The sequence below is a fragment of the Mesoplodon mirus genome (genome assembly GCF_964341445.2).
Source record: "Mesoplodon mirus genome assembly, chromosome: 7".
NCBI classification, from domain to species: domain Eukaryota; kingdom Metazoa; phylum Chordata; class Mammalia; order Artiodactyla; family Ziphiidae; genus Mesoplodon; species Mesoplodon mirus.
The window spans coordinates 93,078,451-93,148,605 of record NC_138983.1 but is presented as its reverse complement, the minus strand read 5'-3'; the positions used below and the strand labels follow the sequence as shown (position 1 = coordinate 93,148,605).

The window sequence follows — 70,155 nt, the reverse complement described above, 5'->3', positions numbered from 1 at the left end:
AACATCTATCATTCACTAGCAAGTTAAATACATACTCTATCCCTTTAAGCAAGGTTTGTGTTTTTGGTTTTTTTTGTTTGTTTGTTTTTTTGGTGGAAAAACAAAATTGCACGAATCTCACAGACATGCGGCCGCTACACACCTCCACCAAGTATCACGTAAGGCATTCTGAGCAGCGCTTTTAGGTATATTTGTTAACGTACAGTAACGGCAGAGAAATCAAAGCGACTGATAGGTAAACATCACGCAGTCTTTTAGACATCCTTCGCAATAATTAAAACTTCCGTTATCAGCATTCGAGTGGAGTTCGCTTAAAATCTACAGAATAACTTCAAGTATCCACTTACGTCCCCTTACTGGACACATTTCAAACATTTAAATTATCCTAAGCTTCATTAACCAAATCAGCCCGGTGTCCTGCCCTATCATACCCCCGGCCCCCTCCTCTTCACACATTACAAAAACCTGACAACTGGTCAGGCTCCTGAAATTCGGGTGGGGGGGGCTCACCTGCAATGCCCGCTGCTCCCGGCCGAGCTGACTGGAGTCTGCGTACAGTCCGGTAGCGACACACTTGAACCGGGCACCCACGTAACCCGCGGAGTTTGCGATTCTCTTTGCCAGCTTAGATGGCTTCGGGTTCAGAACTTTGCCATCGGTTGATCCTGCCTCGTCAGCTCCGTCTTTGGTGTAGGTGGGGGTGACGTCCACACTCGGTGGGGCACTGCCCACGCAAAATGGTCTGGGATCCTCTTGGGTTTTCCCGAAAGTGACCGCAGAGCCGTCGCTCCCCAGGGTCGGCTCCAGGAATGGAGTCGAGACCGGCGTCGCCAGGTTCTCCTTGTTGGTTACCGCTGGAACATTCTCCTTGCTTAAGCTGGAAACTGGCTGGCCCGGAGCCTGTTTGAAAGTATAGGCTTCGTGGAAGTCACTGATGCGCCCCAACTCCTCTCTCAGGGCAATGAAATCCCGCTGTGGCTGTAGGGCCACATTTTACTTTTTTATTTTTAATATATGTTCACATGTTTCCATAAAGGATCCAAGGTGCCCCATAACGTAAGGACACACAATATTAGCTTTAAAAAAACATGAAAAAAAAAAAAAAGGGAAATCATGATCCTGGAAATGGGTTGTATCCTTTTAAGGGGTGAGAATAACAGAATGAGTGAGCCAAAGATTTGGGAAAGGATCTCACATTTCCAAATGTCCAAATCTTAAAATTGCACCAAGTGGGAATGTAGCTGTGGCAGTATTAACCTGAGAGAGCTCTATGATCGTTGTCTTGACTCATCACTTGCTTGCAAGGTTATAAATGACAGGGTAAGTGAAGGAGGGCAAGTAGACAGATAAGAGTCATTTCCTCATTCTCAAAAGAAGGGGCATCACCTAGGGAAGGGGACTCCAAAATCCTACAGGAATCATCTGGATATACTAAATTTTCTAGGTGGCAAAAGTATCTCATTTGACCCTAGCAGCCAGATGGAACTTAGAAAAGTAGTGAAAAGCTACTCAACTGAATGCACGTCATATGACTACGAGCACGTCAGTGAAAAGTTCAAGGGAAGATGCTGTGGAAGAGCAGTTCACCTTGTGCTTGAGCGTCCTCAGAACGTGCAATGGGAGGTGCAGCACCTGCTCTGTCTCACAGGGACCCTCCAACCTCTAAACGCATCTTTCCTGGGAAGCTGAATTCAGAAAAAGTCAATTTAAAAACAAGATAGGGCTTCCCTGGTGGCGCAGTGGTTGAGAGTCCGCCTGCCGATGCAGGGGACACGGGTTCGTGCCCCGGTCCGGGAAGATCCCACATGCCGCGGAGCGGCTGGGCCCGTGAGCCATGGCCACCGAGCCTGCACGTCCGGAGCCTGTGCTCCGCAATGGGAGAGGCCACAACAGTGAGAGGCCCGCGTACCACAAAAAATTAATTAATTAATTAATTAATTTAAAAAAGATAAAAGTCTCTAGTAGAGAAATTGTATCAGAGCCTAGTATTAAGAGCTGTAGAGCCACAAGTTTCCCATGATACAGCCTTAGCAGAGGCTGTTAAGGCAGTGACAGAAAATTTGTACCGAGGGAAGTAGCAGAAGAGTTTGCCTACAATTCACGAAAAGGATCCCTGCACTTGGCCTGAAGGAAATCAGCAAAATTTGTAACAGCTTGTGTATTTGTATGCGGGATTGAGAATGAATTTAATTTTTTGATTTCTCTGAATTATCACATAAGATTCAGAAGATGCTCTCTCTGCCTAGAAGCCACCCCACTGGGATAACTATGCCTACGGAGTTCCTTTGCCTATGACTCCTACTTGCTAACAGACTGGCAGCCTGGCCCCAGGGCCTGGTCGCTGCTCCCAGTGCAATGGTGGATATGGTGTCAACGGTTGCAAAATCAAAGCCCCTTACATCCTCTCCATGCCTCGGTCCCACCCCCCACCCCACTCACCATCGATGTTCAGGAAGGGGAAGGCGTCCTGGATGGGAACGTGGTGCTGTGACTGGTCCAGCTCATCTTCCTCATCTTCTTCATCCACATCATTATCTTTCTCATCCCAAGGAGCAGATCCAGTGGATCCTACCCGAGAAACACACACACACACACACACACAAAGGTCAAAAGTGAGGCGCTCACGTTGCACTGTCATCCCTGCAGCTGACCCACTGTTCAAGCTAGGCACTGCCAGCACAGAGGTTCCTTGGGTTCAGTGTGCACCCTCAGTGCCAAAGAGTGGGAACCAAGGGTGTTCACCCCACTCCCAGCTCCTCCTACGGAGCCCCAGTGCAAGCTCTCATCCCCTCCCCTATCCAGGAGCTGCAGACCCTACTCCCTTCTCCTAGAAATCTTTTAATTCCTACTCTAAACCCCTTTCCACACATTCGCATCCCTTCTAAGGGCCCAAGGAGCACAGCTTCTCTCCTTTATAAGCTTACTGTGAAGACAGACCCTTCCCTCATGGCAGAGCCTCACTAGATGCACTGGAGGTCAAGTCTAAATTATCTGGCTCTTAGTCGGAACTGGCTCAACATTGAGTAAATATAGGGATCAGGTGGTATTCTCCTAGGAAAAATACCATACAAATTAAATGATCACTTACCCATCATTTATAAAGAGAACTTAACAGCCTTCATAATGTCATGGCAATTGATTCTTAGAACAGCCTTTGAAATACGCAGGAAAGATGAGAACCCAGATTTTATAGTAGCTTCTTCCTATATATAGGAAGAAGCTGAGGCTCAAAACGTTGAATGACTTGATTCAATGTCCCACAAGTAGTGAAATGGAAAGACCGAGGTTTATAACTCAGACCTTCTAAGTTTTAAGCCCTCCTTCTTCTAAACTACCTGGCCTCTCTTCTCAGTGTTGAGTCCCAAGAGAAGTTATTTTTTATAGAACTCAATACCCCCTCTTCTTTCTAATGCTTTACTGTTCCACTGGGTGGGCAGGAAGACTGTGCTGAGTTTATATCTTTTGTTCTCTGGGTTCTTTCTAGGGACAGCATTTCTTGCTTTATTTACCAGTCTTCAACATTGTAAGCGAGGCGACTTTCAAGTCGACTATCGCTTTAAGGGTCCAGCCCGGAACCTGGCACACTGTCCACCTTCTCCCCAGCAGCTGGGGCCTCACCTGGGTTAATGATAGAGCCCTGGGGCTGGGGGATGTCACACACTTGATATATCTTCACTGGGTTTATGGGCACCTCCTTGGTGCCGTCGTACATCAGGTTGAATTCCCTGCTCTTGTTGAGCGCACAGCGGAGCTGGGCCTTCCATTTAGCTGGGTCGGGGTCGTCCACCCCTTCCTGGTACTTCCCCTGTCTCCACAGCCCAGGCCTGAGGGATAGGAAACCGCAGTGCGTGCCTGCTTATTGCCCAGAAACACTGGAAAGTGTGCCCGCCCTCCCTCATACAGACACAGATACACACAGCCCTGCCTGACCGCCCCATCACCCCAACTCCAATTTACAGAGACTGCAGCAGAAAACACCACGCTGGGGACCAGGCAAGGCAGGGCCTGAGACAAATTAAGCCAAATGCAAATACAGTATTTTAAAAAGAGGAGCCTCATCTCAAGTGCTTGTGCCAGCAGCATCTGTCGAGACTACAATGGCCTTAATGAAGGGTTGAAAATAAAGAAAAATCTGGAACAAGTATACACCAAAATACTAATGGTAACTTTTGGATAGCAAGACTTCAGGTAATTTTGTTTTGTTTTGCTTGCCTTATTTTTTTTTCACATGAATTGCTTATATAATAAGAAGAGAAAGGGAGGTGGCGTATGATATGAAGAATTTAGGCTTGCTGTTCCCTCTCCCTTCAGTCTTTAATCTGATGCACAAATAACTGTTGAAACCAAGTACCTTTAGGAGTAGCAGCCCATAGGAGGGCAGGAAGCACGCTCTGGGGGTTCAGCTGGCCTCAGTGCGAGGCTGAGGGCCTCAAGTCCTAATAAACTCACACCACCTGCCTTTCCCTGCTTCCTCAAACTCCCACATTGGGAACATTTTGCTGGGAACACCAGGGGCTGGTGGCCTGGGCCAAAACCAGTGGGGCCCCGCCTCTCTGGTTTTCAATTTCCAGGTCTAACAGGCATTTATGTGTCTGTTCACGGGATATCAGCCCTCCCCCACTGTTAACGTATCTCAGATGTCTACACTTTCTTCAGGGCTGTGACGTACGTGCTGGTGCAGAAAAGGGGGATGTCTTTTGCAGAGGACTCAAGATCAAGAGAACGAGATGGACCGGCCAGACTGCTCCCACTTGATGTTAGGAAGATAAGGTGGCCGTGTAGTTAGAATTCTGCAGGGGAACATAGCCTATAGAGTCTATGGGTTTGCGGATCCACAACTTTTATTTTTTCAGTAATGCCAACCAAGCTCATAAGAGACTGACATATAATCCAGAATGCCAGTCTACTCGTTTTCAAAGGGGGATAAAGCTGGTCAGTGACCAGCATGGTTAAGTCCAATAACCTGGACATAACCATGTATGATCTCAACCAGTAACTCCTGTATCTGGTTTCTAATGACAATTCCAAGAACATAAGACCCACTCAACATTTAAATCCAAATTTTCAGATGACTCCAAAGCTAAATGGAAATGATTTGATATTGAACTCTAAATCTGCATTATCTAGACTATCTCTTACCCAGTTGGGTAACCCAGAATCGACAGTAAAAGGCTCCTGCTTTCCCAAAAATCACAGGGCGTAAGAATGAAAAGCACTGGAAAGGCAAGACCCCCAGTGAATTTGCAAAGCTGCTCTTGTGTCTTTTTCTTTTTGACCTTGAAGCCAGGAGAAATTCTAAAAATACAAATGTATTCATTTTTAAAACTTGACTTTACTATTGTTCAGATCCCCAAGCCTACAAAAATAATTTTATTTTTTAAAAAATGCTCCCTGCCCCAAAGGAGTTTACAATCCCTTAAAGGAGACAGATGAGTCCACAGATCAGAAATACAGATACTATGTGAACACCAGTAAAACTGCCTAATCCATAAAGAGTCGGGGGGTAGGTATGGTTGGCCAAGTTTATCAGAATTTATGATTCTAGGGCTGCATCTTGAACATGGGTAGAAGTTAACCAGGTGAGAAGCGTGGGTCACGATACTCTAAGCAGAAGAAGCTTTATGGGCAAAGGCAGAGGCTGAAAAGCACAGTGCTTAGGGGACCTACAAGCAGTTCAGCTTGCGTGGAGGCAGCATGAGATCAAAGTCTGGGCTTGTAAGTAGGAACCATGCCAAGGGGTTTGGACCTGATTCTTAGAACACTGAGAACCACTGAGAGATTTAAGCAGGTTGTGATGTGATCAGATTTAAGTTTTAGAAAGAACCCTCTAGCTGCAGGACTGAAAAGGGTTTGAAGGGAGGCAAGGCATGAAGATAACACATAGTCTCTATATAATCCATATAATAGTGTCACTAGGGTCTGAACTAAGGAGGTGGCAGTAGGGATAGAGGATACAGGTAACGAACGAGCCGTTAAAGACGCTGACTTGACAAAGCTTGATGATGAACTGATTCCTTGAAGAAGGTGAGAGAGAAATCAAGGATGATTCCCTGGTTTAGGGTTTGGGAGACTGGGTGGGTGGTGATGCTGGCCACTGAGATAGGAGCAGGTTTAGAAAGATGATTTCCCTTTGGAAATGTCGGATTTCAAATGCCTGTGGAAGGCCTAGGGGAGAATGCCCAGCATGCCCAGGGCAGTTTTTTATCCCCACTCACCTCTCACATCACCTGAGGGACTCTCCCTGCCTGCCTCCAGCCTGGAAGAAGGTCCACCAGATTACTGACATCTCTGCCCTGTGGGCAAGGACCAATTTCTTTTCATTTCTGTATCCCGGCTCAGGCTTTAGCACACAGTAGGTCAACGTGTATTTGTTGAATTGCCTCAAATTTACAGAAATACACTTCTTGGGGAATGAATAAGTTGCTATTACGGATGGAAGGCCAGAAAAACAGCTATGAGCAGAAGGCCAAGGAGACACTGCAGAAAGTGCTGGAGGAGAAAATGCGTGCAGGACAGCAACTGCAGAGCAAACAGGTGTGGGGATGCTCCATAATCCTTGGGGCTGGGAACCCTGGGGCAGTCTGGGTGGCAAGGGAGCCAGCTGCACAACCCCCTGGAACCCCCAAGGCACCACCCTCTCCTCTGATCTCCCTCAGCGGTCCCTGGCCCTGGCCGAGCACAAGTGTGAAGAGTGGAAGAGCCAGTACGAGAGCCACCCCCAGCATGCAACTGTCCCCTACCCTGCCAGCCCAGTAATCATGAATGCTGTCTTCCTTCTCTTTTTTACAATGTGGTACATATGGATTTCTTTTGAATGAGATTTAACCAGCTTTTCAACCTTTCTTCTTTCTAACAATATCAGTACTCTCTGACTCTCCAAATGCGCCTTTTAAAGTTGATTTAATTTATGGAAAAATCACCCTTCATACTTTCCCTTTCTTTTTTAAACCTCCCCATGGTAGTGTAATGTAGTAGAAGGAGATTTGGCCTGGGAGCTTGGACACCAGGGTTCTAGCTGCAGTAACCCACAGTTACACACGTTATATTATTAAAGAAAAAAGTAACTTACAGAAATGTATGAGGCCATTATGCACATACACACAAATATATATTCACTCATATATCCATAAAAAAGTAGTCTGGAAGGTTCTATAAAATGTTAAAGGTGTTCACCCCAGGGTGGAGGAGATATATGTTAACTATATTACCCTCTTAAATTTTTACAGTAAATGTATATTACTTTTATAATTTAAAAAGCCAAACTTTTCATTTTTAAAAACCTAAAACATGAAAGAAAACTGGAAAACCAACAAAATTAAAACAATCCCTAAGTCTGAGGCAACGATTTTTTTATCCGAGTACAAGTGATGAATGAAAATACTAAGAATGGTGTGTGACACCTTAAAGTATAGAAAAAAATACAGTAAGGCAAGTAGGCATTAAGATAATAGAATATAAAAAGTTACCCAGATATATTCAGACAACGGACTACTATTCCAGTAATAAAAAGAAATGAATTACTAATATGAGCTACACGGATGAGTCACAACAACATGAGGAGCCAAAGAAGCCACGTGCAAAAGGGTACTTGTTGTATGCTTCCATTCATATGAATTTCTAGAATAGGAAACACTAATACATAGTGAAAGAAAGCATGTCAGTGGTTGCCTGATGCCAGGCCTGGGAAACTGACTGTAAAAGGACAAGAAGGAACTTTTTGCAGGTATTGGAAGTGTTCTGTATCTTGACTTTGGCGATGACAATATAGATATACACATTTGTCAAGACTTATCAAATTACATGCTTAGAACGGGTACACCTTGTTGAATGTAATTCATACTTCAATAAAGTTGATTTTAATGTTAAATTAAAAAGTCACCTATGGGTGGGCTTCCCTGGTGGCGCAGTGGTTAAGAATCCGCCTGCCAATGCAGGGGACACGGGTTCGAGCCCTGGTCCGGGAAGATCCCACATGCTGCGGAGCAACTAAGCCCGAGTGCCACAACTACTGAGCCTGCGTGCCTAGAGCCCATGCTCTGCAACAAGAGAAGCCACCGCCATGAGAAGCCCGCGCACCGCAACGAAGAGTAGCCCCCGCTCCCTGTAACTAGAGAAAGGCCACGTGCAGCAATGAAGACCCAACACAGCCAAAAATAAAATAAAACAAAAAATAAATTAATTAAACAAAAAAACAGCAAACCATTTAAAAAAAAAAAAAAAGTCACCTATGGGGACTTCCCTGGTGGCACAGTGGTTAAGAATTCGCCTGCTAATGCAGGGGACGTGGTTTCAAGCCCTAGTCTGGGGAGATCCCACATGCCGCCGAGCAACTAAGCCCGTGCGCCACAACTACAGAGCCTGTGCTCTAGAGCCCGTGTGCCACAACTACCGAAGCCCACGTGCCTAGAGCCCATGCTCCACAACAAGAGAAGCCACCACAGTGAGAAGCCGGTGCACTGCAACAAAGACACAATGCAGCCCAAAATAAATTAATTAATAATAATTTAAGGGCCTCCCTGGTGGCGCAGTGGTTGAGAGTCCGCCTGCCGATGCAGGGGATACGGGTTCGTGCCCCGGTCTGGGAGGATCCCATATGCCGTGGAGCGGCTGGGCCCGTGAGCCATGGCCGCTGAGCCTGCGCATCCGGAGCCTGTGCTCCGCAACGGGAGAGGCCACAACAGTGAGAGGCCCGCGTATGGAAAAAAAAAAAAAAATAATTTAAAAAACAGTAGTCACCTAGATGTCTGAGCAAGACAGAGTCCCTTTAAGCTTTCAGTCCCAGCTCTTCTCTGAAGCCTCCCCTCATTCACCCTGGCAGCATGTGACCACTTTGCATCTCTTTAACAACTTATATTTATCGGTTCCATTCAGATTTGATGCTTGAAAAGTTTTGTATATTTTATGTCTATCTTCCATTCAACTTGGTTCCTCTAAGGCAGGAACAATAATCTCTTTCATAAATTGAGACCATTACAAAAACAGAATTATGTTCCCTTTCCTCCCAATCAGGGGAATTTGAAGTAGGATTGATGAAATCCTGGAAATCATAAGCAAAAATGTCATTTCTGCATTTTTATGGCCACAGGGTCCTGTGTTTTCATCAGATTCTGGAAGATATCACAGAGCCCAACAATGTTAAGAACCTCTGCTTTGAATCCATGTGCTTTCACTCAGCTCTGTGGTACAAGGCACCCTGCCCCTGGGGCAATCTGTCTGTGGTCCCTGCAAAGATGATAAACCCACATCAAAGACACTCACTCTTCTGCATGTCAGTGGACTCTACTGCCATCTCTTCCTCCACAATGACGTCACTATCGCCATCTTCAAGATTCATTTCTGTCTCATCTAGAACACTGTCTTCTTCCTCTTCCTCCTCCTCATCTTCCTTGGAGACATCCTTTAATGTGGCAAGTAGTCTGTTGTAACCAGAAACTTGTTCTGGTTCACTCTATGCTTCACTTTCAGAACTTGAAGTATCTATAAACTCTCTGACTAAAAGGAAAATGGGGATTTTAAAAACAAAAATTATACTGTTCTTGTTGCTACCCCACGACTACCATCAGGTCCACAGTGGAACCAAGTTCAGACTTTTCTAGATAAAAACTAGCTTTTCTGCAAATACGCAGTCCTATCTATTCAACCAAACCTAGCACCAAATTTGTTTAAAACAGCTAATCTAGCTATGATTCTAGAAGCGCTTCCTCTTCTTTGAACTGCTCATGTTCCACATGGGAAGACAGCAAACTAAACACATGGAGCTTTAGGTTATAAGGCGATCTAACCTATGTGTCAGACATTTGGCACCTTTAAAGGAGCAACAGGAAAACTTACAACAAAAAAGTGTAGTTTATTTCTGAGTCTGTGGTAATGAAATAAGACCTTTGATGATTTTGCACTCTATTTTATGTTAAGCAAACACGACATTCCCTCTTAGGATTCACCAAGAGCCCTCTGGTAAGCCTCCTTAACAGGCTAATCTCTCAGGACAGTTTCATACTCTATACTATGTTAGTTATCACAATGGCATTTTAACAGACATCTGCACTTAAAACTAAGCAATATTACTAAAGTATAGCTTACATCTAAAATCAAAGAGAGTGGAAATGTAGCCAAACTTTAGTACCATATATAATCTTAAAAGTAACAGTCCAGAATCTACTATCATAAAGAAGGTATAAAGCATTACCAGTTGACAAGTCTGTGGTTTTGCTTCCTTTCTGGAAACCCTGAGAAGAAACAGGCAATGTTAAACTTTAACTACTAGTATGTAGCAATTAGGAAAAGTCTAATGATACAACTTTAAATGAACATGGCAGACTATACCGTTATAAATACATTATATCTATTGTCAAGTAAAAACTCCATATGCATTTGGACAGGTTTTGGAAGGATATGCCAAATAGATAATAAGAGACGAATGAAAAAGTCTAACAAGACCACATGACAAATACTACAGTCACACAGTAACAGGCTCTCATCCAAAAGATGGGAAATTTTGGCAAATAAAAGCCCTCGGGGTTCACCTTTTCTAGCAAGTTTCTTAAGTAGACTATCCCTCTAACTGTTGATAAAGCAGCCCAAAGGGGTGGGATGAGCACTAAGATCATAACTGAGAGTCTGGACACTTAGAGAGGAGCCCACAACTACCCAAACATTACTTTCCTCATGGTCATTGAATAGATAGGTGATGTCGAGGGTCCCAAGCAATTCTTTTTTTTTTTTTTTTTTTTTTTTTTGCGCTACGCGGGCCTCTTGTTGTGGCCTCTCCCGTTGCGGAGCACAGGCTCCGGACGCGCAGGCTCAGCGGCCATGGCCCACGGGCCCAGCCGCTCTGCGGCATGTGGGATCCTCCCAGACCGGGGCACGAACCCGTGTCCCCTGCATTGGCAGGTAGACTCTCAACCACTGCGCCACCAGGGAAGCCCCCAAGCAATTCTTTTTTAATTTTTTTTAACTTCTTTAATTTATTTATTTTGGCCTGCTATGGGTCTTCGTTGCTGCGCCCGGGCTTTCTCTAGTTGCGGCGAGAGGTGGCTTCTCTTGTTGCGGAGCAGGGGCTCTAGGCTCGCGGGCATCAGTAGTTGCACCACCCTGGCTCAGTAGTTGTGGCTCGCGGGCTCTGGAGTGCAGGCTCAATAGTTGTGGCGCACGGGCTTACTTGCACCGCGGCATGTGGGATCTTCCCGGACCAGGGCTCGAACCCCTGTCCCCTCCGTTGGCAGGCGGATTCTTAACCACTGCGCCACCAGGGAAGCCCCCAAGCAATTCTTTAAAAACATAGAAAACGAACACAAGCTTATAAAATCTCTGCCCAGTCGCCACACAGGAGGCGTGCCGTCTAGCATCAAACTACAGGCTCAACAAAGGGTAGGAAGACCGGCGAAGAACCCCATCTCAGGCGGGAAGCCGCCAGGATCCCCGGGCGAGCTAGGCCGGCGCCGGGGCAGCGTGGCACGCGGCGGGAGCTGCCCTGTCACTACCCCCGGGGCACCGGCGGACCAAACGCGGGGACACGCGGGCTCCCACCGGGAAAGGACGCCGGCAGCGCCGGTCCCAGCCTCGCCTCTCCATACCTGTCATAGAAGGGATGCTCCTCGCCGAAATCCCTTAGATGCTTCTTCTGCTTTTTAGTTAGGGAGTTGAGCAGCTGGCTCTGGCTCCGGCTCCGGCTCCGGCTCCCGCGTTTGACCATGGGGAAGACGTCAAGTCAGCCAACCTCCAAGAATCGCGTTTTTCACCTGGAAGTCGTCTCGTCAACCCACTCACGCGGGATTGCCAACGGCGCTTTACGGCGGAAGCAGGGTGCCATAAAGCAGACCCGCTTTACGTCGCGCTTGTACGACAGGCGTGGCTGTGAGAATCAGCCTGCATAAACGTGTAGTAACTGAGATGGTTGAATGCAGTGCCTTTGTATTATGCCATAATACAAATACCAACTAACATTTAAGGCTGCCGGTGCATCTCAATTCATCCTCACAACAGTAAACAAATAGGCCTTGTTAATAAGCCTGATATTGGAGATGAGAAAGCTGATGCTTACAAAAGGTTACACACACACTAGCAAGAGAGGAGATGGAAACCTAGTTCTCTCTGATGCGGCCACAGGCTTTTCCCACTAGGATCTGCCACATGCGTGTGCTGTGTGAAGAATGAGGACGCAAGGCTGAGATTCCCGCCCTTACCCTACCCCCTCATTTTCTGAAAGTATTGCAAGGGCCCTTGGTAACACATCTGTTCTGGCATTTTTCATGTTATAAAAGCAAAAACACATCCAGAGAGGTAAAGTGACTTTCCTAAATCACCCGGAGAGTCGATGTTAGAGAAAGCAGTAAAACTCAATAAAGTGTCTCAAAACTGAATTGGGGCAAATTGGGATGGAAAACTTTTAAAGGGTAAGTAACTTTTCTATATCTGGGCCGTGGTGGTGGTTACACCTGGTATACAATTACCAAAATTAATCAAACTGTACCTTTGAAATTGGTACATTTTAATGCAAGTAAATAATAATCTCAATAAACAAAGAGGTAAAAACAGCGCAACTGGACTTAATACTCTAGAGACAGGCAGAGTGTGCAGGGATACTTAAAAACCACAGGATAGGGCTTCCCTGGTGGCGCAGTGGTTGAGAGTCCGCCTGCCGATGCAGGGGACGCGGGTTCGTGCCCCGGTCCGGGAAGGTCCCCCGTGCCGCGGAGCGGCTAAGCTCGTGAGCCATGGCCGCTGAGCCTGCGCGTCCGGAGCCTGGGCTCCGCAACGGGAGAGGCCACAACAGTGAGAGGCCCGCGTACCGAAAAAACAAAACAAAACAAAAACCACAGGATAAACACAGAGACACTTTTTTTCTAATAGTAACTTACAATGTCAATCATAAACCACAGAATTCACCTGAATATTTAAGGTAAAATAGGAGCCATCAAAGATAGTGTTCACTGCCTCTGCTATTAGAGGAGCGTCTGTGAGAGAATTGGAGCTTTGTCCAATACCATGTCACACCTATAGAAGTCGCACTACAACTATTAAAATCCTAGTTTTGTCATTCTGGGGACCATCTACTCCTAATTAGATTCTGGGAGCTTAGGGTGGCGTACGGAGGCAAGGGGAGGGAGTATCAAGAAAATATGCAAACAGCAGGTAGTGCCAGCAGATGGCCCAGCCAAGGAACCCAGAAACAAACAGACATGTGTCTTCTGTCTCATTTCAAGATAAAAAGTACAGTCACTTACGTAAACAAAAGGCTGTTTGCAAATGTCATCATACATTCTAAGGCACCATCCACAGTATAACCTGGCTATGACAATAAAGTCATACAATGTTTTTTCTCCTCCCACCCTATTCCAAGTGCCCCAGCTTCCCTCCCCAGAGGCAACCAGTTTCTTGGTGTTCTTCCAGAGATCTGCTATAAAAAGCTATACTCTTGAGCACTTGATGTGACTCTTTACTCTCTCCTGCTTTCCATGTCATTGTAGTCCTATGGACAGGTCTAGACTGTTCCCAGGTTCAGACACAACTGTGCCCTAGCTCCACCCAAGTGCTCTCATCATTGGCTCACTGAGCCCGCTTCTGAAAATATTTATATTAGCCTTTGACAACATAAAAGGGGATGCTTTGTGAAATTTTAACCTGAGAGTTCGGAATTGAAACATATTTTTCATGCCTCCAGTGAAAGTTCTCTTAGTAAAACCCACACAAAGAAGATGCATGTGCCAACTAGTGAAGGCCCTGGGAAAATTGTAATAAAGGCAAAATTTGTTCTTCCCTTTCTTCTTCTCACGCTCAGCCCTTCCTTTTCCCTCCTGCAGGGTTGTCTTTGCCCTTTGCCCTCAGGGACTCAGTATTTTCAGGGGTAAAAACAATCCAGGAAATAATCTTTTATACTAGTTTGTAAAGAGAGGCTGATGAATTAATGTTACTTGGGTATTTTCAATTCGGGGAGACTCCCTAGGATAACGATCTCAAGGGGTGGGAGGGGGGTGGCTGTCCCTTAAGACAAGATGGTCAGAGTATTCAGAAAAGTGTTAGTTTTTCTTTATTAAAAACTTTTTCTTTGGAAAATTTCAAGTATATACAAAAGTAGACAAAACAGTATAATACACTCCCATGTTCCCATCCCTCGGCTTCAATGCAAGGTATGCCCACCCACTACCCCTAACTCCCGCCCCTGTATTATTTTTGAAGCAAATCCCAGACATTGTATTATTTTATCTGTAAATATTTATTTCTAAATATCTAAAAGATAAGGGTTCTTTCTTTAACATAGCTACAATGGCACTATTTCACCTAAAAAAAAGATGATAACAATTATTTAATATCATCATGTAACCAGTCAGTATTCAGATTTCTGATTGTCTCATAAATGTCGTTTTTTTTTTTTTTACACTGTCAGTTGAACATGTTCTGCTGTTCTCTGTGTCTCTCGCGAATACATTGTGGGATTTAGAACTTTGATCAGATTTCATTATAGCTGATATTTTAGACTTCCATCAGGAGGCGTATACCGTCTGGTTGTCTTTCATTTTGTGATGTTACCAGTCATTGGTAGTCAATGTCTAAATTCGTGAATTCATTAGAGGTCACATTCTAATTCTATCATGAGGTGATATTCTAATTCTATCATTTCTTCTTCACTTACTTGCTGGACTATTTCTATGAAAGCAAGCTTTTCCTTCCCCTAAATTTTGCTTACCCAGTGGTACTGTTTGTATAGGAAAAGCAGAAGAAATGCTTGATTCTCTCCCTTCATTTACTAATTTTCAACACAAGGAGTCAATTCACTGGATCTTCTCATGTTGACCAATCAAGTTTTTTTTTTTAATTTTTAGTATCATTATGAACTCATGGAATTATACAAATTGATGTGTTTTAATCCCTTGCAAGTATTATGGTGTACGTGATTTGAAAGAGCATATTTGACATATAGTGATGTATTTGAAAAGACAAACTATGTCCTAATACAAACCACAGAAAGTAAACAGGAGTCTATCTGAGATTCTCAACAGAGCAGGGATGGGAAGGTGGGGAAGGAGCACAATTTGAGGATACAGATCAGATGCTGGGGAAGTTTGAGTTTTGAAATTTATGTGATAATATAAGTGGTAACAAGGGCACATGTGTTCAAGATATGTTGACAGGGAGCCATAAATAATCCAAAGGTATGACTCTCTAATTATGAAAGCTCCGACACCTCAGCTACTGATCTGGGAAGATTCTGGGGAAGGTGTGTGTGCACCCACACATCTGTCTCCTCCTAGATGCCTCAAATCAGACAGTCTCCTCCACCACATGTATGCATACATGACTGTATACACCCCAAAGCCATCCAGCCTCTTCCTGAGAGTGCTGGCAGAAATCAGTCTCTCGCTACCTGTATAATGAAATGAGCTTGTTTATTCATTAAAAAAAATGTACTAAACACCACGTGCCAGGTGCTGTGCTAGTAGTTGAGGCTGGGGGAAAGAATAAGATCCATTCCAGCCTCTTCAAGGAGCCCTCAGCCTCATCCAGGTATGGATAAGTATGCAGACTCTTACGATACACTGTGATAAATGCTAAACTGATAGATGCTGGGTGCTAAGGAAGCAGCTCAGTCAGAGTTTTGGTGCTGCTGGGGGTTGGGGCCGGTGGGGGAGGGTCATCTGCTGCCTTTGAGCGTTTGTCAGCCTGTCACGCTCATTGAACATCGGTATTGAACTTGAGATTAATCTAGATTCTAGATTTTAGGCTGTATGAGTTGTTTCAGCTGACTTCATGAACAGCATGTGTGTGTGTTCAAGACAGGGTATGAGGGATATAGGGCAACAGGAAATTAGAGAGCTGGGTAGTCATCGGATTCCACAGCGTTTATTGTGTAAGGAGCAATGAGTTTTCTAGGTGGAGCATGTTTTAGATAACGAGATTATGTCTGAAAAGAGAAAAGCTTTGTAATGTATTTCAATGCACTCTACATAACTTGAAAATGCAAAACACTATTATATATAGTGCCTACACTTTCTATTCATCTGTACCCAGAAGAACTATCCATTGTCAAACCCAGAGCCTGGCATAGAGTGACCTGTAATAATTATGTTTCCTCAAGCTTATCAGAGGTTGTTTTATATTAGGCCTAGCCTAAAACTGAAATATTTTATCAGATTATATTCACCTGACTGAGAACAAGGCTAAAATGCTACACTAGAGGGGATAAAGTTTTACCTCCCTCTCTCTAGTGGAATGTTGGTGTAACTACATTCTGTTTTTCACATTTTTCTGGCAGAGGCTTAGCAGGCAAACCTTCATTCATTTATCAAACATTTTCTAAACAGTTACCATGTTCCTGTCATAATGTTAGGCATTAATGATTTAAAAAGCTCAGACCTCAGGCTTTCCCCTTGAAAGACCTCATAGTCTAGTTGGGGGAGACAAAGCAATTAACAAATAATTATGTTGTCATGGGCTAGATTAGAAGGGTGTCTACAAAGGGTTTTAGGAACCCAGAAGATAAAGAAGCTCCTCTTGCTGCGGAGGAGAGAGGAAAGGTCATGGGGAGTTGCACAGAGGATGCACTGAGTCAGGGTTTCCTGGGAAAGAAGGTTCCAGGGAGAGGGAATAGCATGAGCAAGGTGGAAAGATGTGTTTGGAGAACTGTCTGTGGACCCTGTTGCTGAGGTGGGTGGGTGGGAGTAGAGAGGTTGGAGAGACGGACAGGTGAGGATTCAGCCAACTAAAGGCCTTGCATGCCTTGCTGGGGCATTGAGGCCCAATCCCATGTAAGGTGAGGAACCCTTAAAGGATTTCAAGCAAGGGGGTTATGTGAACCGATTTGGACTTCAGCGAAATCACAGTGATGTCTGTATGGGTGACAAGGACATTAAATCTTCCTTTCTGACGACTTCCTGGAGCAGCCGATTCGCTACTGATGCTGCCCACCTCCAAAAGACTTTGGAGACTTTTTCATGTTTTGTTTGTTTGTTTATTTGTTTTCGGTACGCAGGCCTCTCACTGTTGTGGCCTCTCCCGTTGCGGAGCCCAGGCTCCAGACGCGCAGGCTCAGCGGCCATGGCTCACGAGCTTAGCCGCTCCGCGGCACGGGGGACCTTCCCAGACCTGGGGCACGAACCCGCGTCCCCTGCATCGGCAGGCGGACTCTCAACCACTGCGCCACCAGGGAAGCCCTATCCTGTGGTTTTTAAGTATCCCTGCACACTCTGCCTGTCTCTAGAGTATTAAGTCCAGTTGCGCTGTTTTTACCTCTTTGTTTATTGAGATTATTATTTACTTGCATTAAAATGTACCAATTTCAAAGGTACAGTTTGATTAATTTTGGTAATTGTATACCAGGTGTAACCACCACCACGGCCCAGATATAGAAAAGTTACTTACCCTTTAAAAGTTTTCCATCCCAATTTGCCCCAATTCAGTTTTGAGACACTTTATTGAGTTTTACTGCTTTCTCTAACATCGACTCTCCGGGTGATTTAGGAAAGTCACTTTACCTCTCTGGATGTGTTTTTGCTTTTATAACATGAAAAATGCCAGAACAGATGTGTTACCAAGGGCCCTTGCAATACTTTCAGAAAATGAGGGGGTAGGGTAAGGGCGGGAATCTCAGCCTTGCGTCCTCATTCTTCACACAGCACACGCATGTGGCAGATCCTAGTGGGAAAAGCCTGTGGCCGCATCAGAGAGAACTAGGTTTCCATCTCCTCTCTTGCTAGTGTGTGTGTAACCTTTTGTAAGCATCAGCTTTCTCATCTCCAATATCAGGCTTATTAACAAGGCCTATTTGTTTACTGTTGTGAGGATGAATTGAGATGCACCGGCAGCCTTAAATGTTAGTTGGTATTTGTATTATGGCATAATACAAAGGCACTGCATTCAACCATCTCAGTTACTACACGTTTATGCAGGCTGATTCTCACAGCCACGCCTGTCGTACAAGCGCGACGTAAAGCGGGTCTGCTTTATGGCACCCTGCTTCCGCCGTAAAGCGCCGTTGGCAATCCCGCGTGAGTGGGTTGACGAGACGACTTCCAGGTGAAAAACGCGATTCTTGGAGGTTGGCTGACTTGACGTCTTCCCCATGGTCAAACGCGGGAGCCGGAGCCGGAGCCGGAGCCAGAGCCAGCTGCTCAACTCCCTAACTAAAAAGCAGAAGAAGCATCTAAGGGATTTCGGCGAGGAGCATCCCTTCTATGACAGGTATGGAGAGGCGAGGCTGGGACCGGCGCTGCCGGCGTCCTTTCCCGGTGGGAGCCCGCGTGTCCCCGCGTTTGGTCCGCCGGTGCCCCGGGGGTAGTGACAGGGCAGCTCCCGCCGCGTGCCACGCTGCCCCGGCGCCGGCCTAGCTCGCCCGGGGATCCTGGCGGCTTCCCGCCTGAGATGGGGTTCTTCGCCGGTCTTCCTACCCTTTGTTGAGCCTGTAGTTTGATGCTAGACGGCACGCCTCCTGTGTGGCGACTGGGCAGAGATTTTATAAGCTTGTGTTCGTTTTCTATGTTTTTAAAGAATTGCTTGGGGGCTTCCCTGGTGGCGCAGTGGTTAAGAATCCGCCTGCCAACGGAGGGGACAGGGGTTCGAGCCCTGGTCCGGGAAGATCCCACATGCCGCGGTGCAAGTAAGCCCGTGCGCCACAACTATTGAGCCTGCACTCCAGAGCCCGCGAGCCACAACTACTGAGCCAGGGTGGTGCAACTACTGATGCCCGCGAGCCTAGAGCCCCTGCTCCGCAACAAGAGAAGCCACCTCTCGCCGCAACTAGAGAAAGCCCGGGCGCAGCAACGAAGACCCATAGCAGGCCAAAATAAATAAATTAAAGAAGTTAAAAAAAATTAAAAAAGAATTGCTTGGGGGCTTCCCTGGTGGCGCAGTGGTTGAGAGTCTACCTGCCAATGCAGGGGACACGGGTTCGTGCCCCGGTCTGGGAGGATCCCACATGCCGCAGAGCGGCTGGGCCCGTGGGCCATGGCCGCTGAGCCTGCGCGTCCGGAGCCTGTGCTCCGCAACGGGAGAGGCCACAACAAGAGGCCCGCGTAGCGCAAAAAAAAAAAAAAAAAAAAAAAAAAGAATTGCTTGGGACCCTCGACATCACCTATCTATTCAATGACCATGAGGAAAGTAATGTTTGGGTAGTTGTGGGCTCCTCTCTAAGTGTCCAGACTCTCAGTTATGATCTTAGTGCTCATCCCACCCCTTTGGGCTGCTTTATCAACAGTTAGAGGGATAGTCTACTTAAGAAACTTGCTAGAAAAGGTGAACCCCGAGGGCTTTTATTTGCCAAAATTTCCCATCTTTTGGATGAGAGCCTGTTACTGTGTGACTGTAGTATTTGTCATGTGGTCTTGTTAGACTTTTTCATTCGTCTCTTATTATCTATTTGGCATATCCTTCCAAAACCTGTCCAAATGCATATGGAGTTTTTACTTGACAATAGATATAATGTATTTATAACGGTATAGTCTGCCATGTTCATTTAAAGTTGTATCATTAGACTTTTCCTAATTGCTACATACTAGTAGTTAAAGTTTAACATTGCCTGTTTCTTCTCAGGGTTTCCAGAAAGGAAGCAAAACCACAGACTTGTCAACTGGTAATGCTTTATACCTTCTTTATGATAGTAGATTCTGGACTGTTACTTTTAAGATTATATATGGTACTAAAGTTTGGCTACATTTCCACTCTCTTTGATTTTAGATGTAAGCTATACTTTAGTAATATTGCTTAGTTTTAAGTGCAGATGTCTGTTAAAATGCCATTGTGATAACTAACATAGTATAGAGTATGAAACTGTCCTGAGAGATTAGCCTGTTAAGGAGGCTTACCAGAGGGCTCTTGGTGAATCCTAAGAGGGAATGTCGTGTTTGCTTAACATAAAATAGAGTGCAAAATCATCAAAGGTCTTATTTCATTACCACAGACTCAGAAATAAACTACACTTTTTTGTTGTAAGTTTTCCTGTTGCTCCTTTAAAGGTGCCAAATGTCTGACACATAGGTTAGATCGCCTTATAACCTAAAGCTCCATGTGTTTAGTTTGCTGTCTTCCCATGTGGAACATGAGCAGTTCAAAGAAGAGGAAGCGCTTCTAGAATCATAGCTAGATTAGCTGTTTTAAACAAATTTGGTGCTAGGTTTGGTTGAATAGATAGGACTGCGTATTTGCAGAAAAGCTAGTTTTTATCTAGAAAAGTCTGAACTTGGTTCCACTGTGGACCTGATGGTAGTCGTGGGGTAGCAACAAGAACAGTATAATTTTTGTTTTTAAAATCCCCATTTTCCTTTTAGTCAGAGAGTTTATAGATACTTCAAGTTCTGAAAGTGAAGCATAGAGTGAACCAGAACAAGTTTCTGGTTACAACAGACTACTTGCCACATTAAAGGATGTCTCCAAGGAAGATGAGGAGGAGGAAGAGGAAGAAGACAGTGTTCTAGATGAGACAGAAATGAATCTTGAAGATGGCGATAGTGACGTCATTGTGGAGGAAGAGATGGCAGTAGAGTCCACTGACATGCAGAAGAGTGAGTGTCTTTGATGTGGGTTTATCATCTTTGCAGGGACCACAGACAGATTGCCCCAGGGGCAGGGTGCCTTGTACCACAGAGCTGAGTGAAAGCACATGGATTCAAAGCAGAGGTTCTTAACATTGTTGGGCTCTGTGATATCTTCCAGAATCTGATGAAAACACAGGACCCTGTGGCCATAAAAATGCAGAAATGACATTTTTGCTTATGATTTCCAGGATTTCATCAATCCTACTTCAAATTCCCCTGATTGGGAGGAAAGGGAACATAATTCTGTTTTTGTAATGGTCTCAATTTATGAAAGAGATTATTGTTCCTGCCTTAGAGGAACCAAGTTGAATGGAAGATAGACATAAAATATACAAAACTTTTCAAGCATCAAATCTGAATGGAACCGATAAATATAAGTTGTTAAAGAGATGCAAAGTGGTCACATGCTGCCAGGGTGAATGAGGGGAGGCTTCAGAGAAGAGCTGGGACTGAAAGCTTAAAGGGACTCTGTCTTGCTCAGACATCTAGGTGACTACTGTTTTTTAAATTATTTTTTTTTTTTTTTCCATACGCGGGCCTCTCACTGTTGTGGCCTCTCCCGTTGCGGAGCACAGGCTCCGGATGCGCAGGCTCAGCGGCCATGGCTCACGGGCCCAGCCGCTCCACGGCATATGGGATCCTCCCAGACCGGGGCACGAACCCGTATCCCCTGCATCGGCAGGCGGACTCTCAACCACTGCGCCACCAGGGAGGCCCTTAAATTATTATTAATTAATTTATTTTGGGCTGCATTGTGTCTTTGTTGCAGTGCACCGGCTTCTCACTGTGGTGGCTTCTCTTGTTGTGGAGCATGGGCTCTAGGCACGTGGGCTTCGGTAGTTGTGGCACACGGGCTCTAGAGCACAGGCTCTGTAGTTGTGGCGCACGGGCTTAGTTGCTCGGCGGCATGTGGGATCTCCCCAGACTAGGGCTTGAAACCACGTCCCCTGCATTAGCAGGCGAATTCTTAACCACTGTGCCACCAGGGAAGTCCCCATAGGTGACTTTTTTTTTTTTTTTAAATGGTTTGCTGTTTTTTTGTTTAATTAATTTATTTTTTGTTTTATTTTATTTTTGGCTGTGTTGGGTCTTCATTGCTGCACGTGGCCTTTCTCTAGTTACAGGGAGCGGGGGCTACTCTTCGTTGCGGTGCGCGGGCTTCTCATGGCGGTGGCTTCTCTTGTTGCAGAGCATGGGCTCTAGGCACGCAGGCTCAGTAGTTGTGGCACTCGGGCTTAGTTGCTCCGCAGCATGTGGGATCTTCCCGGACCAGGGCTCGAACCCGTGTCCCCTGCATTGGCAGGCGGATTCTTAACCACTGCGCCACCAGGGAAGCCCACCCATAGGTGACTTTTTAATTTAACATTAAAATCAACTTTATTGAAGTATGAATTACATTCAACAAGGTGTACCCGTTCTAAGCATGTAATTTGATAAGTCTTGACAAATGTGTATATCTATATTGTCATCGCCAAAGTCAAGATACAGAACACTTCCAATACCTGCAAAAAGTTCCTTCTTGTCCTTTTACAGTCAGTTTCCCAGGCCTGGCATCAGGCAACCACTGACATGCTTTCTTTCACTATGTATTAGTGTTTCCTATTCTAGAAATTCATATGAATGGAAGCATACAACAAGTACCCTTTTGCACGTGGCTTCTTTGGCTCCTCATGTTGTTGTGACTCATCCGTGTAGCTCATATTAGTAATTCATTTCTTTTTATTACTGGAATAGTAGTCCGTTGTCTGAATATATCTGGGTAACTTTTTATATTCTATTATCTTAATGCCTACTTGCCTTACTGTATTTTTTTCTATACTTTAAGGTGTCACACACCATTCTTAGTATTTTCATTCATCACTTGTACTCGGATAAAAAAATCGTTGCCTCAGACTTAGGGATTGTTTTAATTTTGTTGGTTTTCCAGTTTTCTTTCATGTTTTAGGTTTTTAAAAATGAAAAGTTTGGCTTTTTAAATTATAAAAGTAATATACATTTACTGTAAAAATTTAAGAGGGTAATATAGTTAACATATATCTCCTCCACCCTGGGGTGAACACCTTTAACATTTTATAGAACCTTCCAGACTACTTTTTTATGGATATATGAGTGAATATATATTTGTGTGTATGTGCATAATGGCCTCATACATTTCTGTAAGTTACTTTTTTCTTTAATAATATAACGTGTGTAACTGTGGGTTACTGCAGCTAGAACCCTGGTGTCCAAGCTCCCAGGCCAAATCTCCTTCTACTACATTACACTACCATGGGGAGGTTTAAAAAAGAAAGGGAAAGTATGAAGGGTGATTTTTCCATAAATTAAATCAACTTTAAAAGGCGCATTTGGAGAGTCAGAGAGTACTGATATTGTTAGAAAGAAGAAAGGTTGAAAAGCTGGTTAAATCTCATTCAAAAGAAATCCATATGTACCACATTGTAAAAAAGAGAAGGAAGACAGCATTCATGATTACTGGGCTGGCAGGGTAGGGGACAGTTGCATGCTGGGGGTGGCTCTCGTACTGGCTCTTCCACTCTTCACACTTGTGCTCGGCCAGGGCCAGGGACCGCTGAGGGAGATCAGAGGAGAGGGTGGTGCCTTGGGGGTTCCAGGGGGTTGTGCAGCTGGCTCCCTTGCCACCCAGACTGCCCCAGGGTTCCCAGCCCCAAGGATTATGGAGCATCCCCACACCTGTTTGCTCTGCAGTTGCTGTCCTGCACGCATTTTCTCCTCCAGCACTTTCTGCAGTGTCTCCTTGGCCTTCTGCTCATAGCTGTTTTTCTGGCCTTCCATCCGTAATAGCAACTTATTCATTCCCCAAGAAGTGTATTTCTGTAAATTTGAGGCAATTCAACAAATACACGTTGACCTACTGTGTGCTAAAGCCTGAGCCGGGATACAGAAATGAAAAGAAATTGGTCCTTGCCCACAGGGCAGAGATGTCAGTAATCTGGTGGACCTTCTTCCAGGCTGGAGGCAGGCAGGGAGAGTCCCTCAGGTGATGTGAGAGGTGAGTGGGGATAAAAAACTGCCCTGGGCATGCTGGGCATTCTCCCCTAGGCCTTCCACAGGCATTTGAAATCCGACATTTCCAAAGGGAAATCATCTTTCTAAACCTGCTCCTATCTCAGTGGCCAGCATCACCACCCACCCAGTCTCCCAAACCCTAAACCAGGGAATCATCCTTGATTTCTCTCTCACCTTCTTCAAGGAATCAGTTCATCATCAAGCTTTGTCAAGTCAGCGTCTTTAACGGCTCGTTCGTTACCTGTATCCTCTATCCCTACTGCCACCTCCTTAGTTCAGACCCTAGTGACACTATTATATGGATTATATAGAGACTATGTGTTATCTTCATGCCTTGCCTCCCTTCAAACCCTTTTCAGTCCTGCAGCTAGAGGGTTCTTTCTAAAACTTAAATCTGATCACATCACAACCTGCTTAAATCTCTCAGTGGTTCTCAGTGTTCTAAGAATCAGGTCCAAACCCCTTGGCATGGTTCCTACTTACAAGCCCAGACTTTGATCTCATGCTGCCTCCACGCAAGCTGAACTGCTTGTAGGTCCCCTAAGCACTGTGCTTTTCAGCCTCTGCCTTTGCCCATAAAGCTTCTTCTGCTTAGAGTATCGTGACCCACGCTTCTCACCTGGTTAACTTCTACCCATGTTCAAGATGCAGCCCTAGAATCATAAATTCTGATAAACTTGGCCAACCATACCTACCCCCCGACTCTTTATGGATTAGGCAGTTTTACTGGTGTTCACATAGTATCTGTATTTCTGATCTGTGGACTCATCTGTCTCCTTTAAGGGATTGTAAACTCCTTTGGGGCAGGGAGCATTTTTTAAAAAATAAAATTATTTTTGTAGGCTTGGGGATCTGAACAATAGTAAAGTCAAGTTTTAAAAATGAATACATTTGTATTTTTAGAATTTCTCCTGGCTTCAAGGTCAAAAAGAAAAAGACACAAGAGCAGCTTTGCAAATTCACTGGGGGTCTTGCCTTTCCAGTGCTTTTCATTCTTACGCCCTGTGATTTTTGGGAAAGCAGGAGCCTTTTACTGTCGATTCTGGGTTACCCAACTGGGTAAGAGATAGTCTAGATAATGCAGATTTAGAGTTCAATATCAAATCATTTCCATTTAGCTTTGGAGTCATCTGAAAATTTGGATTTAAATGTTGAGTGGGTCTTATGTTCTTGGAATTGTCATTAGAAACCAGATACAGGAGTTACTGGTTGAGATCATACATGGTTATGTCCAGGTTATTGGACTTAACCATGCTGGTCACTGACCAGCTTTATCCCCCTTTGAAAACGAGTAGACTGGCATTCTGGATTATATGTCAGTCTCTTATGAGCTTGGTTGGCATTACTGAAAAAATAAAAGTTGTGGATCCGCAAACCCATAGACTCTATAGGCTATGTTCCCCTGCAGAATTCTAACTACACGGCCACCTTATCTTCCTAACATCAAGTGGGAGCAGTCTGGCCGGTCCATCTCGTTCTCTTGATCTTGAGTCCTCTGCAAAAGACATCCCCCTTTTCTGCACCAGCACGTACGTCACAGCCCTGAAGAAAGTGTAGACATCTGAGATACGTTAACAGTGGGGGAGGGCTGATATCCCGTGAACAGACACATAAATGCCTGTTAGACCTGGAAATTGAAAACCAGAGAGGCGGGGCCCCACTGGTTTTGGCCCAGGCCACCAGCCCCTGGTGTTCCCAGCAAAATGTTCCCAATGTGGGAGTTTGAGGAAGCAGGGAAAGGCAGGTGGTGTGAGTTTATTAGGACTTGAGGCCCTCAGCCTCGCACTGAGGCCAGCTGAACCCCCAGAGCGTGCTTCCTGCCCTCCTATGGGCTGCTACTCCTAAAGGTACTTGGTTTCAACAGTTATTTGTGCATCAGATTAAAGACTGAAGGGAGAGGGAACAGCAAGCCTAAATTCTTCATATCATACGCCACCTCCCTTTCTCTTCTTATTATATAAGCAATTCATGTGAAAAAAAAATAAGGCAAGCAAAACAAAACAAAATTACCTGAAGTCTTGCTATCCAAAAGTTACCATTAGTATTTTGGTGTATACTTGTTCCAGATTTTTCTTTATTTTCAACCCTTCATTAAGGCCATTGTAGTCTCGACAGATGCTGCTGGCACAAGCACTTGAGATGAGGCTCCTCTTTTTAAAATACTGTATTTGCATTTGGCTTAATTTGTCTCAGGCCCTGCCTTGCCTGGTCCCCAGCGTGGTGTTTTCTGCTGCAGTCTCTGTAAATTGGAGTTGGGGTGATGGGGCGGTCAGGCAGGGCTGTGTGTATCTGTGTCTGTATGAGGGAGGGCGGGCACACTTTCCAGTGTTTCTGGGCAATAAGCAGGCACGCACTGCGGTTTCCTATCCCTCAGGCCTGGGCTGTGGAGACAGGGGAAGTACCAGGAAGGGGTGGACGACCCCGACCCAGCTAAATGGAAGGCCCAGCTCCGCTGTGCGCTCAACAAGAGCAGGGAATTCAACCTGATGTACGACGGCACCAAGGAGGTGCCCATAAACCCAGTGAAGATATATCAAGTGTGTGACATCCCCCAGCCCCAGGGCTCTATCATTAACCCAGGTGAGGCCCCAGCTGCTGGGGAGAAGGTGGACAGTGTGCCAGGTTCCGGGCTGGACCCTTAAAGCGATAGTCGACTTGAAAGTCGCCTCGCTTACAATGTTGAAGACTGGTAAATAAAGCAAGAAATGCTGTCCCTAGAAAGAACCCAGAGAACAAAAGATATAAACTCAGCACAGTCTTCCTGCCCACCCAGTGGAACAGTAAAGCATTAGAAAGAAGAGGGGGTATTGAGTTCTATAAAAAATAACTTCTCTTGGGACTCAACACTGAGAAGAGAGGCCAGGTAGTTTAGAAGAAGGAGGGCTTAAAACTTAGAAGGTCTGAGTTATAAACCTCGGTCTTTCCATTTCACTACTTGTGGGACATTGAATCAAGTCATTCAACGTTTTGAGCCTCAGCTTCTTCCTATATATAGGAAGAAGCTACTATAAAATCTGGGTTCTCATCTTTCCTGCGTATTTCAAAGGCTGTTCTAAGAATCAATTGCCATGACATTATGAAGGCTGTTAAGTTCTCTTTATAAATGATGGGTAAGTGATCATTTAATTTGTATGGTATTTTTCCTAGGAGAATACCACCTGATCCCTATATTTACTCAATGTTGAGCCAGTTCCGACTAAGAGCCAGATAATTTAGACTTGACCTCCAGTGCATCTAGTGAGGCTCTGCCATGAGGGAAGGGTCTGTCTTCACAGTAAGCTTATAAAGGAGAGAAGCTGTGCTCCTTGGGCCCTTAGAAGGGATGCGAATGTGTGGAAAGGGGTTTAGAGTAGGAATTAAAAGATTTCTAGGAGAAGGGAGTAGGGTCTGCAGCTCCTGGATAGGGGAGGGGATGAGAGCTTGCACTGGGGCTCCGTAGGAGGAGCTGGGAGTGGGGTGAACACCCTTGGTTCCCACTCTTTGGCACTGAGGGTGCACACTGAACCCAAGGAACCTCTGTGCTGGCAGTGCCTAGCTTGAACAGTGGGTCAGCTGCAGGGATGACAGTGCAACGTGAGCGCCTCACTTTTGACCTTTGTGTGTGTGTGTGTGTGTGTGTTTCTCGGGTAGGATCCACTGGATCTGCTCCTTGGGATGAGAAAGATAATGATGTGGATGAAGAAGATGAGGAAGATGAGCTGGACCAGTCACAGCACCACGTTCCCATCCAGGACGCCTTCCCCTTCCTGAACATCGATGGTGAGTGGGGTGGGGGGTGGGACCGAGGCATGGAGAGGATGTAAGGGGCTTTGATTTTGCAACCGTTGACACCATATCCACCATTGCACTGGGAGCAGCGACCAGGCCCTGGGGCCAGGCTGCCAGTCTGTTAGCAAGTAGGAGTCATAGGCAAAGGAACTCCGTAGGCATAGTTATCCCAGTGGGGTGGCTTCTAGGCAGAGAGAGCATCTTCTGAATCTTATGTGATAATTCAGAGAAATCAAAAAATTAAATTCATTCTCAATCCCGCATACAAATACACAAGCTGTTACAAATTTTGCTGATTTCCTTCAGGCCAAGTGCAGGGATCCTTTTCGTGAATTGTAGGCAAACTCTTCTGCTACTTCCCTCGGTACAAATTTTCTGTCACTGCCTTAACAGCCTCTGCTAAGGCTGTATCATGGGAAACTTGTGGCTCTACAGCTCTTAATACTAGGCTCTGATACAATTTCTCTACTAGAGACTTTTATCTTTTTTAAATTAATTAATTAATTAATTAATTTTTTGTGGTACGCGGGCCTCTCACTGTTGTGGCCTCTCCCATTGCGGAGCACAGGCTCCGGACGTGCAGGCTCGGTGGCCATGGCTCACGGGCCCAGCCGCTCCGCGGCATGTGGGATCTTCCCGGACCGGGGCACGAACCCGTGTCCCCTGCATCGGCAGGCGGACTCTCAACCACTGCGCCACCAGGGAAGCCCTATCTTGTTTTTAAATTGACTTTTTCTGAATTCAGCTTCCCAGGAAAGATGCGTTTAGAGGTTGGAGGGTCCCTGTGAGACAGAGCAGGTGCTGCACCTCCCATTGCACGTTCTGAGGACGCTCAAGCACAAGGTGAACTGCTCTTCCACAGCATCTTCCCTTGAACTTTTCACTGACGTGCTCGTAGTCATATGACGTGCATTCAGTTGAGTAGCTTTTCACTACTTTTCTAAGTTCCATCTGGCTGCTAGGGTCAAATGAGATACTTTTGCCACCTAGAAAATTTAGTATATCCAGAGGATTCCTGTAGGATTTTGGAGTCCCCTTCCCTAGGTGATGCCCCTTCTTTTGAGAATGAGGAAATGACTCTTATCTGTCTACTTGCCCTCCTTCACTTACCCTGTCGTTTATAACCTTGCAAGCAAGTGATGAGTCAAGACAACGATCATAGAGCTCTCTCAGGTTAATACTGCCACAGCTGCATTCCCACTTGGTGCAATTTTAAGATTTGGACATTTGGAAATGTGAGATCCTTTCCCAAATCTTTGGCTCACTCATTCTGTTATTCTCACCCCTTAAAAGGATACAACCCATTTCCAGGATCATGATTTCCCTTTTTTTTTTTTTTCATGTTTTTTTAAAGCTAATATTGTGTGTCCTTACGTTATGGGGCACCTTGGATCCTTTATGGAAACATGTGAACATATATTAAAAATAAAAAAGTAAAATGTGGCCCTACAGCCACGGCGGGATTTCATTGCCCTGAGAGAGGAGTTGGGGCGCATCAGTGACTTCCACGAAGCCTATACTTTCAAACAGGCTCCGGGCCAGCCAGTTTCCGGCTTAAGCAAGGAAAATGTTCCAGCGGTAACCAACAAGGAGAACCTGGCGACGCCGGTCTCGACTCCATTCCTGGAGCCGACCCTGGGGAGCGACGGCTCTGCGGTCACTTTCGGGAAAACCCAAGAGGATCCCAAACCATTTTGCGTGGGCAGTGCCCCACCGAGTGTGGACGTCACCCCCACCTACACCAAAGACGGAGCTGACGAGGCAGGATCAACCGATGGCAAAGTTCTGAACCCGAAGCCATCTAAGCTGGCAAAGAGAATCGCAAACTCCGCGGGTTACGTGGGTGCCCGGTTCAAGTGTGTCGCTACCGGACTGTACGCAGACTCCAGTCAGCTCGGCCGGGAGCAGCGGGCATTGCAGGTGAGCCCCCCCCCCACCCGAATTTCAGGAGCCTGACCAGTTGTCAGGTTTTTGTAATGTGTGAAGAGGAGGGGGCCGGGGGTATGATAGGGCAGGACACCGGGCTGATTTGGTTAATGAAGCTTAGGATAATTTAAATGTTTGAAATGTGTCCAGTAAGGGAACGTAAGTGGATACTTTAAGTTATTCTGTAGATTTTAAGCGAACTCCACTCAAATGCTGATAACGGAAGTTTTAATTATTGCGAAGGATGTCTAAAAGACTGCATGACATTTACCTATCAATCGCTTTGATTTCTCTGCCGTTACTGTACGTTAACAAATATACCTAAAAGCGCTGCTCAGAATGCCTTACGTGATACTTGGTGGAGGTGTGTAGCGGCCGCATGTCTGTGAGATTCGTGCAATTTTTTTTCCACCCAAAAAACAAACAAACAAACAAAACAAAAACACAAACCTTGCTTAAAGGGATAGAGTATGTATTTAACTTGCTAGTGAATGATAGATGTTGTATAGGAATTTCCTTAAGATATTTTACTTTTAATTAAAAGACAAATAAAGCCAAATTGTTTTGCAATGTTAAGAAAAAAATTGGTTTATGCTTATAAAAATGGATGAAGTTATTTAAATGATCCATTGAGTGCCCATTTTAATGACATAGATGGAAGGATTACAAGAGGACAGTATTTTATGTCTACCCGCTGCTTACTGTGAGGTCAGTTCTTCAAATTTTTATTACTAGAATCTTACATAAACCTTTTGAGTTAAATTTCATTTCCAAATATACAAAGGGAAGTTTGTGGGCCATGGTCGTCTTTATTCACTGTGCATTTGTTTTCTTTTCTGTTGTGTTTTTGTTTCGCTTTCTTTGCGTTGTGTTTTTGTTTTGTTTTATTTACCTTCGAAAGAGAATGTCTGTCTGTATGCCACAGTGTATGTATGGCTATACATACACACCACATATATCTCTACATACATATGGCTTTACGAAGAAAGAGTGTGTGACTAGTTACACATAGACACTCTTACGTTTTTATCGTTCAATTTAAAAATATCTCAGTCGTATCATAAATTGTGGTTGGTTTTGGGCAAACTTTTCTTTGAAGATACTTTCCTTTAAGGTAAGGGCAGTGAAATAGCTTTGGTGGTAAGGTGTGTCTTTTTTCCATCTCCGTTCTCTTTGTAGCGTGCAGTGATGCGCTTCTCCGAGTTGGAGATGAAAGTGCGAGAAGGTGGCCACCCCACGACCAAAGACTCCGAGGTGCGCAAATTCAGCCCCGCTGACTGGGAAAGGCTGAAAGGAAGTCAGGACAAAAAGCCAAAGTCGGTCGCCCTGGAGGAGGCCATTGCCGACCAGAACGACAGTGAGAGATGTAAGTGAACCCAGGCGGCTCGCGTGTGGTACCACGTCGGTGGGAACGGGGCGGTTCCGCTCCCAGTGCCGAGGGAGGTGAGAGGAAACAATACGCTTCCGACGGCCCAGCGTCTGGGTGCTAGCTGTTCGGAGAACGGGCTGCTCTGGCCACCCTTCCCAGCTGTGGATTGCAAGGCTGGTTGTCCTTTTGAGTGTTGCGGCATCCATGAGTGAAGCACCTATGAAATGCTGTTTCCTGGCACGCATCTCCTTTTTCCGGAGCAATGCTAGTCCTGTAGTTAGTAATAGTCTGATACAGTAGAGCAGAGGAATGGCGGTGCAAGACCTCCAGCGTAGCAGGTATGTGTTCTGTTTTGGAGCAGGTACGGATACGGGTTTTTGGTAGCAGTGGAATGACACTTGCAGCCAGAGCCAGACCCTCCAGAGTGACAGTCTCCTGTGGGAGGGAGTGGAGAGTACTCGGATTCTCCCTCCAAAGGCAGAGGTTTCGTTAAAGTGAGATGAGGGCTGATGAAGGCACCAGAAAGACGAGCATAATTATTTTCTGTGGCAGGCTTGTTTGCAGTCATTAGGAGTTGACAGCACGCTCCAAGGGCGTGGGATCAACGAGGGCGTTCTTCCTACCAGACGGGGTGTATTCTGTTTTGGAGGCCAAATTGGAGAGAAAGCTAGTGTTTGCCTCGAGTCACACTCTGCGGTCCCATCAGCTGCTCCCCCACTGGGGTTGACTTCGGGCTTTGCCCTCGAGACTTCCTGGGCTAATGAGATGTGTTGGCAGCAAGTGGAGGTCTTTCTCCCGCTTTCTTCAGTGTGCGTGCTTGTGGCCTGTGGCCTGCAGCCTGCTCCGGACCCCAGAAACCTCACCGGCGATGGTGAGTGAGGGCACCTAGGTGAACGTCGAGGACAGGGTGGGCGTGAAATCCTCCTGAGACAGGACAGTCGGGGGTGGTGGGCACGTTTGGGAGGCCCAGGCCCTTGGACCCAGTCGTAGGGTCAGCGTTCGCCCGCACGCTTAGGTCGTGGGTGCCTGATGCAGTTTGGGAAAATTGTGGTCAGCCACAGCGTGTGCTTCTCTCTGCTGCTTGGAGCACTGCCCTCCCCCAGCTCATCTTTGGGGTCAGACAAAGGCCTGTGGCCAGGGTTCTGGGTAAGCCACACCGGGACCGGTTTGTCCTACGTGGCTCCCGTAGAAGGGGATTTCTGGGGCTAGTCAGTGGCGGCCTTACCCGAGGGATGGGGCTCTTGATGTGCCTGGAGTAGCCGATTCTGAGCTCCTCCCCCTCGGGATTGGAATGAAAAACGGAGGGTCCAGGCCTCCCTCCTTGCCTGTGCTCACAGCTGACACGCAGCCCTTACCCTCCCGAGTGGCCTCATAACTCAGCTCTTGGGGAAGTTTCTCAGAGAGATGTGATAAAAGTGGGCAAGGCCAAGTTCACGGGGCTGCACTTTTCTGAGGAGGGGATCTGCCTGTTGTGGGTGGACGGTGAGGGAGGCTGGAGGAAGGGAGCGGGCAGTTAACCAGCCTCGAGTCTTCTCGCCCTTTTCTCCAGCAACGTGGCCAAACCCAGGGTGGCCGCTGCCCTTCACGTCTCAGTGGCCTCACCCGCCCTTCTTCCCAGAGACGTTTGTGTGCGTCCTTCCCAGTCTTTCCTGCTGAGCGTGGAGACGAGAACTCGGTGTGGCTGATGGGGAGCAGGGCCTGAGCCCCAGATGATTCCGAAAGCCCCCTCCCCCCACCGCCTGCCTCCAATCTCAGACCGACCGACGGGTCTCTTCCTGGAGCACCCGGGACATGGCCCAGTGAGCCATGAATCGCCACCATGGGAGGGCAGGAGTAGGGTTGGGGAAGGTGAGGGGCTCCGTTTGAAAGGTTGGGGCAACGGAGGTGGGTTCCCCACCCACCCTCTGTCTTGTAGAGACGTGGGGTTTGTAACTAGCTGGTCAGGAAAGGTCACCTGAAGGGGCCACTGTTCTTACCACGGCCTCCACGTCCAAGGCCCAGCAGGTGTTCACTCCATTCAGCTGGATATGAACGGGCCTTCTTGTTCTTGGGCCATCATGTCTTGAGCTGATACGGGCTCAGGTCCTTCTCATGGGTGTCGGTGTGGCCGAGAGCCGAGCTGTGAGCACATGGGAGCTGGGGCGGGGATTTGGGGCGGGCAGGGGTCACAGAGAGGGTCCAGGATGCCTTCAAGATGCCTCCCCCCTTCTGAGGCAGCCCCTACCCATGGAGGGACCAGGAGCTTCCAAGGTGGTGGGTGCTGTTTGCGTGGCCCTGGTTGTCCTGGTGCGGGTGCATCTTGTTGCTAGGGGCTTGTTTAAAAAAGAAATTAACTTGAAAACACAGTGGCCGAGATACTCATTTATTCTTTATGATCACATGGGTGGCTGAGTGAAATTTTTATTTTGGAAGTTCACCAAATGAGTTGGGAGGTTCCTCAGACTTGGAAGTTCATCACTAGGAACCCTCAGTGGCATTTGAAGATGGGGCGGGGCAAGGAGGCATTGGTCCCTTCCTTCTCAACCTTGGAGTAACCATCTCCCTTGCCAACCACTTGGCTGGGACAGGCCTAGGACCTGCTCAGTGGCAGTGCCTGGCCAGGAGCTGGAGGAAGCCTCAGTCGAGGGGCTTCATGAAACTTCTTTGCTCAGGGAACTTCTCTTCCAGCTGAGCACCTGCACGTTTGTAAACTCCTTTGGAACAGAGACCCCCTGCACCCCTTGTGTAGCGGGTGTAACTTTGAACAAGGTTAGCCCTGACTGGAGGTGCTATAGTTAAGCTACAGAGAAGGGGATTTTAATCCTGGGGAGCCTTCCAGCGACTCAGAACCCTCTCACCTCGTTTAGGCCTCACTGGGCATGGCTCAACCGTGGTGAGGGTGCTTTGCTGCCACAGTGACTTGTAAATGTTGCTGTGGTGATGCTTCTGTGAGGTGATGCTATGGTACAACCATAATGCATTTGGGATATAGGTGCTGTGAGTCATAGGACCATGCTGCAGGGACCACGTTCACATCTTGCTTAGACTGGGTGACCAAGGGCACATGGCTTCCCACTTTTAGAAGGGCCAAAAGTAGCAATGATGGCAAAGCCTGATGGTTAGGATCCCCGTGTATCTATTTATCTCCCCATCTCCTTTGCCCTCCAGGGTCATCCTCCTGTGGGTCGTGGTTAGAACAGTCTTTGAGAAGCTCCAAGTGACACGGAGCCTCTACCCCATAGCTGGTGGCCATGGGCATCTTGGGCAGTCGGGGTGGGTGTCCTTCAGGGTTATTAGTGGCCTGGGTAAGGTCACACTAGCGTAAGGTCTTGGGGGGCCTTAGCTGAGGGGAATTGAGATCTTTGCCCTAAAAGGCTCCGGGGTTGGGGGAAGGGTGGATGGACCTAGTTTGGAAAAAGAAACTTTCAAATTGGACATGGGGGTTCTTAAGGTAGCCCATCCATTCCTCCATGGATGCCCTCCCACGGAGCTTTTAGGGAAGGCTGATTGGACCAGATTGGACCAGAGAAGTCCAATGGTGTAACCAGCAGGGCTCACCTCTTAAAATTTCCTACATTTCAGGCCTGAGATTCAGGCTGGTCTGAAAGTCTTGGCATCTTTTGGTTAAAGGGATTTTTCCAGCCTTTCTCTGTGCTGAGCCCGGCCCGTGATTATGAAGCCCACCCCTGGAGGGAGGCTAGCAGTAACATTCCCACTTTACAAGTGAAGGGGGCCGAGTTGTAAAGCGGCGCCATTCCTGCCCGAGTGCTTAAGAGGGTCACAGAGCAGCCGGAGTGAGAGTTGCAGCACGCCGTCTTCACCGGGCCTGCGGTAGCCTGGGCTGCATCACCCGTAAGCACAGGCCAGGTGTTTGGGGTTTCTCCTGCTGCCATGGCAGGAGACCCTCGCGGTTGGGGTGATTCCACCATTCCGGCAAGAGTAGATGGGGATCTGCCCCACCTTGGGATACCCTTGGAGAAAAGCTAAGTGTGTTCCACCATTGAGAGCACAGGTTAGGCTAGCCCAGGCCAGGGTGAGGTTCATCCCCACAACTGGCTGCCATTAAATGCTGGGAATGCCCCCAAGAGAGGCTGATCAGGGGACCAGCCGGCTGGGCAGAAGTGGGAGTGATACTTGAAGTGGTCTAGGGAGAGGAGGAGAAATGCGAGCAGCATGTGAGGGGTGTGTCCATGATTTCATCTAGAAAAACGGGCTGTGGGAGCTTAGCTCAGGTGTTAACGAAATACCAAACTCATACACCCACCCCCACCCCCGGCCGGTGATGGACACAGGGTCATCTTCGGGGAACTCTTTAACAGCACAGTGATCATTATGGAATTCTTTGTGTGTTAGAAACAATGTGACTAGCAAAGCAGTTGAACTGTTTCTTTGGCTAGAGCAAAAGTGAGGAGTGATGTTAGGCTGGGCTGATTGGAGGAAAAGCCCCAAGTGGATGCTAGATTGAGCAGAGGGGCCAGGAGCAACACAGGCGGAGCTGGGGTGTGAGCAGTTCAGCCCTGCCCGCCGCAGCCCCCCCACCCCACCCCCATGAAGGGGGTTGGAGTCTTGTCTTTGAAATGTCCTTAGATGCTTGTTGCCTGGGAAGGAAGGCGTGGAGACGTGCCAGGTGGGTGACTGGTGTCACTGAGGGCCTTCTTCCTAGACAGGAAATAGGAGCAGCCCCTCGATGGCAGTGAAATGCTTTTCCCCCCACGGGTGTGGAAAGAGGACAGACGGACTTGTAGCAATCTGGTTGAGTTCTTTGAAATTGCCGTTGACCCTTGTGTGTGCACCAGGAAGCCTTTCCTTTCCCTTTGCCAGGCTCCTCTTGCCTTGGTCTCCCCAGCTTCCCAGCCTCCCAGCATTCTTTCCCTACCCTTTTTCTTCACCCTCGCCCCTGCTGACCCAAGTGAACATTGGTGCTATGTCTGTGTAGATGGCAGTTGGGGGCTATTTGGTCTCTTGATGACATCAGCCTTTTTTGTTTACTAGCAGCTGTTTCCATAGTCATTTGTAGCTCTGCCCTGATTGGTTGGATCTTACTGTGAGGTCACTCACCCCCCTTTAAAAGTAAGCCACCTTGGAGAGTTAAGCAGTTAGGGAGTGATCTCACATGCCTATAGACGGATGGTGTAGATGCCTCACCTTGACCCTTGAAGGATGGATTGTGAGTGGACTACGCGCCTCATTTTCTGCTTTCTTTGCTGGTTGTGTTCAGCTGTCCTTCCTTCGGGACGTCTTTCTGAGGGTTTTGTGCTTCCGGCGTGTGAGGCCCCTGGTCTCCAAAGGGGGGCGGTCTGTTGGTAGCAGATTGCCTTGGGCATGGGGGTCCTGCCTGCTCCTGGTGACCTTTGTTCCCTCCTTTCCGGGTTGTCTCCCCTCCCCTAGGGGAGTGTTATGATGGAAGCAAAGCTGACCGCTTTGAAGCCCTAGAAGACAGTGATCTTCCTGAGGACATGGACACGGAGCCCCCCAGAGAGTCCCCCGCCGACCAGGCGGCCCCGGACGCGTCACGCAGCCCCACCCTCCGGCTGAACAGAAAGCGCAAGGTGTCTGGCGATAGGAACCACACTGAGACCACTGGGCTCCCGGAGGACTCTCTGCTGAAAGCCAAGCGGAGACGGGTCTCCAGAGGTGAGCTTGGTTTGGCTTCGGGCCCGCAGGGCACCCTACGGAAGTCCTGGAGCGGAGCAGTGGAAAGTTCCAGTCCCACCCTGGAGCCCTGGGGGGAGCCACTCACACCTCCCCACCCCCCACCCCCATCCCACCCCCCACCCCCCCAAAGCCAGGTGCAGGGGCTGGAGCCCAAAGGTGGCCAAAGGCAAATAGGCCCCCTCCCGAGACTTGGTGACAAGTTCCAGCCAACACAGTGACCACACCCGTCCCCTCCCCCCACCCCTGTTAGTGATGTGTAAGACAGTTTGTTCCCCACCCCCACCCCTTCCCCGGGGGGCTTCTTCATTAATTTGTAGTTACTTCTCCATTAGCTGACTGGCCTGAGAGGGAAATGACAAACAGTTCCTCTAACCACTTAGAAGAGCCACATTATAGTGAGCTGACCAACCTGAGGTGTGCATTGAATTAACAGGGCTCCATCCCAGAAAGCAGCGCCGCTTGCTGCACCTTAGAGAACGGGGGGAGCAGAGAGCAAACCTGGCCGGCAGGGCAGGACGGAAGTGACCCAGGCGGTTCAGCCTGCGGTCACCCCCCAGGGCAATAGCATCTCCAAAGAGAAACCTGGCAGGAAAAGGGCAGAGGGCAAAAGCAACAGCAGCTGGTTGGAGGAGTCCCTTAAATGCAGTGACAATGAACAAGGTACACACGGGGCGGGGGGCGCTCCTGGAGGGTGGATCACTCGCCCTCTGTGGGAAACGGCCCTGGAGGGGACCTGAGCGCCATCCAAGTTGACAAGAGTAGCGTGTGGCGAGCGGGGAGTTTTCTTCATGAGGTCCTTTCAGCCTGCACACTTCCTTATGGAATGGACAGTGAGGCGGGAGCTCGACTTCCTGGGCTGCTCCTCATCACCCAGCCCGCGGCTGGGCAGGAAGGGAAGTCTTGGGTGACCCCGGGCGCTTGTCAGTGCCCTCATTCCAGCCTCAGGCTGTCCCCAGTCGCCCTGTCCCAAGCACCCAGGCCCCCCACGGGTGGGGACGGGAGCGCACGAAGGGCTGGCTTCTGCCCTCTCTTGCGGCCCTTTGAAGCGACTTGCCATTTGGCGTTTCGTGGGTTAGCCTATTTGCCGGTTGAATGTGGGATAATTAAAATATTAGTGCTTTGAAAACATAATTGGTATATCTTTAAAAACTGAATCTGCTCCAACGATCAGTGCTAACAATGGGCTTTTCTTTCCTCACCGGCTACAACTGTGTAACGCCCGCTGCTTCTCCCCCTGACAGATGTGCTGTGCACGGACGGAGAAATGGATCGGCAGCCTTCGCCCCTGCCGCAGAAATACACCGACAACAGCGAGAAACCATCCGCGAAGCGACCGTGCAAAACCAAGCATTTGATCCCTCAGGAGCCCAGGCGGGGCTTGTCGCTGCCAGGGGACTCCTACGTGGACAATGCGGATGGCAAGGTACCTCTTGCCCCTGGCTCTCCCCCGCCCCCCGGGCCTGTGCAGGCACATCCCACCTGCCTACTTCTCTGCTTCTGGGGACAAAGCTTTCCTTTTCCTGAACCCCTCCCCCAAAAATGTCACTGCCCCTTCCTAGGGGACCTGTCTCCTGGGTGGCGGTGAAGTTTCCAGCGAGTAAAAATGCAGCCCCTTCCTCGCGCCCCGCCTCCCTCAGACAGAGAGGAGGAAAAGTGCTTTCCTCCACTCAGGAGCGGCCCGAGCCCAGTTCCGACTATGATCTTTCGCCGGCCAAGCAGGACCAGAAGCCCTTGGACCGTTTGCAGCAATTGTTACCATCTTCCCAGGTCTCGCAGCTGACATGCTCAAGCTCCCCTCCAGAGACCACCCAGTCCCGCCCGATGCCACCGGAAGCGCGGAGACTTATTGTCAATAAGAACGCAGGCGAGACCCTCCTACAGCAGGCCTCCCGGCTTGGCTACGAGGTGAGCATCCTTGTGGGTGCCCCGGATCAGGATCCGCCGGCTGCTGCTCCTTGGGTGGGGGACACACTGGCTGGGGATGGGGGGCGGGTCTCAGAGCCCAGCCCCCTCCACGTGGCGGGCTGGGCTGGGTGTTCCAGCAGGGTGTTTGCGTTGGCCCCGCTCACACTGCGGGCTCTTTGGTGGCTTGTTCAGTCGTGGTGTGAAAAGAAAGGCAGGCCTCTCTGATGTTCCGTTCCCGTTCAGGCAGGTAGGCTGCTTTGGCCAGTCCGGCTCACTTATCTCTGATATAAAATCTGACCTAACCCAGGGCTTGGCGACCAGGGGAATTTTAATGAGCCCTTTTGGATTCTGAATAGCAAGAAGGAGAGTAGTTATTAGCTCTACTAACTTGTGCTGTTTGGGGCAGAGTGATGTCCCTGTGGGGTAGCGGGTGGGAAGTGTCTGTGCAGAGTAGGGGTGGGAGTGGGGCAGACCTGAGCAGTCTCTTTCTGAGAGGGCACGGGAGCCGAGGGCTGATGGGCGGGGAGCAGGGGTTGAGCCTTGCACAGAACTCCCTGTCCACACTGCTGTATCCCAACCCAGCACGGCTGATGACAGTGATGGCCTCTATTGCTAGAGCAACATAGAAAGAGAGCTGATATCTGCCTAAGCCCGTGTGATCTGTAGTAACTCCTTTCACCCTGTTAACATCTTCACTTGGGAGTAACGAGTACTAGCCCACTCTCGGATGAGGAAACTGAGCCTCAGAGGGGTTAGCTGATCCCCGTACAGGTAGCAATCCAGCAGTGCTCCACAGCCCACCACGCTCCTCAGCAAGACTGGCTCACACTGGAATTGCCCTTTTTACAGTTCAAAACCTCTGTGAGACAGATGCCTCTCCATGCCCTGTGCAGTTCCCCCACCATACTTGTCAGTAGCAATTGTGATGTGATAGCCCACAGGGCAAAGGCATTTTTCTGTGCTGGCATCAGCCCTCTGGGAGTTGAATGGTGACAGTAAAACGCGGTTCAGCAGGCTGAGCGTGGAGGTGTGGCTGAGCACTGGGGTGGCAGGACCCAGGCTGGCCCGGAGCCCTGGCGCCCACACCCTCAGCCAGCTCTGTGCCCCTGTCCCCCGTCTCCCGTCGTGTCCCCCCACCCCGGTCCATAGTGCCGTGAGCCCTTGGAAGTGTGCCTGCCTTGGCCCTAAGGCCTGACTGTGGGTGGGAAGTTGGAAGCACTAGGGCTATGCTTAGTTTGGGGTGTTTTGTTGTTGTTGTGGGTTGAATGTGCTCTTGTGTATATCTACACGTCTCTTGGAGACCTCTCCATTAGCTAGAGAGCACTTTCTGGTAGTTAGCGCAGTTACTTGCAGGTGAAGTCCAAGGAGCACCCAGTTGGTTTCCCAAGAGCTGAGAGCGGGCGCCTGGGAGGACAGAGCAGATGTTGCACATAGTGTTGAGCTAGACCCCCTGTGGTTGAGAAAATAGTCTCCTTGCTTCCAGCAAACGCTGGAGGTGGTGGGGGAGACCCCTAACCCCAACTTTTGGGTTAGGGTTGAAAAAGTAGACTCCCGCTTCCAGCAAATGCTGGAGATGGGGGTGGCGGGGTGCTGCTGCACCCGCCGTGGAGGGCGGGGCTCCGAGCCCCACCTGTGAACTTGGCATCATTTCCAGCAGCCTCCCTTTGGGACCAGAGACGTCAAAAGACCCTCGTTGGTCCTCTAAGACAGTTTCCATTTTGGTTTGGTGGCTCTGAGGCCTGGGCCAAGGGGCACTTGATCCATACTTTTTTAGGCTACCTGGCCTTTGATTGCACAGGAAGCCTTGGGAATGTTTAGGGTCGGATTTGTTTTTTTCTTCAAATGTAAATTTCAATATGTAGATTCCACAGATCACCAGTGTTGATGCTGAACATTGTGACAAGTAGATGAACGCTTTCAACTTTGAATCCAACTTTCTGGGATTTCTCTGGGCAGAATTTTAAATGTTGGGATGATGGCCCAGTTGGGAGATGTGGCAGCTTCAACCTTTTAAAATTGAAGGACAGTTTGCTTAAGCAGATAAGGGTGTGGTTTGGGAGGGTTTTCCTGAAGTTTTGTCTTTAGCATTCTTGGTTATTTTCTTCTGCTTAGCCAAAGATACCATGTGCAGTATAAAGGCTGTCTGAGCTTTATGTCATGATAATCTGGTTCTGGAGGTTTAGAAACACACTCTGGCTTCAGATCCGCGTTAAATAGATCACTTGGCCAAAGATCTCAAACCTTTCCCTCCTGGGAAAAAGGCTTCTATTTCTTAGGCTAAAACGCCAGTGTGCAACCACATGCTTGTGCCTTTAGTGGTGATGGTTAAATTTTCTATGAATTGAATAAGTCATGTTTTTTAAAAAGTTAATGAGGCATTTAATTAACTCACAACGCCGGGCTTATGGCCTTTATGGTTACATTTTGCGGGTAGTGGCATTCGGTTTATAGCCGCTGAACAGAGAGCTGTCCGACAAAAGCAGTTTGACTTTGCTCGGGAATGGCTGGGCTGCCCTTCAGACACTCCCGTTTATTTCTAGCGGAGAAAATAAACCAAGGAATGTGTTGCGTCGACAGACTCGCCCCGCCTCTTCACTGTCAGTTAGAGAAAGTGTTGGTGGCGACGGTTGCCATCCATTTAGAGGCCATCACCCTCCTAGCTAGGAGAGTGTAGTTAGCCCACTTGACCCCCAACAGAGAAGGCCTGTGGGATGCTCGTCACAGCTGGATTGCATCCCTCTAACTGGGGCCCTCTTGGGCCTTTTGAATCTTCCCAGCTGACCAGGTACCAAAGACCTGAGTTATAGGTCTAGTACTTCATGTTAATTGAACTTGGGGTTTAATATCTCTGGGCCTCAGTTTCCAAGTGTTGAATGAGGATAGTACTACCTTCCTTTCCTGCTATCTCCTGGGTTCCTGTGGGTGACAGAAGACGTCCTCATCTGGGGAAATGAGAAGCACTGTGTAAATAGTGGGATCAACGTGGTTGAGTTAGGACAGCCCGTGGCCAAAAGTCTGACCTGGCCGTGGGGCTACTGCTGCCTTTGCTGCCATCTTCCAGGAGAAGAGAGTTGACTTACCCACCAGCTTGGACGGCCTTTCATTTCTAGGTACCCTTGAATCTGCCCTAGTAGTGATGAAGGTTTCCAGGTGAAGGCCATGATTGTCACAGCAAATAAACCCTGGGTTGAGTAAATTGATGTGTGCACAGCAGTTGGTGGCGTTCAGACCTGATCCCAGAGCCACGTGACAGGGCCTCTCCCTGGCTGGGGCACACAACTCATTAGCTTGCAGCCGTCCACTCAAGTCTGGCTAGTGAGGGCCTGCTAAAAGCGCAGCAGCTTCGTGCGGTATCCTGGATACCAGGGCTCGGGGCAGGTGGCCTGGGAGCCCAGAGGATTGTGGGCTTTCTGGCAGGTTGGGATGTAAACGGAGAAACGCATTCGTGGGCGTGCCTCTTCTCTTCCTCCTCTTGTTTTGGAAGGGAGCTGCTGCAGTGACCTGAAGTAACAGGGCACCGATGGCCAGGTTTACCAGCATGCCCCATTGGGTTCACGTGGTAAGCAAATGGAACATTCTAGTTCGCTCCCAAGTGAGTGGTCACCTTTGATTGGCGTGTCCTCCAAAGGGCATAAAAGGCTTTACAGAACCCATCTCGCACTTATGGGCGGCTAGAATGACGCCCTTTTTGGGTTTAACAGATGAGTTACCTGAGAGATGTCACAAGGAGGCCTGTTCTGACCCCATCGCATCCCCCCTTACCCTGCAGACCATGTGTTGGGCCACATGCACGTTCTGCCTACTCCCAGCTCTCAGAACCTGCCGGCTCTCTGCTGGGCACGACTTACCCAGTATAAACAGTATAACGTGTTTTCTGGTGGCAAATGCTTTCGATGTGTCTGAAAACTTTCTTAAGGTAATAAAACATTGAATAAGTTCCTGCTCTGCTTACTGGGAGTGGTTCATATTAATATTTTAACAAGCCAAAGAAAGAAGGTTAATAACAGTGATTCTAATGCACAGTGTTGACACAGAACATCTCCGGGGTGGGGGGTGGGGCGGTGACCATTTTATTTGATTCTTGAAATGTGGAGGTTGCAGCCTGTGGTGTATCAGGTTCCTGTCATTAACTTGGGGCAGAATCAGTCTAAAATTTTCATATTTACTCGAGAGGGTGGAGTGAGGCAAAATAGAGGGTGGGGTTATTGGAGGCATTTTGTGTCATTCCTCGAGGATGGAGGGGGAGAGCTTCTCTTTAACTCTACTTAACGTACAGACAAGAGCATCTGAGGCCCAGGTTCTGATTTGGGGTCTTAACAAGGGGCGCGAGGATGTAGCTGACCTGGGTGTCCCTGCTTCTCTAAGCTGGGGAATGTTCTCCGGCTGATTTAAGCTCTCTTTAAGTGTTGGTCATCCATACTTTGATCTAAACTTGTGTTATCGTCCACTGCCACTGACCGAACAGACCCATCAAGTGAGAATGGTCTGTGCTTGGCAATGTGTCATCTAAGATGTTAGCAGCCGTGACACCTCTGTACTGGTCACGTCGGCCCCTGGGCTGAGGGCTTTCATCGCTATCCGAATGCGTCCTCTCAGCAGCCCTGTGGAAGCTTGGAGAAGTTCAAGGGTAACTTGCCCATGGCCAGGCCACTGGTGCAGCAGAGCCTTAGACAACACTGTCTGCATCTCCAAGCCCGCCCTTCTCACGCACTCTCGCCCCCCACCAGGATGCCTGCCGCCTGCCCGCGCCATGGTGGGCTTTTGGCCCCGAGGATGTATGCCTTTGAAAGTGGGCACCGCCAAGCTATGGGGAGGTCACGCTTACAAGGTTCACTGTATCGTGGTCTGATGGTATCTCCTCTCCTCTCCTCTCCTCTCCCCGTAGGAAGTGGTCTTGTACTGCCTGGAGAACAAGATTTGTGATGTGAACCACCGCGACAACGCAGGTTACTGTGCCCTGCACGAGGCTTGTGCAAGAGGTTGGCTCAACATCGTACGACACCTCCTTGAATATGGCGCCGATGTCAACTGCAGTGCCCAGGATGGAACCGGGTCAGTGGCGGTCTTGCTCTTGGCCTGGCCCTGCTGGGGCATAGGCAGTGGTTCTCAGGGTGTGCGGGGAACCCCAGAAGGAAAGATGGAGAGTGAGTGCCATGTAAGCACACTGGTGGCGGAGTCCTCTAGAATGGAATCGGACAGATCTTTCTGGCAAATTTACATAGAACTTTAAAAGTCTGTGACGCTCTTATGGACAGAAGTCCCTGAAAATGTTGAGCCTGCATGAATAATCAGGGGTGTTCTCTTTTAAGACCCTGGACTCTTCACCAGCGTCTGTTGAATCTCAATCTTGAACATATATGTGAGTTGAAAGTTGCAGGAGTACAGACAGGTCCAGTGGCAACTGGCTTGATAGGACCTGCCGTGTCCACCCACATCCCCGGGCCTGGCCCCCACTCTGTCCTTGACCTCGGTTTATTGGCCAGAGGCCCAGGTCTGAGTCAGCCCAAGCATCTTCCTGGTTGTACCTGGGATGCCACCACGAGGCAGGGCACTGGGGCTTTCCTGACGGTCATAAAATGAGCAAAACCGTAAGGTATTTGGTGGTTCATGGTTTCCAAATAGCATCCTTTCTGGATGGGACTGTGAACAGTGTTCCTGACCCCAGTGGACACGAGCAGGAGGACTCTGTATCCTCCTGAGAACTCGCCCTGCCTGTCGACTGCTTCTGGGCGAGAGGGTTGATCACTTATCTCCAAATTGGTTTCAGGAGAGGTTCCACTTTGCCCCTAGTTTCTTTTACAAACTGCACTTTTTGGGTTTTGTTTGTAATGGTGTAACAATGGCTTGTCGTATCTGCTTCCGTGGTGCTGGGGTTCTTCCCCCCAGCCCGCCGTATGTTACCTTCTTACAGTCTGTCACTATTTAGTTCATTGGAAACGTTTTCATCGTGGCCTGAGTTCCTCCTTGGGCCATGCATTAAGAGAGATTTGCATTGAAGAATTAGGCCTGAGATGGTCCCTTCACCTGTCCCGTAAAGGGTTATGTGTTGAAATAACAGAGTAATTTGTCGCAGCGACCGTACACTCACCTCCTCGGTGAAATAGCGCGCCTACGAGGCTTGGCCACACATGCTCGATTTTGCCCCGTGTCCTTAGAAGCAAGCGTCGCGTGCACAGGTGTAATCCCCCGCACCTCTCCTAGGCCTCTCCACGATGCTGTCAAGAATGATCATCTCGAAATTGTCCGCTTGCTCCTCTCCTATGGTGCCGATCCTACCCTGGCTACGTACTCAGGTAGAACCATCAAGAAAGTGAACCACAGCGAACTTCTGGAGAAGTTCTTAACAGGTACAGCAGAGGTCAAGACACGGTCTTGTTGAAGCATCTAGACGGTGACTTCACAGCCTTTCACCTGGGTTCCCCCTACCCCCACCCCCCGTTTACTCTAAGTGACCCTTTACTGGGAAAAGCGGCCCAACGTTAGTCTGTCAAAGAAGAGATACATACTTTGAGTTTTGCGAGGTGGGGGGCTGGAAAACTCTTAGCTAGCCAGGCTAGCTTTTGTTTGGCAGGCTGGGGCGGTGAGGCGGGCAGTCCCTCAGGAAGGCGGGTGGACGCGTGGGGAGGTTTCAGTCAGATACCTGGAGGCGTGTGCAGTGGGACTTGTCAGGAGGTGACACCAGTCCCAGCGTGAGATGTTCCCAAACTCCAGCAGCATTTGCCTCTTACCAGCAGGCGTTATCTTGTTTCTCTTTCTCTCTCTCTCTCCCCCTCTCTCTCCAGACTGTTTAACTAACCTGCAGGCTCCTGACGACGGTAGCCCCGGTTGCTCTTCGGAGTTCTCTGGCAGCTGTGTGTGCTGAGCAGCCTTGTTCGTTTCAGTTGGGCTTGTGGGGGTGGGGGTGGTGCTGTGAGCAGGACTTGCTTGGGAAAGAATTTTTCCAGGGTCCTTTTTGGCGAACAGCTGGAATCTTGCTCCAGCTTACTGACCTCTCTCTTGTTTGCCCCCCCGGTTAGAACCAGATGATGAAAGTGGTTACGATGTTTTAGCAAATCCCCCAGGACCGGAGGACCGGGATGACAGCAACGAGGCCTATGGTGACCTATTGGAATCTGAATTTTCCCAAGACCCCCTTTTGCCGTGTTATAACGTCCAGGTGTCCGTCGCTCAGGGGTGAGCGTGGCCAGCGTGTGGTCGAGAGCCAGCCCAGCTGCTCTGTGGGGTGGCAGGAGTTAGAAATCCCCTTCAGCAGATGAGGGTGGCTGGGTTGGGGGGTGAGTGAATTCCTCACCAAGTGTCCACCGACCTCACATAATGCAGTGGAACTTTTCCAGAAAAGTTTGGGGGGTGGGAGGGCTCCCCAGCCAACTGCCCTCATTGGAACACACCCCTAGAGCCCAAAGGACACGGGAGTCAGCGACTGCAATTGCAGTTTCAGTCAGTAAACTCTTGGGGAAGGGATCCTCCCCAAACGGCTACCATAGGGGCCTTCCAAGGCGCGTGAGGTCCACGGGACGATACTGATGTGTACCCTCTTCTCGTATAAGATTAGAGAAAGCCGTATGTGGCACCTGGGCTCTTATGTGTCTTCAGATTTGCTTAGATCGAGTCTTGTCCCCACGGTCGGGCCACTGTGCCCCATGACCAACCCTTCGGAGTGAACACATCAGGAGACCTTGCTCTGCTGTGTGTTGACCCCGGTGCTTAAGGAGTAGCATCCTCCTTGGACTCTGAGGCTGGGAACGTGTCTGCCTTTGTGGTGACATTCTATTCGGGATAGAGATGATAAAGCGTGGCAGGATATCAGGAAGGATTGTACCACCTCCCTTCTCGAAAAATCCTCACTCCCGGCAGCATTGAGGGGCGGGTTGGAGGTGTGGGAAAGGAAAGGAAAGCCAGGTGACCTCGAGTGTTTCTCATGCTCTCTCCGTGAGGGCCGGAGGAGAGGAGAGGTCCAAGAGGTGTTTGCCATCTCCCTTGGGTTGGCATACAGACTGGTTTTCCCTAGTGACTAGAACGGGGTGCACTTACTTGGAGAGGGGTGACCTGAGTTGTGACCAGAGCCAAGGCAGCACTGTGGTGGCCTGCAACGAGGCTCATTCAGGGGCGCTGCTCCTGCTTTTGTCTAAGTTGGCTGATCCGCCCTAGGTGGCCTCTTAACACATGCACATGAGTCCAGAGTTCCCCCGCTAGAAGTAGATCTTCCGGGCTTCCCTGGTGGCACAGTGGTTAAGAATCCGCCTGCCAGTGCAGGGGACACAGGTTCGAGCCCTGGTCTTGGAAGATCCCACATGCCACGGAGCAACTAAGCCCATGCGCCACAGCTACTGAGCCTGCGCTCTAGAGCCCGCGAGCCACAACTAGAGAAAGCCCGTGCGCAGCAACAGGCCCAATGCAGCCAAAAATAAATAAATAAATAAAATTAAAAAAGAAAAAGAAGAAGAAGTAGACCTTCTAAGGACAGTGAGAGGTGGGGTGGGGGTGGGGTAATCAAAGTGGAAGTAGCAGGCCCTTTCACCGCCAGGAGACGGGTAGTTCATAGTTGGGAGCGCCTCTAATTTTGCTGGAAACTCAAACCACTGTCCTTTCTCTTGTGTAGGCCTCGTAACTGGCTGTCGCTCTCAGACCTGCTCAAGAAACTGCAAATGTCCTCCTGCATATTCCGCTGCAATTTCCCAAATGTGAAAATCGTCACCATCGCGGAGGCCGAGTTCTGCCGGCAAGTGTCAGCAAGTCTCTTATTCTCTTGCCCCAAAGACCTGGAGTCCTGTAATCCAGAAAGTAAGGAGCTCTTAGATCTGGTGGAGTTCACGAACGAGCTTCAGACTCTGTTGGGCTCATCCGTGGAGTGGATCCTCCCCAGAGACCTGGACTCAGACGACGACTGGTGAGCTCGCCGGGGCCCGCCGTGTACAGTGTGTCATGGTGTTAATCCTTGTGCATATGTGTCCTAATACGACTATTTCTGTAAAGAAAGGACACTATGAGACACGACTCCAGTCGGAAGGACTTCAAAACATGTTTTTTTCTTTTTAAAATTTTAAGTCAGTTTTTATGAAGTTGTTAATAAAGTTTCTTTACTTTTCAATGTACACATGCTTCGGAATATGTTTGTTTTTACTCGGAACAATTGTTTCTTTTCTTTTTTAAGGAGAAAAAAAAAAGGCAAAGGAGCTCCACACTTTGACTTAATTTCATACAAAGCTCCGACGACAGAGGCCATAACTGTTGAGAGTTGCTTTTGGGGCAAATTAAACCAGTAAAATTTTAAACTCTTCCTGCATATTAAAGGGATTGAATAAATTGGCCACTTTGGTGCACCTGTGTCCTGCGAATTGTCCAGTTGGAGATGGAGGTTTAGAAAGTGAGTTTCAGTCTTGTTTAAGTCTCTTCCCATCAGACTGGTCTCGTGATTTCCTACACACCATGTTACTTCCTGTCTACCTTGCCTTGGTGTTGTTCATGCCTGGATTGTCTCCTGTACCTGCTCAAACCTTGGTCCATTCTCGTTTGTACCATGGAAGTTTGTCATGCTGGATACTGTCAGAACTAATTTTACTTAAGTTTGCGTTAAGGTGCAAAGCACACGTTTTGTATATTTTCTGTTTTTTGTGTTTGTCTATATTTTATGGTTTCGCTTCAAGAAATATTATGGGACGGGAAATAGCAAGATGTAAAGAGCAAAAAAGTCATCATTCTCTTTCAATTGTTAGAACATCTATCTGCAATCATAATTATGATGCCCTGTGGTATGTGTTAAAATAGGAAATACACGTAACGTCCCGTAGGAGCAGCAAACTCAGTGGTGTTGGTGAGGGTGTGTCATGGAAGTAATCACAAAGCAGGTGACTGTTGGTTGGGGTCCTGCAACATTAGTGTGCCTTCCCTGTGTCCAGTAGTGGTCTGGAGGGGTCAGGAAGCCTGCCTTTGAATTTGAGGGAACAGAGGGTTTGAGGTCCTCTCTCTTCTACTGCTCTAGTACACTGCATAGCAGCAGTATACTGGGTTTATAGTTGACGTTGAAATCGCTGATTGATCATTAAGATTGGGATGTATCTTTGGAAATGAAAATAGGAAGAATCGTATGCTTTTTCTTTTTTTTCTTTTTTTTCCTATATCTGAAAAAGTATGTAGTACTTTGCTGAGTGGTTGGGAATAACGTTTGCAGTATTCAGTGTATTCAGTTTTAGTATCTAAGTAGAATTAAACTGTTGCTGTAAACTGGAATAGCGCTTTGTTACTGACAAGTTTTAGAATGCATCTGTTCGTCAATTACCTGTTTGGGAAGATTGTAGTTAATGATTTTGAGAATGTGGCTATAAACCTCCAACTGACTCAAGAAAAGCAAATAAGTCAAGATTGACAAATGTATAGGCTCTTCATCTTATTGTGTGTGTGGGTTTTTTTTTTTTTCCTTTTAGTTATTTGTCAAGGTATAAAGAATTCTATCACACGTAAGACAAGTTAAGTAAACTTAACGGGGTGTGTTCTGACATGGCATGGAGCAGATCCCATGGCCTAGATCTTAAAGGTGATTTTATGTTTAAACTTTCATGAAAACATATGTGATTGAAGCACATTAATACATTGATACAGAGGGCAGTTAATTTTTGTCTTTTGTGTGTGTGTGTGTGGTACTGTTGTGGCCTCTCCCGTTGCGGAGCACAGGCTCTGGACGCGCAGGCTCAGCGGCCATGGCTCACGGGCCTAGCCGCTCTGCGGCATGTGGGATCTTCCCAGCCCGGGGCACAAACCCACGTCCCCTGCATTGGCAGGTGGACTCTCAACCACTGCGCCACCAGGAAAGCCCTAATTTTTGTCTTTTAATACATGTGAGCGCAGCTTTCATTTTGCTGAAAGAATATGACCAGTTTTCAGTTTGGGATTCTACCATTTAGTAAAGATAGTCCACTTAATTTTAGAAATAAGAGATTTAATATATAATACCTAATAATACTTTTATGTATGTTTTTTTACTGAAAACTTTTATTGTAATACTGTGAAGAAACTATGCCATTTTAGTCTTCAAGACTTAAATGAATCAAGTGTTTATTAGCTGTTGTAGTTTTTAAACTAATAAGTCAGTACATCAGCAATTTGTAAATACAGTTTTTAAAATAATGCCTTAACAACTTTACAGTGGTTATAATGACTGTATTTAGGCCTAAAGTTAGTTAATAATTTGACATGAAGGCTTTTTAATAGTTTGATGGTGCAGATCAGGGATAGGTAAACTCTGGCTGGTGGGCCAGATCCAGCCCGTCGCCTGGCTTTGTAAAGGAAGTTTTTCTGGAACAGAGTCACACCCATTGTTTACATGGTAGTTGTGGCTCCTTTCACCCTACACCAGTGGGGCAGAGTCGTTGCAACAGAAACTGTATAGCCCACAAATCTGGAAATGTTTAAATTTAGATTTTAAAAATTGAAAAATTCTTTGAGCCTGTACAGGGCAAGTCCATTGACCCCTGAGGTAGAAAACAGTCAGGAACTTGGGTGCGGAAGCCAAATGACCTAGGTTCAAATCTCCTTTCTCCCATTTCTTTTTTTTTTTTTTTTGAAATTTACAATCAACCATTTTTAAGTATGCAGTTCAGTGACATTAAGTACATGCATAGTGTTGTGCTACCATCACCACCAGCCATCCACAGACTCTTTTAATCATGCAAAACTCTGTACCAATTAAACAGTAATTCTCCATTTCTCCCCCTTTCCCAGCACCTGACAACTACCATTCTTTTTGTCTCTATGAATTTAACTACTCTAGATACCTCATATAATTGGAATCATACAATATTTGTTCTTTTGTGACTGGCTTATTTCTCTTTACATAATGTCCTCAAGGTTCATCCATGTTGTATCATGTGACACAATATCTTTACTTTTTAAGGCTGAATAATGTTCCATTGTATGTGTATACCACATTTTGTTTATCCATTCATCTGTTGATGGACACTTGGGTTGCTTTTGCATTTTGGCTATTGTGAATAATGCTGCCATGAGCATGACTGTGCAAATATCTCTTCGAGAGCCTGCTTCCAGTTCTGGTAGAAGTGATCTGTCAGCCACTTTTGGTAGAAGGATGGCCCACTGTAGACACCAGGAAAATTTTTTCGACCACAGCCATATCCGTAACTGGTAATTCCCATTTCAAAATATCGTTTACGTTCTGGTAAGTAGCACATTAATGGTCCACCACTATCACCCCTGCAAGTATCAAAAACTCCATCTTCATCACCTGCACAAAATGAAGTGTAAGGAATTATATCCCCATAGCTCTTGTCAGAATTACAAAAACTTCGAGAAATATAATGCACTTCTGCTTCGTGTAATTTTTTTGTAATATTACCTTCTTCTTTTGTTCTTCCCCATCCACTTATAAAACACTTCGTGTTTCGGTTCAGTCTTTGGAAAACACCAAAAGGTAGACAGATAGGCTGAATATAATCATTATATCTCACTGCTTTCTTTAAATGAAAAAGCGCAATATCATTTTCATAAGATTCCACATCGAAGTCTGGATGGATAATGATCGCTTTAACTTTCATCATCTTGGAGTGTGGCTGACGCCCATCTATGTTATTAGTTCCAATCACAGCTCTCCACATTACAGGATCTCTATTTTTCATCAACCTTATTTCTCTTTTTAGTTGGGGGTCATCTGTCTTAGTTGTCTGAGATGTAAGGGTTACGGGAGATGTCATCACCACGGTTTGTGGTAGCGAAGTAGCTGAAGGTGTGGTACGGATCTGATATGTCTGCATATCTCCTGATGCAGTTTGTACAACCACCTGGTTGCTGGGCACAAGTATTTGCTGTCCATCAGAGGTCTGTGCATACTGGAGAATTGTTGTACCTTGTTGAGTACTGCCTGAATTTGTCATGGTTAATGTCTGAAGCCCCTGTACTCCATCTGTGCCTGGACTGGCCAGCTGTAAGGCTCCATTTGGGGCAATGGCAATGTACTGTCCGGTGCTAGTCTGATAGATGGGAGTTGAAACAGACATAGAAGTGACAGCAGAAACTCCAGGATTTTCTCCGTCTCCTTTTCTGCCCCGTGTATCTTCAGAAGATAGGTCTTTCAAAATTTTTCTGTAAGATGGGCGCCGTGCTAGGATCCCGTGGGTTTTCTGTGAGGAGCCTATGCTGTCAGATGAGTCCTGAGACTCTTCACTTTCTGATAAAGATGATACCGTTTGCACGTGTGGTGGGTGAATTACAGAAGACTGAGCTGTCTGGATGACCCCCTGAACCTGTACTTGCTCTCCAGGAAGAGGTACAATTGTCACTGGCGCAGATCCTCTTAATGACATCTGTTGAGGAATATGAGAAATATGAGCTCCCTGAACTGTTGAACCAGACTGAGGTGCTGTCTCTGAAGCGTTATTCTTGTGAGAATCTTCCATAATCAACTGCGGTTCCTTTTTGCTTCAGGAGCTCTGTCCCCACTGCTCCCACACGTGTTTTCGGAGGCCAGCACCTGCTCGGGGTGTCAGGAGACCGCTCGGTGTGGGGCAGTTTTCTTCGGTTGGGGCGTCGCGCTCAGCCCTTACTTGCTGTGGCCTAGAGGTGTCGTCCTCTCCGGCCTTGATCCACGCCTGACCTGCCCGCCTCTTGTAGACAGAGTGAATTCCTTTCTCCCATTTCATAGCTAGTGACCATGGGCAAATCACTTAACCTCTACGCCTCATTATGAGGTTTAAATGCACTTATTTGTATAAATAGTGCCTGGCACATACTAAGCACTGTGTAAGTGATTGCTGTTGTTTCTGCTTGGAGCTTTAATAAGTTATTGTTAATAGAAAAATGACACTAATGATTTTCCTTTTAGAGTAACAAAGGCACTTTGAGTCTTTTACTTTTTCAGGAATGTAATAAGACTTTTTTCATTGACAGTCAGTGTTCCCTGTTACCAAAATTTACTTTATGAACATAAAGAATTGAATGTCTTCAAGACAGTAGTTTTGCTTAAATGTCAAACCATTATTTTCCCAAGGCACATCAAACTGGCTCTGCATAGTCCAGGCCTCTAAAGCTTGTGTGCACACCCAAGGTAGCATGTGAGATACATTTTGTAAATATAGTTTTTAAAATAATGCTTGAGACTTCCCTGGCGGTCCAGCAGTTAACACTATGTGCTCCCAATGTAGGGGGCTTGGGTTCGATCCCTGCTCAAGGAACTAGATCCCACGTGCCTGCCATAACTAAGAGCCCACATGCCACAACTAAAAGATCCGGCATGCTGCAACTAAAGACCCAGCACAGCCAAACAAACAAATAAATAAATACATAAATCTTTATAAAAAAATAAATAAAATAATGCCTTAGGAGTTAGGAAAAGAAAATATGAGAACATTTTTACCTTTGTATTATTTTTAAAAATCTGTGTAGTTTATCATGTACATAAATTCTATGTATGGAACTTTGTGTATATAATTTGTTAATAAATAAGATGCATATTAAAAAGTTTTCTTATGGTTTGCCCAGTGAGGTGTTTGGAGGCCATTGGAGGACAGGATGATGAAATATAGGGCCTCAGCAAAGATAGGATTTAGAACCAATTCCCTGACTTAGAAGATAAGGAAAATAATTCACAGACTGTAATTGAGTTGTCCAACTTTACATAAGTGTTCAGAAACAGGAAATGCAGTGGCTAGAATCTAATCACTGACCGAGCAGAATCTGGGTCACTGGACTGGTAAACCAGAAGTGACTGTTGAATTTCTCAGGTTGATGCTCCTGGCATATATGCTTGATCTGTGTGTGTGTGTAAATCTCTGACAGAATAAGCCATACTCAGGCACACCCTGTTTCCTTATTCAAGCATCTTAATTTCATCCCATTAAATCTTTGAAGTATCAGACTACCAGAAGGCATGAAGAAACCTGGGCTGAGAGTCTTCATTCCAGGAGACGTGATCTTGACTGCATGACTGGTTTGAGGCGCATCACTCTGAACTGCAACATGCTCATTGGTGACCTGGGTGCAAGTGCTTTGGCAGAATCTCTTAGTGAGGATTTATGGCTTAGAGGGAAATTCTAAAATTGAAAATACTGAATTTTTAATATGAAATATGCTTAGCTTTTGGCATGATACTATTGTGATAGGATTTTTTAAAGCCTCATTGTACTGATAGCTTTTATTTTGCTTTTAAACTTTCTCTAAGAGTTGCATATATCCTTTATAGAAAATACAGAGTAACAAGAGAACAATTACCTATAATTTTAATACCCAGATATAATCACCGTTCATTTTGACGTATATACTTTCAGTCTTTTTTTTTCTACAAATATATATGTACACTTAGGGATTACAAAAATAGAATTGTAGTATACCTGCTATTTCATATTCCTGCTTTTTTCACTTAATGATGTATCATGTAGTATTGTGTCGTATTGATGTCCCATAGTTTAATTGATTCTTTTTTTTTTTTTTTTTTTTTTTGCTGTACGCGGGCCTCTCACTGTTGTGGCCTCTCCCGTTGCGGAGCACAGGCTCCGGACGCACAGGCTCAGCGGCCATGGCTCACGGGCCCAGCCGCTCCGCGGCATATGGGATCCTCCCAGACCGGGGCACGAACCCGTATCCCCTGCATCGGCAGGCGGACTCTCAACCACTGCGCCACCAGGGAGGCCCTTAATCGATTCTTTGCAATTCTATTTAGACAGTTTGCTTTTCCCTGTCAGAAACAATGTGAATACGTTGTATATACATCTCTGTGTCCATCGGGATTACTTCTGTAAAATAAGGTACTACAAGTGGAATGACTAAGTGTGACCTATTTTTAAGACATTTGATACACATGGCCAAATTACCACCCAGAAAGGCTATGCCAATTTGTAGTCCACCCCAACAGTAGATGCGAAGCCTGCCTCTCACAAACACTGGCCTGTAGCACTTGTAAAAAAATGTAAAACTAAAAAAATGAGTACCTCTCCATTTTCTATGCAAGTGGGATTACTCCAAATTTTATAACTTTTTTCAATTAATTTAGTATGAGCATTTTAGCAAGTCAGTAAATTTGCATCTCCTGCATCATTTTTTGTGATTGTTCAGTATTCCATTATATGAATATGCCACAGTGCACATAGCTTATCCATTCTTGTATATAAGCTTTGCCCAGTTTTTCAGTTACAAATAGTACTCTGATATATATCCTTACCTATATCTCTGACTATTTCTTTTGGTTAAATTCTTAGAAAGAGAGTTGTTGGATCCAAAGGGTATAGACATTATTTAAAGGCTTTTCTTACAGAATCTTGGCTTCATCTGATAGGAGAATAACCACATTGTGTTTTATTTTGTATTCATTTGATTGACTGGTGAGGTTTACTGGCTGTTTGTATTAATTTGGCTATTTGGTTAATTATACCCTGTGTCCATTCTTCTGTAGTGAGAGCTTGTAAGGGTTGTATCATATCCTGTCAGATCCGTATGTCTGACTTGCTATTTCTGTGTGTCATGGGGGTGTTGAAAGACTCCAGTTATTTTAATGTGATGGTCCACACAACACTTAAACAAAAGACTCATGATAGTTTCCTTTCATGTAATAGTTTTTAATCCCTGGGCTTTAGTGATGATCCCTTTGGTTTAAATGAGTAGGTTGTTCAGCCCCAGAACTACTAGAATTCATGATCCGTTTTTCTGGTTTTTGTCTGACCTTTTACTGCGAGGGTTCTTGACCATCATACTTTCATGATAGGTTTTTAGTATGTATTCTGTATTCACACATTGTTGAAAGTTTTTATTATTTGTATCCTCTTAGACTTGTCTTTTTTTCCTCTAAAACTAACAGTTATTACATTTCTTCTATTTTGTTTTCCCCTTTGAACTAGTTTCAAGTGTGATTTGGAGCTGAAGATCATGATCAGAAGAATGCAGTGCATTTCTGAGCTCCACCAGGTTTTGCTTGTGAGGTTTACACGCCCCTGCCGCCCTTGCTAATTATGAACTGAGATTCATTTTGTGATGCTTTTTGCTCATAGGTTATATACAGTTATTCTTCAGTTCTGTAATTGTAAAATATGTTGTCTGATTTATTGGTACTAAAGCCAGGGTTATTGCACATCCAAGAAGAGGTTTTTAAATTGGATTATGCATTATGTGTGTGCGTATATGTTTCTGTTTTTTTCCATACCCAAAATTACAAACCTGCCATGACTTGTCTTGTGCAGGACTCTTCCACACGTGAGAAAACGAGAGTTGTCTATATGTTAAATCTGTAGAGTTAGCAAGTGACCTTTTGTCTTTCATCGAAAAGCACTTGACCTGCAGCAGTGCGGCCTCACCAGTGAAGGAGCAAAGGCTTTCCTAAAGGCCCTTGAAACCAACAGAACTCTGCTCGTTCTGGATATAAGAAAAAATCTGCTTGTTGGTATGTGGTCACTTTTTTTAAATTGATAAACACATAGCAAAACAAAAAATTTCAGGTATTGACAGTTTTTTAAAACTTAATGTGTTTAACTTTCCTCATCATATACAGTGGGCCCTTGAACAACGTGGGCTTAGGGGTGTCGACCCCTACGCAGTTGAAGATCTGGGTATAAGTTTATAGTCAGTGGTTCCACATGTGTGGATTCAACCAACCTTGGATCATGTAGGACGATAGTACATATGTATTGAAAACTATGCGTGTGTCAGTGGACCCGTGAGGTTCAAACCCATGTTGTTCAAGCTTCAACTGTACTTTTCTAGTGTTGCACTTCCCTTATGTTTTTAGCAGCTAAGGTACTAATTAAAGTGAATTATACTTGTCAATTTTTCTTATCTCTACTCTGAATAGAGGTGAACCTAGATACTAAGCCTGCTTCCACCAAGAGCATTCTTTCTTTCCTGTGCAACCTCTGAATTCTTGCCAGGAGTACTTTATTCATTTGTCAGATTCACAAGTAATTTTGTAATCATCTTCTGTGTGCCAGAGACGGGTTTAGGGACTAGGGATAAAGCAGTGAACCAGACAGACAAAAGTCTTGCCCTCATGGAGCTTACATTCTAGTGAAGGAGATCAGATAGAAATGAGTAAATAGATAAGTCATATAATTTTAGAGAGTAGGAAGTGCAAAACTATCTTAATGTAAGGAGAGTGAGGGAGAGCAGGTAGGACTCCATTGGATAGATTTGTTAGGGGACAGCTTCACTGGAGAAGTGGCATTTGAACGGAGACCTGAATGAAGAGAGGAGCAAGCCATGGAAGATGTGGAGTAAGCACATTCCAGGACAAGGAGGCAATGAGTATGTAGGCATGTAGGTGGGTGGAGTATTTAAGGAAAAGCAAGGAGACCAATCTGGGCAGAGTACCGAGTGAAGAAGAGTGTGGTATGACATGAGGTCAAGGAGCTAGGCAGGGGTCTGCTCTTGTAAAGTCTTGAAGGCCAGAGTAAAGATGTGGATTATTCTAAATGAGTAGAGGGGTTTGAACTGGAAAAAGGCATGATGCAAATCGTATCTGAATAAGGTGACCTGGTATAGAGAAGGGACTTGGGAGGATAAAGAAGAGGAACAGGGGGCTTCCCTGGTAGCGCAGCGGTTGAGAATCCGCCTGCCGATGCAGGGGACGCGGGATCGTGCCCCGGTCCGGGAAGATCCCACATGCCGCGGAGCGACTGGGCCCGTGAGCCATGGCCGCTGAGCCTGCGCTTCCGGAGCCTGTGCTCCGCAACGGGAGAGGCCACAACAGTGAGAGGCCTGCGTACCGCAAAAAAAAAAAGAGGAACAGGGAGACCAGTTAGGAGACTATCACAGTGCTCCTAATAAGAGATGTTTATGGCCTAGGTTAGGTTGGAAGTTTGCAGCAAGTGAAAAGTGGTTGAATTCAGGTTGTGTTTTGAGGGTGTAGCTATCAAGACCTGCAGATAGATGTGAGGTATGAAGGAAATAGTACCAAGGAGACAAGTCGTTGACGATTATGTGTGCAACTGGGTAGTATCCCTTAGAAGAAGGGGGCTGATGGGAGGAGCAGCTTTTGAGGGAATATCAGGACTTGGTTTGTTATCTTGGATGCCCTGGTTTGATATCTTAGATGCTCTTTAGGTATCTAAGCGTCTGGACGGTGCTCAGACTGTACTTTGTATCCAAAGGTATCCAAAGCCACTTTAGATGCAAAATGTTTCAAGTTGACCTTTGCTGCTGCCCAAATAGTAGCCACTGTGGGCAGTCTGCAAGATGGCATCTTAGGTTTCTGAGGAAGAAATTAGAATACACAAAGGGGGAAATAAGTGTATAATTATATAATGTAGATTTCATATTTAAATGTATGGGAAAAGCAATAATTAGTTGGCTTTTGGTTTTAAATGGAAATAGCCACTCATTGGAAAATAATTACTCTAATTTCAATTCATTTTACTTTAGATCATTCTGTGATGAAAACAGTTACCAAAAAAGTTCTCCAGATGGAAGGAGTGCCAAGTCAGAGGTATATAACATGTTTCAGTTCTTTCGGAAGAATTTCTCTTTAATGGCTTGGTTTTCTTTCTTTCTTAAAAGAAAATTATCAAGGTACTTTCTGCCATCTTAAAACTAAGATTTTAGTCAAATCAAATGGCTTTTCTGTTTTTGAAAATGTTGTGTGATGCTTTAATTTAGGTTCCCAGATATGCAGATTGAAAACCTTTTAACTTTTTATTTTCTGTAACATATTATCGTTAGTCACAAATAGTCTTTTTTTTTGGTGATAAGAATGAATAGCAGGAGCAGCATTTGTGAAACCAAATCTAATATGAAACTGACTCTTTCTTGTGAGTAAATTTGAATTTTGAAACAGCAAAACAATAAGGTTTAATAAAAAGCAAAATAAATTTTTTATGTTTATGATCTGCCAATTTCCCAGAAAGAGTTTTGTGGTGACTTTAGTTATATACCAGATACATTAAAATCACCAGTGGACAACACATCTTTTATTCAGGTGCCCTCTGAAAGTTTTAAAACTTTGTTGACTTCATATCACTGAACGGTCCACTTTAAAATGGTTAAAATTATAAATTTTCTGTTTTGTGTAGTTTACCACAATTTTTAAAAAATGTGTTGTTTGAAGATTTTTGGGTTTTATAACGGTATTGTATTAGCATAAAAATGAAAAATTTAAAAGACCACCTCTAATCCCATTATCCTATCAAGCAATATTTACATTTTTATTTTCTCTTCCTGCTGTCTATAAACATAATTCCACATAGCTTCAATATAATTTGCCATTCTTATGTTTTCATGCTAAATTTAAATTCTGTGATTCATAGTTATACTTTTTACCATTGCATTCACAAGGTTTCATTGAGTAGGTCAATTTTTTAAATTGGTGAAAAATTGGAAATAACCTCAAATAAACTATTGTAAACATCTTCATAAATACAGCTTCTTTTTTTCTACTTAAAGTTGTATGTTTTTGATTCTCTATTCATCAACTTGCTTGGACAATAGTGTATTAAATAAGTTGTTAAGAGTGTTTATGAAGTCAAAAAAAAGCTTATGATCGTCTGCCCATTGTTATTTCAAGAGAGTGATATTTTAATAATCAAATAGTACATTCAAAGAAGTTAAGATTTGTGATATCACACTAATTAGATATTATTATTAAAAATTTATATCCTATGTAAAGCATTCTTAAAATAGCTACATTGACTTTTGCTATGATATTAGAAATGGAAAGATATATAAATAAAACATGTATATGTAAAACATATTAGGAATTCTGTAAATTTAGTACAGCACAATAGGGCATCATGCAATGAGAACAGTTAAACATTTTTTTTTAGTTAGCATGATTAAACAAAGTGGAAATGTAACTGAAGTATACAAGCTCATTGAGCTCTTTTAAGAGTAATTTTATTTCTTGGGCTTTTTTTTGTATTTGCCTCAGTTATTTGGAGACATAGAGGTAAGCCAAATCAGTATCTGGGTATATACCTAGATCCAGGTGAGTATAGGAGTGAAATAATGGTGTGAATTGTGTCACATTTATATTGTACTTATGTATGCCTAATAAAAGATGGGAGCTTTTATTAGAAATTTTTTAATCTCCTAACAAGAAAAGTGTAATTTAAAAAAATTTTAATACAAATGTATTTGCATTAGTTTCTGAAAGTAAAGGAAGGGTATACACATACAAACCATATGCATACAAACATTTTTTTTGATGGCAATGAAGTTAAAAAACACAATAAAATAGCACAAAATGAACTGAGCTCCTATATATTTTTAAGAGGCATGTAAATCACACAGGATCGTGTGGTGATTATCAATAAGCTACACTCTATGAAATATTTGTCCTCTATTACCATATACACTCCATTTTACCCTGCATCCTAATGCTGCTAAAATATAGTAGAAAGCAGCAGCATAGCACAGGGAGATCAGCTTGGTGCTTTGCGATGACCTAGAGGGGTGGGATAGGGAGGGTGGGAGGGAGGCTCAAGAGGGTGGGATATGGGGACATGTATATGCATATGGCTGATTCGCTTTGTTGTGTAACAGAAACTAACACAGAATTGTGAAGGAATTATACTCCAATCAAGATCTATTAAAATAAATAAATAAAATAACATAAAATACAGTAGCTGTGAAGGATAAATATAACCATTTTAACCTATGATGTTTGTTTTCAGTAAATTCAAGTTAAATATTTAAATGTGAATTTTAATATATGGCTTGTTCTAAGTAAAATATTAACACGTAGGTCTAGTTTTTGCAACCAAATGTTTCATATAAAGATACTTGCCTCTTTACTACTGAAATATAGGGTAAGTCTCCACATTTCACTCTTTCATCCAGTGGGTTTCATTTGTTTTTTTTTCTGTTTTCTATATGAAATCAAAGGAGCAGTGAAGGTTGACAGGCTTATAGGAGGGTAAAATTGACTCACCTACCCCCCAGCAACTTGCAGCCTTATAACTTGTATTGTTTTTACATAGAAAAATTCGTCTTAAATTTAACTTTTGGTCTACTTCTGAAGATTCTGTTTGGCAGAAGTCATGGGTATATCTGTGTTTCTGTGTCCTTGAGATTCAGAAATGCCAAAGGTGTTCTACGATTCAGGAAACTTGAGTGTTTCTGCATGATACATAAAATGTATCATACTTTGGGATCTTTTTTTAAACTTTATTTTTGCATTTCTGCACATCTCAATACTTTTGTTTTAGTTAAAATAACTTGTTACTGTAGAGAACTTATATTTTTAAAAAATGCTGGCTTATGTAAAACCTTTGTACAAAACCGATCCTCTTTTTAATGGGCTTGGCATCATTGTCAAGTGCCTTTTTGATTCCTTTCGACGTGTGCACGTGTGACAGTTGCTCTGTAGACCTTTGGTGCATCTTGATTCCTTCTTTTCATGCTTTGTCAAACGTAGTCTTGGCCGCAAAGAAGCCTGTAAGTAATGGAAGGAAACACTCTGCTGGTAAAGAATGCTACCCTCCTGAAGCGCTACCACCTGGAGTGTCTGGTTTCCGGCCATTGTGTCCTGCAGAAAGTGCAAAAAGCAACAGGTAAGCTGTTTGCATTCCCTGTCTTTTTCAGTCATTTAGAGTTCTTTATTTTGGAACTTGTATTATGTGGGTGGTCTCTGGTGCTTTGTGTAGAGGAAAAAAAGTAACTCACACATGGCTTGGCTTCTGCCTAATGAGCCCTCTAAGGAAGAAAAATTAAAAGTAATTGGGAGTTTCAAGTTGTTTCTCAAGTGTCACAACAGAGGTAACTCCATGGGAGTCTTGAGGAGACTAAAATGATCTCACATGATTGTGCATGTGAGAAAAGTTTGATTAAAGGCAGGTGTAGTTGAGCGAAGCCCTACAGCACAGAAGTAGGAATTTGGATACGTACGAATGGGAAAAAAGACATTTTAGGCATGGGAAATAGTTTAATGCAGAATGGATGAAAAATATGCATTAGAGCTATTCTAAATGAACTGGCTTATTAACTCAGTAAATCAGATTTAGTGAGTCAAACTAGCATTACCTGATTTCTTATCCAGGGGATAGCTGTTCATAGTAATTTTTGTCACAGAACAGTAAATAAAATGGTTGAATTATAGCTTTAGGCTTGCTAAGTGAAATAGATGGCTCTAGATGATCTTCAGGTGACTTACTTGGTAGTAATCACGAAATTGGGGATTAACAATTGCTTAAGAAAACAAAGAGAATTGATTTTAAATAGTACTTGAAGTAGTTCCTGTGTAAAATATCTGTTCAGTTGCTCATGTTAAATGGATGTTTCTACTCCCCACTGGACAACCGACTACTTTTTTGCAAATGGTAATGTGAATTGCTGTTGCATAAACTATAGTGCTGAATCCCCAGTGTTTGCACTTGAGTTTCACAGCTCTGTGGTTTCCTGTCTTCTTCCTGAGACACTTAATCGCAGGTCCATCCTCGTCACACAGGGGGGTAAATTAGAGAACGATTAATATCACCATTTAAAGAAGAGAGACAAATCTCAACCATCCTGAACATAGGAGCTGAAGGGGCCTCTCAGCAGTTCAGAGAGTTATTAGCAAGCCAGTAGGCTGAATTCTGTTGTGTTTTCTCCGTAGCAGAGCCCTCCAGGTCCTTGTTTTGAGCTTATTTATTTTTATACACAATTCTGTATGGATACTGTTCATACTACTAAATAGTTGTATTAACTGGGTTTAACTGGTGATGTATTTACATGAAGATCTAACTTCGTCTTGTTGATATCTTTTTAGGGGCTTTCCATTCATCAAAGCTCGTGATGTATGTAATCAGTTGGTGGTGTGTAGCTATCACATTTATGATATATAGGGCTTGAATTGGGAAAGGTGGATGGTCATTCTTCTTGCTTTTTAAACTGACAGAGCCTTACATGAAGCATTTCCCTCTCTGAAATAAATCCATGTAAAACATGTTTGGTCGCTCTCCCAATGCAACTGTGTAGTTGTGTGGATTTGGCACACAACAGGCAGCCTTGTGGTGACGTCTGTAAACAAGGAAGCCTGTTTTCCAGTCCGCAAATCAGCTGTTACCCAGTGAGACGAACTTGACTGCCATTTCTGACCCCTCACATGGAGCTGTCATACTCAAGAATATTCACATGTTTTCAAGAAACGTTGTTTCTGGGCTATATATACAAATTCCTGATCTGAAAGCCAGTATAAAGCAACATCTCCTGAACCTCTGCTCTCTCACCAAGGCCACACACATTCCCTCGCTTATGGCCTCGTGGCAAGCGAATACTGTCAGTATCAGATTCTCCTTCCCAGTGGTCTTGGGAGACTGCCTAGTTGCTCTGTGAAAGGCACCACTGCTGAGGTTGAGAGAAGAGCATCTTGGGTGTCAGTCCTGGCCTTGCGTTCCCGGAGAGAGGGGTGTGCACCTCGTTCTCCTGTTAGGGTTTTCCTAGGCTGCAGGGTTTGCTGCTTGTTGTCAACATGATGTCCTAGTGACTTGTCCTCTGCGTGGTTATATAATCCCAGCACAGTTCTTTATGATGTGTAGACTTTTATGGGGTTGTGGCCAGGTCAGTTTTAAATGTTTGGAAATGTCCTCTTGAACAACACTGCAGTGGCAGTGAGCTTGCTGGGAGAATTGTTGCCCTAGTTTTGGCTTAAGGGTGGTGAGAAGATGAAATTTTTGATGGGTCAGTTTTAGTTGTGTGTGTGTATGTGATTTATCTTTTAAAATTCTAATGTCTGTTATTCACAGCTTAGATATGTTGACTTTCTGATTATTCATCAGTCCCTTTACTGATGTATTTTCCTCTGAAAAACTACATTTTCTTCCAGACTGTTTTTGTCTGATGGTGAAGAATAAATTTTTCATTTGCAGTATAAAGTTGATCTGAGAAGAAATGTTTACCTTGGATCTTCACTTGGCTTCTGTGAAAGAAGCTTAATAAAATAATATGGGCAATTCCCATTACTAATCCTAACCATGTACAACAGAGGTCTGTACAGTAACATAGCAAAAATAAGTTACTGTACTTTTACTTAGTCATTGCCTGTTTTACACTAAAGAGCAGTGAGAGACATTTATAAATAATGATACCTCAGATCACTTTTGTTAAATGTCCTCTAATATTTGGATATTTGGTATCTGGCTTGTGTTGTCTTTTATACAATCTTGTCTTCTTTCTTTGCACTTTAGTGTAACAACTCTGTGGTTTCCTATCTTCTTCTTGTGACACTCAGGTCCATCAGAATTTCCTGTGACTGTGGCAGTAGAGAGTCCTTCCTCCTCAGAAATCGAAGAGGTCGATGATTCCTCAGAACGTGTTCAGGAGGAGCCAGAGAAAATCCGTTTGAAACAAGAAGCATTGCAGGTACAAAGTTATCACTTTAAAGCTATAGAGAAGATTATTTTTCAAACGGAAGGCTGATCGCAACACAGCACAGCTTGTGTGAGGGTTCTGTTTTCTCCTCCCACCTGCATTGTATCCCCTTGAATGGTTCCTTAAGCTTAGACCAAGGTGAATGGTGGACATTTGAACTCTAAGAAACGGAAATCAAAACATGTCGTTAGTAATATATTTTCCTTTCCTTAGAACCTTAGTATATTAGATTTAGGGAGAAGCTTAGTGGTCATAAGATAAGGAAATTGAGTTCTGAATGAATACAGTCAGCTGATTCAGTGCTTTTGTTTTACAGATGAGAAAATGGACAGTTCTAGTTGAACTCTCTTTTTATAAGAGGAAAATATGGCCTCATTTTAAATAAAAGTAAAGTTGAAAAACGTTTTGATGTTGATATTCGCCTTTCCTAAAATCAAAAATATCAAGAAGCTACATTCTATTACCAAATAAACCTGACCTCTAATGTCATTCCATACTTTTGTTTGTATGGACAGAAAAGAAAAATTGATTTTTATAAAAAAATTTTGCACCTCAAAATTAATATATTTATTTTATTTCAACTTTAATGCAGAGCTGAACATTTCTAGTAAATAAAGGAACAACATTTGGGGGGGACCTTGTCTTTGTGCTACAAAGTCCATGTTTAATTTTTAAAAATTATTTAATATGACTTTCTCTTCATATGAAACATGACACTTGACAGGTTTCAGAACTGATTATCCCATTATTGTAGGACTATGGGAATTACTCTTCGATTTTCAAAAGAGAAAGTTAGATTTTTATTTTTTAATTAAAATTAATGGTAATATAGAGAAATTTTAAGAAAAGAACTTAGAAAATTATGAAATGTTAGAGTAGGAGAAATCTATAGTTCATGTAGAGTTACTCCCTTTCGTTTTATAAATGAGCACCTACAATTTGTAGAACGTAAGTGGTTTATTAGTAAATGGCAGAGTATGACAAGACCCTAGAGCATCTAACCCGCATTCCTTGTTATTTTAGATGTGGTGTATTCATTTCCTTCACGAATAAACCACGAGATTGTATTTGTAAAAGCAGTAATAGACACTGGGGAAGTCCAAGAAGTTTAAACACTGGGACCACAGAATAGCAGATTCAGAATGCACTGAGAACCCTTTTAGCTCTTCTCTGTTTTGACAAGACACTACAATGATGGTATCAAGGTGTTTAAGTATATATGCCCACAACAATCAAGAGATTTCAACATAGTTTTGAAAGACAGAAGACAGGTGGAAGAGTGTGAAACTGAAGCAGTAGAACAGAGGAAAAGCATCACCTAGAATATGCACAGGGACCACGTGCAACTGAGGAGGATTCTGACCCCACCTGAAAAAGTAGCCCCATGCTCATGTGCGCATGTAGGAGAGAGGGTGGAGTTAGTTAAAAGTGTGACAAATAGGGGAGCTCATTGAAGGGATGTGTTTTGAGGAGTGGACTCCCAGCCCCGCCCTCACCCTCCTGAAATGAGATGATTTCATTTTGAAAACAGTGAAACTGGCGAGAACTGGGGCAGCTCGTATGAGTTTTTACACCCTAGAAAACTGTGTTTGGGGGAGATCCTGTTACAGTTACTCCCCGCTTCTTCCTGCATAAGAAGCCAATCAATCGTTGACTTCAGGGAGCTTTCTGTGCTCATTCTTAAATAGAAAATAACTGTCATTTGCCTTTTAGTTGAGTAAAGCTTACAACATGAGAGAGGGGGAAAGAGTGCAAACGTATCCTAGTAGGACCAGGGACAATTTAGGGAACAAAATAATTTAAGAAAAAACCCTAATTAGTATCCTGAGAGAGCTTTAAAAAGAGCTAGCAACTATAAAATAAGACTAGGGTATTAATGAAAAGGAGAATGGTCAGAAAGCAAGAGAGGTCTCCTAGAAATGAAAATATGGTTGCTGAAATAAATTCAGTAGGAATTTAAAAAATTTCTCAGTATATAAAAAAGAAAGACCCAATGGAAAATGTGATAGAAATATGTTAGAGAGGCTGCATCTGGGAGATCCCACATGTTACTATTAGAAACTCCAGACCCAGAAAAACAATGGAGGGAAGCTGTCAAAGGGCAACAAAATTTCCCACAGCTGAAAGTAGACATCAGGCCTCAGATTGAAAATAGTTATGCAAGATGAGCAAGAATAGACTCATACCTAGGCACCCTTCATTGTGAAACTTTAAAATACTGAAAAAATAAATTAAAATAGAATAAAATACTGAGAGGATACATCCATTCCAGAGAGAAAAATACTGGTCACCTAAAAAAAAAGGTTACAATCTGACTTTATCATACTTGTCATGAGCACCATGGATCCTGGAAGGCATTAGAAAGATACCTCCAAAGTTTTTCAGGCACATAATTTTCACCCTAGGGGTTTGTATCCAGCCAAACTATCAGTCATACGTGGAGGCTGAAGAAGATATTTTGTACCCAAAGAAATTTGAAAAATTGACCTCCTGTGCTACACCTTAAGCTATTTATAGACATAATCCAGCAAAATGAGGCAATAAACCAAGAAGGAAGGTAATAGGGGATTCAGTGCAGATTGAAGCTAGTCTAGAATGGAGAGGCTTCTATTGATTGTGTGATTGAGAGCTTAGAAACACCTTGAGGCATATTGTACTTACTAGGTGTTAGGCACTGTTGGAAGGGAGGAGGGAGAGGAAGAGGAGAAGGAACTTGAACTCCAGAGGAGAAAAGGCTATACGGACATAAACCTGAAGCACACTAAACTATGGTTGATTTTTAACCTATTATTGGTGAGGAAGGGAAGAATCCACTTCAACTTGACACTATAGATGTCCCCCTTTTCAGCGACACACAGGGGTAATGACCACCTATCTAATTTGTTGTCCAAACCGGAACTTGTCCAAACTCCTTACACTTCAATAGTGTAAGGAGGCACTCTAATGCTGTAACATCAGGACAACAGGTATAAACTGGAACAGCCCAAGGCGGCTTGGGGTATGTGGTCACCCTGCACAAGGGCAGTGACACTGGCACAGTATGGAACGAGGTGTAGTCTATACACAGAGACACAGTACATCTGCAGTGGGCAATATTAATTTCATTGTAATAATGGCAATACTGTCTTGGTTTGCAGCTTTTATTGTCAACGTGCATGTAATCACAAATAACTAAAGTAAACTATACTTAGTATGTAGGAGTATTAACTTGGTATGTACTGAAATGTATTGTGTACTAGTATGTACTTAGTATATATTAGGCTCTAAGTGTTTTTGCATATATTAACTCATTTAATCCTCTGAATAGCCTTATGAGGTTGGTGCTAATATCATTCCCACTTTTGAGAACAGGAAGCTAAGACAGGGAAGGAACTTGCCCTGGCTGTACCTAATTTAAGGTTGGATCGAGGCTTTGAGTTTAGGCTCTCTGCCTGTTCTCTTAAACCTTACTCCGTACTGACTCTCAAATAACAGAAGACTTAACTGCACATAGAATATAAATTTCAACTTTGACAACGTAACAGCTAGGTTTGGAAGGTAGACAGGAGGTAGAAAAAAGGGAAGATGGTATGAATGTCCTCATTTTACAAAGCGTGACGTTGAGAGAGTTTCTAGTTGATCAACAATGTAGGTTTCTAAGTATATGACTACAAGTCAAAGAGATCATGAGCAGTGGAATAACTCATGATGACATAACTTTACTGAGCAGTGTGGACATAGGAAAGAGTGTAGAGGAACTAAACCGTTACTTATTAGTAAGTTAGAAAGTGAACAGATAATGCCTCCAATTTAGTGAGAAAATAGTCATGTAAGAGTATTACTTGGAAATGGAGAAGAATTCAAAATAACAATAGTTGGACCTCCCTGATGGCGCAGTGGTTAAGAAACTGCTTCCCAAGGCAGGGGACACGGGTTCGAGCCCTGGTCCGGAAGATCCCACATGCCACGGAGCAGCGAAGCCCGTGCACCAGAACTACGGAGCCTGTGCTCTAGAGCCCGTGAGCCACAACTACTGAGCCCATGTGCCACAACTACTGAAGCCTGCACGCCTAGATCCTGTGCTTCATAACAAGAGAAGCCACCGCAATGAAGAGTAGCCCCCGCTCGCCGCAACTAGAGAAAACCTGCACGCAGCAACGAAGACCCAATACAGCCAAAAGTAAATAATAATAATAAAATAATAAAAAATAACAATATTTGACGTAAACCTCATAAAAAAGGAAAATCCATACAGCCAGTAAACACAGAAAAGTGTACGACTTCGTAAAGTAATAAGTGAAAAGTGAGTCAAAACCAAGGAAACTACATGCCAATCAGATTGACAAATACATAAATAAAAAGTCTGGTAGTATCAGGTATTGTAGACCTGAAGTACTATGGGAATCCCCTACCCTGTTTATACTGGAGTATAAATCGACACAACTACTTTGGAAAGCATTTAGCCCTCTCCATCAACTGAAGGTATATAAATAGCCTGTGAGCCAGCAGCCCTCACCCCCGCCCTGTGTAAATGCACCAGAATAAGGGGTACAGCAGGATTCCTGTCCATGATTTGCATTAGCACAAACTGAAAACAAACCAAATGTCCATTAAGAGTCAAAAATTAAATAAATGATGTGTATTTGTACAGTGGGAAAACTATCCAGCAATAAAATTGAATGAACTAGAGCTACAGGCAGCAATGTGGATGAATTTTTTAAACCAACGTTGAGAGAAAGAAATAAGATAGAAAAGACTTCATATACTATGATCCTGTACATAAAGTTAGATGTTGACACAACTAAACTCTTTTGTTAGGGATGCATGCAGGTTAAAGGAAATGACTATCAAGAAGTGAGGTTGGTGTTTAACCAAGAAGAGGGAAGGAGCTTGTGATGAGAGAAGGATATGGGGAGGTTTTTGCGATGCTGACAAGTATCAATACTTTCAGCTTCGAGTAGTGCTTATGTAAGTATTCTCTTTTTATTTGTCACATTGACAGTTTTGTTCTGTGCACTTCTCAGTACCCATATCGTATTTTACAATTAAAAACTGCATAAAGAATCGGTCGCTTCTTGAGTGCTGGATGTGGGAGTGGGATGAGACCGTTTCATTTTAAGCCCTTCACTACTGTTTGCATTCGCATGTTCATTCATTCAGCATTAATTGCACATATTCTATGTACCAAGCACTCTTCTAATTTTATATGTGTTTTAACTCATGTAATTCTCACAAGAGCTCTGTAATATGTGAGCTTATCTCCATTTTATAGATGAGGAAGTTGAGGCCTAGAGTTATAGAACTTGTCCAAGGTTATGTAGCTAATGGGTAGTGCCAGGCCCATTTGCCTCAGAGAATCTGAATATTTACAATATAATCTAAAAGAGAAATTTAATGACTAATTATAAGCAAAAAAATTGCACATTAAAGAAGATGACAAGTTTTCATCTATCCAGTTAGAGAAAAACACACAGTCTGTCTTTCACACACGTACATCTTATATGTACGTGTGTGGCAGGGATTTTCCTTATTAAGCAATTATTTATTGACCGTCTACGTTGTGCTAGGCACAGGTGCTGGGGATAAACACTTAATAAAATACACCCCCTATCTTCAAATAACTTGCACTCTAAGTGAGGAAGTAAGCCAACAGTTATAGTAGAGGTTATATACCAAGTGATACATCGCTGATGGCAGTGTAAAATCTCAGAAATCTTTTGGAAAGAAGTCTGGAGATAGGTACCTCAGAGCCTTAAAAATGTTCATTTGCTTTGATCTCAAACTCATTTTTATGGATTTATTGTAAGAATGTTATTCTCAATATGGAAAAAAGCCTTCATGCATAAAAACGGTTATTTTGTCTGATAATACTGAAAAATTGGAAAGAATTTAAATGTGTAAAATGGTTAACCAGTAAACCCACTCAGTGGAATATTTTGTAGCCCACACAAAAAAATCAAGGTTATGAATCCCCTGATTATATGAGAAATGCTTGATTTCAATGTTAAATGGAGAAAAGTTGAACATAAAATTTGATATCCAATATGATGGGAGCTTTGTCCCAGAAAAATCACCCTAGCTGGTGTACAGAAGGGTGGAATGGAGAGCAGATGGCAGGAAGGAAAATTATTCCAAAGCCTTATCATTAGTCTTACTTAAGTAATAGAATATCAAGCAATTTTACTTTCTAACTTTTTTGGTTCCATATTTCCATGTAAGGGACATGAATTCTGAATACTTTGTAGGAGGAGGGTACACTTTTTCACAAAAATTGAACACTGTGTTCTAATTCCCTCCATTAGAGGGAGAAACTGTTGCATGTAATTGCACTTTGATGTGCTATTTAGAACCAGTCAGGAATTTTAATCTACCTTCCTCTGACCGTGCTGAGGGTTTTTTGTTTTTTTGTTTATTTGTTTAGAATTTCTTTGAAATCAGTTTTAGAAGATTGATTAAACCATTATATTAAAAGTAGAGGAATTTTGCAATTTTTTTCCCTTTTTCCCCATTGAAAACTTGACTGGCTTTAGTAATGAACCATTAAAGAATTTGAAGTTCTTAGACTCTCAATTTTTTAAACATGTTCTGAATATAAAAATATATGTTCATTGAGCAAATGTTTGAAAACAATGAACTTCTTGAAGGAAATAAAAGCCACCTCTGCATGTACACACACCTAATCTGCTCTTTTGTCTTAAAAAAGTATCCGAAATATTTTGCCATGTCACTAACTACTCTTCTACATCAGAGAATTTGATT

The 70,155-nt window shown here is 45.0% G+C and overlaps 5 protein-coding genes and 1 long non-coding RNA gene across 8 annotated transcripts in view; 3 read left to right on the top strand and 3 right to left on the bottom strand.

Moving 5' to 3' along the window:
- The window catches only part of LOC309807669 (interferon regulatory factor 6-like), a 1,069,421-nt gene extending 1,058,961 nt beyond the window's left edge, over positions 1-10,460 (bottom strand). Inside the window, exon 1 of the mRNA XM_082627518.1 lies at positions 9,259-10,460. The gene's annotated coding sequence lies outside the window, so the exon portion shown is untranslated. The remainder of the gene's footprint in view (positions 1-9,258) is intronic.
- On the bottom strand, positions 909-12,067 carry LOC309807667 (interferon regulatory factor 6-like). The gene is made up of 4 exons (XM_082627515.1): positions 11,574-12,067; positions 3,619-3,824; positions 2,440-2,568; positions 909-1,076 (listed from the first exon to the last, which is right to left on the bottom strand). Exons 1-4 carry the CDS (start codon positions 11,690-11,692, stop codon positions 994-996), a joined length of 537 nt encoding a protein of 178 aa, XP_082483641.1. The 5' UTR covers positions 11,693-12,067; the 3' UTR covers positions 909-993.
- A 5,899-nt stretch (positions 12,068-17,966) lies between these two features.
- LOC309807116 (interferon regulatory factor 6-like) lies at positions 17,967-26,210 on the top strand. Of its 2 annotated transcripts, none has more exons than XM_082626351.1 (2): positions 17,967-18,174; positions 25,924-26,210. In XM_082626351.1, exons 1-2 carry the CDS (start codon positions 18,056-18,058, stop codon positions 26,189-26,191), a joined length of 387 nt encoding a protein of 128 aa, XP_082482477.1. In that variant the 5' UTR covers positions 17,967-18,055; the 3' UTR covers positions 26,192-26,210. The 2 variants fall into 2 exon arrangements, 1 of the variants encoding a protein (XP_082482477.1); XR_014294519.1 differs by lacking the exon at positions 17,967-18,174 and adding an exon at positions 19,198-20,489.
- Positions 26,211-37,785: 11,575 nt separating this feature from the next.
- On the top strand, positions 37,786-47,042 carry LOC309808879 (BCL-6 corepressor-like; the record flags this gene model as incomplete). Its single annotated transcript, XM_082629453.1, has 5 exons — positions 37,786-38,151; positions 43,037-43,203; positions 44,353-44,498; positions 45,168-45,324; positions 46,751-47,042. The coding sequence occupies 5 exons, from the start codon at positions 37,786-37,788 to the stop codon at positions 47,040-47,042; spliced, it is 1,128 nt and encodes a 375-aa protein (XP_082485579.1).
- Positions 47,043-50,126: 3,084 nt separating this feature from the next.
- LOC309808878 (uncharacterized protein) lies at positions 50,127-51,746 on the bottom strand (the record flags this gene model as incomplete). Its single annotated transcript, XM_082629452.1, has 1 exon — positions 50,127-51,746. Exon 1 carries the CDS (start codon positions 51,552-51,554, stop codon positions 50,127-50,129), a length of 1,428 nt encoding a protein of 475 aa, XP_082485578.1. The 5' UTR covers positions 51,555-51,746.
- Positions 51,747-55,371: 3,625 nt separating this feature from the next.
- LOC309807719 lies at positions 55,372-63,303 on the top strand. 2 transcript variants are annotated; one of them, XR_014294660.1, is made up of 4 exons: positions 55,372-55,522; positions 57,496-57,559; positions 60,485-60,620; positions 63,278-63,303. It is a non-coding gene; the product is annotated as an uncharacterized lncRNA (long non-coding RNA). The 2 variants fall into 2 exon arrangements; XR_014294661.1 differs by lacking the exon at positions 55,372-55,522 and having other exon boundaries at positions 57,309-57,559.
- Positions 63,304-70,155: the final 6,852 nt, after the last annotated feature.

What these genes read in the sequence shown, in the direction of transcription:
- LOC309807667 (XM_082627515.1), bottom strand. Translation starts at nt 11,692, where the DNA reads ATGGTCAAACGCGGGAGCCGGAGCCGGAGCCGGAGCCAGAGCCAGCTG. An exon ending in GAGCATCCCTTCTATGACAG is followed by an intron (nt 3,825 to 11,573) that starts GTATGGAGAGGC and finishes CCTATCCCTCAG; the next exon opens with GCCTGGGCTGTGGAGACAGG. An exon ending in GGGCTCTATCATTAACCCAG is followed by an intron (nt 2,569 to 3,618) that starts GTGAGGCCCCAG and finishes TTTCTCGGGTAG; the next exon opens with GATCCACTGGATCTGCTCCT.
- LOC309807116 (XM_082626351.1), top strand. Translation starts at nt 18,056, where the DNA reads ATGGTCAAACGCGGGAGCCGGAGCCGGAGCCGGAGCCAGAGCCAGCTG. An exon ending in GAGCATCCCTTCTATGACAG is followed by an intron (nt 18,175 to 25,923) that starts GTATGGAGAGGC and finishes CCTATCCCTCAG; the next exon opens with GCCTGGGCTGTGGAGACAGG.